General features: G+C 40.7%; 2 protein-coding genes across 4 annotated transcripts in view; one reads left to right on the forward strand and one right to left on the reverse strand.

Moving 5' to 3' along the window:
* cmklr1 (chemokine-like receptor 1) overlaps nt 1-1,297 on the forward strand; it is a 2,489-nt gene extending 1,192 nt beyond the window's left edge. Inside the window, exon 2 of the mRNA XM_050050062.1 lies at nt 1-1,297. This exon is cut by the window's left edge and continues 950 nt beyond it. Within this exon, the coding sequence (XP_049906019.1) occupies nt 1-109 (109 nt within the window). The 3' untranslated portion in view covers nt 110-1,297.
* Nucleotides 1,298-4,065: 2,768 nt separating this feature from the next.
* On the reverse strand, nt 4,066-59,569 carry wscd2 (WSC domain containing 2). 3 transcript variants are annotated; one of them, XM_050050054.1, is made up of 9 exons: nt 59,393-59,569; nt 22,489-23,416; nt 18,384-18,498; nt 15,483-15,667; nt 13,341-13,462; nt 13,074-13,248; nt 11,030-11,194; nt 10,746-10,946; nt 4,066-5,947 (listed from the first exon to the last, which is right to left on the reverse strand). In XM_050050054.1, exons 2-9 carry the CDS (start codon nt 22,877-22,879, stop codon nt 5,595-5,597), a joined length of 1,707 nt encoding a protein of 568 aa, XP_049906011.1. In that variant the 5' UTR covers nt 22,880-23,416; nt 59,393-59,569; the 3' UTR covers nt 4,066-5,594. The 3 variants fall into 3 exon arrangements, with proteins under 3 accessions (XP_049906011.1, XP_049906010.1, XP_049906012.1); XM_050050053.1 differs by lacking the exon at nt 59,393-59,569 and adding an exon at nt 51,993-52,574; XM_050050055.1 differs by lacking the exon at nt 59,393-59,569 and adding an exon at nt 24,904-24,983.
* Nucleotides 59,570-72,089: the final 12,520 nt, after the last annotated feature.

A 72,089-nucleotide genomic window follows, 5' to 3' on the forward strand; every position in this document is an offset into this window, starting at 1 on the left:
CTCTGTGCTCTCAAAGATGGAGAATGCGATGGCAGATGAAGGCCGCACCACCAGCCGATACCTGTCCAGGTCCAGCTCCATGGACGGCAGAGCTTCTACGCACATCTAGAGATGATAATCCTAACCTGTCTCACTCAGGACACTCATGTGACAACAAATATACTGTTTTTCAAAGATGCAATTAATTAACACAAGATATGACACAGATTCAGTGTTAATAAGCATTTGTGTTGCACTTCTCTACTGTTGACAGCATACTGTAGCTGCTGTTTTAGGCTCACAAACACATAACGTAGCTGAAGCTGATATCTAAACATAAACTTTGCTCAAAGTGCATTGCAGGGTGGGTGACATCAATCTCATCCAGCAAAGTTTTCACAGCAGCATTAGTAGAAAGTTTTGCAGGCAGTTTTAACTGCAGCACATTTTAATTGTAAAATATAAGGACTGTAAAATATGAGGTAAATTTTCTGATAATGAACTCATAAAAATGTATTATGTTAAGCTTTGTGTGAAATTATATTACGCAAAAGGAACACTCGAGGGGCTCCTTTCACAAAGGCAATTTGAGTGTATTTACGACCATAAACGGTGGCAGTAGATTGGGAATTGCAGATAAATGTGCGACTCTTGCAGGGCTCTTTCATTCTTGTGCATGTCATTTGTTTTGATTAGTGAAACACGTCAAAATGAACAGGAAAGGTAACAATCTTATGTTGCAGATTTGGTGGAGGGGGCTCCAGGCGTTTTGCAGGATGTGAGTGTTTGCTCATCAGTTTGTAGACTGACTGTAGATGATTGTTGATACGTTTGTAGATTTGATTGTTGTAAAGTTTTCTTTTGCTTTGTTGACCTCTGATATTACATAATAAGCACAAGACTGTGCAACTGCAAATAAATACAAGATAATGTAGAGCATGGGCTGAAAGAAAGGAGCCAACAGTTTATTACTGGTATTTGTTTCTCAGGCACATAAAACCACAACTGTTCCTCCACCCAAAAAAGGATGTGCTGGGGTTTTATTTACTGACACCACAGAACGCAACTCTTTTTGTGTTTCACAATATTTTAATGTTGTATCTGACTGACCCAAATACGATGTACAAATTGGTGGAGGACAGCTGTTGATATGGTTGCAGTGTAGATATTTCTCAGAAAATACCACACACAGAGCTATTATTAGCAGTCGACAAAAACAGCCTGTTGAATAAACTTGTATTTTTTGTAGCTGTACAGTGAATGTGATCTGTGCAATAAATGTTTCTGTTTTATGAAATAAAGCTGTTTGATGTTTTAATCTCTCAGTATTACGGCAAATATATGTTTTAACAATTTACCCACGATCATGATATGATCATGTTCAGATGATTTGAGAAAACTGTGGCACTGGGAGCTTTAATATCACTTAAAAGAGTTAAGTTGGATTGGATTTAGAGATGAGAATATTATACTTGTAGTTTCTCATAGTCAAAAAGTGCCATCAAGCATCAAAATTTCATAGATGGCATCATTCATTTCACGTCGCCTCACTTGCAGTAGTAAATGCACTCATCACTGCTCATCAGCAGTCGGTAGAGTAGTGTGACCTCTTGTATATTTGCCAACACTTCTGAAACTATAAAGGCTGAAACAGAAATATGAGCTCATGCTGTGTTTGACAAAAAAGTAAAAACGATTCCTCCCCTGAATTTGTGAAATGCACAAGAAGACATGATTAATGAGTACGTGCTGTGAATGGGGAACCTTTGAATAGAAGTAATCTTACTTCCTGCTCAGTAGCAACATACAAAGAATAGCAAAGAGAGTACCTGGTAATTTTCTTGATGTTGAAACAGCAGATGGCAGGGGGAAGACCCAGACTACAGAGGTTACATGAAACACTGGCAGTAAATCACAATGAAACTTGGACATGGTAAAAAGCTGCTTTAAAGAATTATGTCACCCACAAAACAACCATTTGTTAATCAATTACTCACCCTGTTTTTTTTTTGGAATCTGTGAAGAAAACGTTTTTCTCACATGCCTCCACGGTGAACACAGAATCCAAAAACAGAAAATTCTTGATGAATAAAAGTCATAGGGGCTGCATTTTACAACAGCTAATCATCTGTTTACAAACTCTCACACAACTCATGTAGTATAATCCAAGTCTCATCTATCTAGTTGTATGCTCAGTACTTCCCAAACAAATTTTACTAAAACCTTGCAATTTAAAAAACTTGACCATGTGGAGCATTTAGTGAGTACAGAGTCAGGTTATCCAATCAGAACTTGGTGGAGACCAAAATGAAGCTAAAAGGAGAGTGAATGTTGGAATTGCATTCATGAGGTGGTCAGAAACACAGCTCCACATAAATGATCATGCTGCTCCATATCTGCTGGATGTGACGTGTTCACAGCTTGTTTCACTGCTCGCTGTATTTATTCTAACTAATTTGTTTGTCACACAAGCAGCGTATGGCTCTATGGATGGCAATGCAATTTGGTCTGTTGGTAGCTCTGTCCACCATTTTGGTCCAGACTGATAGATCTCAATAATTATTACAGTAGATAGATTTCCGTGAAAAATATACACAGATGTTCATGACCCCTCAGGTTAAATCATGTAGTACAGGGGTGTCAAACTCATTTTAGTTCATGGACCACGTACATCCCAATTTGATCTCAAGTAGGCCGCACCAGTAAAAGCATTGCATAATAACCTATAAATAACAACACCTCCAAATTTTGCCCTTTCTGATGGTGTGAGGAAGCACAAATGCTTTCTGAAAATGTTCATCTATTTACAAACAGATGATAAATAGCCTGAGATATTTTCAGAAAAATAAATTCAACTTCAACAGTATGTCTCAGTTTTTCCACATTTAGTCAGTCTACTACTCACTGTCAATACATGTGCATTTTTCCATACATTTCCACTCCTGTGTCATAATGTCTGCATCACCACATAACCAAGCTAAAGTGGAAGCTAATAAAGAAGCAGGTTCAGTTATCCCCTGCCTTACAAACCATTTACGAATTAAAACTTTATGAAGCTCCTTAGCAGCAGGGTTCCACCAATATTTTTTTAAGATGAAAGTCCGATACAGATTTTACACAATGTTCAATATCTTTAAATTTGACCACAGTAAGTATTTATATTTATTTTAGAGAACTATATTCTTCTCAGGGTGGAACTGCCTTTTACATGAAGTAGCTCATCACTGTTTAACCTGGGACCTCTGAGCCTTCACACGTGCATCAATATTAGGTGTACAAAGTCATTTAGTGGGCCGGATGGGACGGTTTTAGCCTGTGGGCCATATGTTTGACACCCATCATCTAGCACCAACACTAGTACTTTGGTTTACACTCAGATGCCTGCAAACACAACTGCATTTCCATAAGCCTCAGTTGTACTTGGTGTTGAGTGCTCATTGGTGGTAAAAAATATATATCATATATATTATATAAAAATATGTGGCTTGATCTGCTGGCTGTCTAACCTTGTCTGTGTTTTACAGGAAATCCAAGTCTTCACTCAACCATAAAACCACTGCATGTAGTGATAATTTTACTTTTATATATTTACATGTTAGTATACTTATTATTCTAAATGTACTCTAAGTCAGTGGTTCCCAACTGGTGGGTCTCGGTCCACAAGAGGGTCACGGGTCCATCCTGAATGGACTCATGAACGTGTCAAGTTAGAAAAAACACATTTTATTTTGAAGTACAGTGAATTTCCAGCATGGAGCTTTTATTTTAAAGTGCTGTTTCCTGCTGTAGAGTGAGTGACTTATTGACAGCTACTTAACAGAGACAGCAAACTAGCTTAAACATGGCCAAACGCAAGTATGACACTGAATTAATTTAACTGTGTGGACCTTGAATTAATGACTAAGGAGAAATCTGGGTTGTTGGAAACCAAGTACTACTGTACTTTTATTCATTCAGAGGCTTAGTAATGGAGGAGCTTGGACAGACTGTAGTGAGATTTACAATACGTTTTCAAAAACACATAATCATGCATTTAGTACTCATTCCCACATTTCTTCAGAAATTACAGTCGACCAAAGCAGATCATGTTATGTACTCATTTATTGGGCCTTATCACATTACATTCATTCCATAGAAAATACATTCAAATGTGACACCTATGTTCAGAAAGTGCCGGCTTGTCAATGAAAGCTGGAGCCAATAAAGTTTAAAGCATGTGTTAAAAATAGAAACAACTTCTCCCGTTTTGCTTGTTGCAATACAAATATTGTCGATGTGTCAGCGCACACTATAAAAATATATTTATATCATTCTGAAAATGGAAGTCAGTTACTGTTTTCTGGCTCTCAGTCACCAGTGATTTATTTATTTATTTAATTATTTATTTATATATTTTCATGTGTGTATTTATATATATACTTGTTCATTTTTAAGCATATGGCATAGCACATTGAGTACCGTTTATAAGACGTGCTGCTTTTGAAATCTGAGCAGGATTTCTCACACATTGTGGATTTTTTTTTTAAGAGTAAGAGTAAATTATCACCAGCTTTAAATGTTTGGTAGCTCTTCTTACAACAAAGCAATAAAACAAAAAAAACAGTTTTCACATTCAGTATGATTAACTGTCATAAAATAAATGTATAACGATCACTACTGCTAAAGGTAACCTCCAATCTATAACACGAGTGTAACGCCTAATTCCTCAGTGATCTTTGGGGCAAGTGTTGCACAGAGAAGTGCTTTTTGGATTTCTGCATCGAGTCCAGTGTTAAGAAAACATATCCACAACCAAATTAGTCAACATGTGCACTGCACACCCGAGATAAATAAATGCTGTTGAGATAAATCCTCTTCTCTCCTTGAGTCAGTGCCTTCAAGAGGGATTATTCATCTTCTTGAATACGAGGAGCTGAGTCTTTTACCTCTTCATCATTGAAAACAAGATTCCTCTAACATACTGTAAGTCCAATAACTTACAAAAACGTGGAAACACACAGTATCATCAGCAGGTAGTTATAGCCTGCACATTGCATTTTCCCCTCTGACAAAGGGCTAAATGTTTTAAAGTTTTTATGTATAAAATAGTATTTTTCTGTAACTGTGATAGCAGCAGAAGAATTTTAATGTTCTGATTTCTCATAAATCTGTTTTGCACAAAATAAGCTCATGTAACACACTTTGCAGTATTGTGTAATATCTTTTGGGTAACATGTTCTTTCACTGGCAACAAATCACCCAGCGCAGTCGGACGAGTCTCTCTGTCGTCACAGCTTTTATACCGTCCTCATGTTAAGGCATGTGCACATGCCTACACAGCACATGTGCATAGAGCAGGATAAGAAGTGCTTTTCATTCAGCCAAAATGAAAAACATAACGCCTCTTCTATAATGCATGAAGCTGCTGAGGTTCGACAGAAAATGAAAGAACATGAATATAAAATTAAAATAGTAAAGACACTGATTTCTTCTCACTACAGCTTCGACCTATGTTCACAGGAAAATAACTGAAAGAGCTATCTAAGTCATGTAATCCTACAAAATGTGGTGCAGAGTCTGTTGACAGAACAGTCCAATTAAAGGAGGATGAAAGGAAAATGAGGGGATCACATATATCATCTTGGCATATAGTCCTCTGGAACTCCGGACATGTTCCTTTTCCTCAAGGCAGCGTCTACTGTTCTGATCAGTTCGTTGATGTTCGCTCGCATTTCCGGAGTATAGGGGTCATACTCAAGCTTTCGCAGCCCCGATCTCTTGAAGTTTCCATCCTTCTGGCCCTCCACGCAGAGAAGGCGGTCCTCAGAAACCTTCAAACCCAGAAACTGGACCATCCCTTTCAGCTGGGAGAACAGATCCCTCTTCAGATTCTCAAAGTGGACCACATGGACGACCTTCCCATAATTCAGCCAGTCCAACGTGTGGGACGCCCACCAAGGGGCATAGTTCTTCACAAACTCGGGCCACTCTGCAGGACAGATGAGAGTACAGAAAATGAATCAACAAGGACATGTGGGTGTCAGTGCACTAAATAAAGTCCATTATATGGCGCAAATTCAAGAAAGAAGCACTCAGATCATCTTCCTGATAAAATTAGGCTCTGTATTCATCAAACTTTTGAATATTACACTTAAAAAACAGCAAGTAAAAAGTTCTTTGCTAAGACTAAAGAATAAGGCACATTTATCAAGAAACTTAAACCTAATTACAGTGACTTTTAGGAGTAATGTTTAAGAGTAGCTCTCAGGAGGACACAATTACTCACACTGCTTAGAGAAAAGACACAAGGATTCATCTTACAACTACCAGATTGTTCTTTTATTAAAAACCCTTGTTCATTTTTGTATAAAATCTATTAGCAAGCAATTACTATGTGAAATTAACAACAATCTAATAGATTTATATGATGTAAATATATAAATGGGGATGAAATAAAAGGAAATAATGACAAAAGAAAATTCATAAAAGGAGAATTCTGTATCATTTTTGACAAAATGCAGATAACGAAATAAGAATTTGTTTCAAATGTGAATTTAGATATAGCAGCTTATGCAACAAAGCTGCAGCTGTCAAGACAAGTATGTTTATGTTGCAATAAATTGGTTAAATAGCTTTTATTTTTTAGGAGTACAATTTATAGAGTTTAACTTTTAGCTCCTATGTGAATCTAAAATGTCAGTTTGATAAACACATGCCCTGATCTTATAGCAAGGCATCGACAAAATGCAAAAATGACTTTGACATGTGTTGGATGGATCACTCTTATTGAGACGAAACAGAAGGATGGTTTTGCCTACGTGCACAGTGATATTCCACTTTAAATCCAAATACGATAATATTCTGAATTTAATACAGCTCATGTAAACAGCATAATCTGTTTGGATTTTCCAAATTAGGCCTTTTTCCAGATGAAACAGTTTCCAGTTCTGGGAGCATTTTTTGGACATCTATACAACCCATTCAGAATATACGTCTCAAATGGGTTTTTTTACAGCAGTTTGCATCACATGGCCTCCTGTCTATATAAAATCGTCTCTGTGCGTTGTCCTGGATACAAACTGATTAGCCAACAGTTTGCAAGACTATAAGGGAGAGATGCATGTCCAAAAGAAAAGCCCACATATCTGGTCAGAAGAAAAAACACACCTACTTTTAAACATTATGAAACACTTGGATATCAACAGGTTTTTGGATTTATGCAAATGTTGCAACGCCAGCCTTTTCAAGAAGGTGGTTGAAGGAGTGAAAGAGGAAGGTGTTTGCATGGTCGAACCAGTCTGTCCCTGGTGAAAAACAAAATCCTTTTTTGATGCAAAGAAGCATATGGCACGGACAACTCCAGCTGTTTCACTTTTCCATATTTTGATGTGTTAAATGACATGTTAGGGTACGTTAATCTGAGAATGCACGGCTGCATGTAAATGCGAATATTAGTGGAATGTTAATTTTCATTTGCCACGTAAAGAGTTTCATTGGAATGTTTCGTTGCAAAAACTGTTTTATCCATGTAAACATAGTCACTTATCTTTACACTTCATCTGCTTCACAACAACACTTTCTTTTGCCTGACTCATATGTCACTGAACAAACCAAACAGAAGCAATGACGACTAACACTGAGGTTACTGAGAGGAAAACCACAGAGGGGTTTTTTGTGTCACTGAGAAAAGTATTTAAACATGTAAATATATAAATAATCAGCTCTGTAAACTTAAATATGTAAATACTGAACTGTATAAGCATAACTCAGCATTAACTCAAATATATTAATTAACTTCACCTCTAAAGCTTACCTTTAGAAGGAATTAAAGAGTCAAGGGGAAGTGATTCATGATAGCCTAACTGATGTCATTTAGCTCGAAACGTCTGCCGCAATTCAATGCAGGGAACATTTAGTCATGTCTGAGATGTTTGGACAGTAAAGTGGAGATGGTTGTCAGTCAAACTGCAGAGGTACTGTGGGAAACTCCTTTGCTTGCAACTTTTACTCATTGATAATCTACTGGCCCATGAAAGTGGCTGCTGGCAGGGGCTGTGTTGCATTAGCACGCATCTTTACTGTTAGGAGAGGTTGTCGTTAAAGTTTAAAGCCTGCTGAGTTTGCAGTGCTGTCTCAGAGACCAACGAGAGACGCACAGTGGACAGAATATTATATGCTGCATCTAAAAACGCAACCAGCTGTATAGAAACACTGCATCTCTGACCACACTGCCTCTGTTCTCCTCACTATCACGCTTTCAAAAGAAACCGGAGCTTGAAATAAGAAGGAACCAAAATAGTTGGCGTTCTCCCCGTGAACATCCTGTTGTGTTGACATTTGAATATCAGACTCAGTTAAGATGTTCTTATTAGCAGCATTTTGACTTTAAAAATCCAAATGAAGGAGTTTATGTAAGAGCCTTTAAAGCCACCAGATAACACTGAAAAACAACTGACTGTGCTTTGCCAAATGACATGTCCTCCAAAATAAGTTACACTCGCCCCTGAGTTGACTTTATGGGGCCACCCTGGAAGGCATCAGTGTCAGTAACATCATCTGAGCCCCGCAGCCTCCCCCTGCAGAGGTGAGTGCATCAAATCGTACATGTGGCGTCCCGAACACAATGTCACGCTGACTCTCCAACTGGATCCTCTCTCTGAATTCAAAGTGGCAGCTGTCAAAAAGCCTTTCTCTTTACTGATGTCACTGCATCATTTCCCCACCAACAGAAGGAATAAACACTCATTGGAAATGGCAGGCCAAATGTGCTGATGTTTCCACAAAGAGAGACAACTGCTGGGTCGGCAACTCTCTCCAGCCTCTGGAAAATCGATTTAAACCTCACAGAAACTCAGAGAGACGGTACACGGACCAGACAAAACCAGTTGCCATGGTTACGAAGACACACTTAGGAGGGTGAATGAGCTGAGAAAAGCAGAATATGCATGAAATATAAATATATCTTCTCAGCAAAGGGCTTACAATCTCACAGACAAAGAGTTACTGGACCCAGAGGCTCCATGTCTGTAAAGATGCCGTGAACAATGACGTTTTTAATAAACTCTTGTAATCATCAAGGAGACTCAAGAGGAATTTAACTTGACTAAATTGTGCTGACACATTATGAAATGGTTGCACAATGCACGATGACGCACTGGACATCAGACAAAATGTCCAAATGGGCAAAAAGGAATTAAATCTGTAACAGTGCGCTGCCTTAATACAATATATTAATACAAATAGCATAAATCAAGCAGCTGATTATTACAGAAATCATAACAATATATTCGTACTTCTTGAGCATAATCTTTGAGGAAGTCACTGACATGCTGTAACAAAAAGGATCTGTGCACAGTCAGTCACCAGAAACATTTTCTTGGCATCGTATGTTTTCTGCAAACAGCAAATATGTCACATTTGTACGTTTCTAAATTGTTGTACTTCAGAGGACATGTATATGCGCTGAATTTCTCATGAGGAAGCAATGGCAGATGGTGTGCAACTAGGTGAGACAGCTGCCAAGCAACAAACAGAAGCAGAAAACTGTTCTTTGACGAGAGCTCAGGACGTGTCCATTCATGTTTGTAACAACTAAACTGAGTATTTTGAGCCAAAACATGTTTTCCTACCCCTAACCATGTGGTTTTTGTAAGATTACTTTTTAGCCATTGAGCTCTTTAGCAGAAATCGTTCGTAAGTGTTTGTGTCATTGTTCACTAGCGCAGGGTAAATACCATTTTGTTCTTTCAGTATTGGACCGTGCTGTTAATGTGCTAACTGGCTAACTAGCATCTTGAATCTGTCCTGTTTGTCTTACGGTTTCTCTTTTTGAATGGAGAATACAGACAGACATTTCCTCTCATGCAGGCACAGAAGGTATGTGTTGGATGGCTGAAGTCTTTGCATTGTGTATAGTGCAACTTTTTGGTCAAGACACAGGCAACGTGAGGCAATGCAACAGCCAGCCTTCGTTGCCACTAGTTCCTTGATGACGCTTTGTGTCTGGGCCTTAAAGCTCACAAGTTAAAATGTTGAATCTCGTGCATTTAAATACATTTCTATGAGGGGTTACATGCCAAACACTTTTTTTATACACACAGTCTGGTCACATTTCCTAATCAAATGTAGCACGAGAGTATGAGGAACAAGCTGCTCTTACCTGGTCACACAACTCATGATCTGACTAAGAATGACTGAGGTTGTGGCTGGTTGGCCAATTGTTTCATTTCTCATTTTTAAAAACAGAGAGATCGTGCTCGATATCATGTTGGCAATGGTTTTGGAACTGTTTCAAAACTTTGTGCTCAGCCGCAATGGTTTCTAAGGTCAAAACCAGCCCTTGGTTTATTGCTCATTTCCTCCATTTCCTCGCCATTTTACATCATCATAGATCATTTCCCACAGAATATTACCACATAATCCCACTGAAGACAATGGGGGCAAATTTAGACTTCCATTTAATTTATTCAGTAGGGCTGGAGGAAGTTTTGTCTTTTCTTTATTGGATGACTGAGATTAAAACTGCTGAGAAACAATAGTTTAAGGACTGAGACTCTAATTTGTCCTTGGGCTGGACAGATTTTGGTCACATGCTCACAGATTCCTACATTTTGCCTCATAAACTGTCTTAACTATTATGGTTTTAGTTATCAAAATGAGGACTCCATTTGTTTGAAAGCTTTACTCAAAGTCAGCCTGCACATGACAATCTTGAAGTTGGTCGGAAAATGAAACTTGGTACAACAGTTTAGTAAATACTGTATGCTACTGTGGCAATAACAGCTCACCTTTCCCTTTCCAGTGGGCCTGGGAGGCAAATCCAATGTGGCCGCCATATTTTCTGTTAAATTCAGCCATGAGGGCTTTGTAAGGGTTTCGGATCATGAGGATGCTGGAGTCAAAGGATTCAATCTCCTTCCTGCCGCTCTCGTGTGTCTTAATGCAGATCGTCCTCCCACTTCGCCAGTGGTCCCGCTCCCCTTTAAATCCTGTGAAACATTTACAATCCCACAGTGAATAGATTTAATCCTCAGAGGTTTGTGAATCACATCAGATGAATGTCAAAGCCTACCTTTATTATAAAGGGAGCCATCAAAGTAATAGCTGCCGGTGTAGAAGCCGGTGGCGAGCTCTATGAGGTGGCGAGCCCAGGTGTTGCCAGCTCCGGGGAAACTGGCGAGTGCCACCAGCTGCTTGGCACGACTAGGGAGGAAGTGCCGGTCCATGCAGCGGTTATCTGACACAACACAAAGAACACCAGGCTTCATTAATGATTTCTTGTATGTACTGAAACAATAAAACATTCTCCAGCCATGAACGGGGGGCACGAACTGTGACGGTGCAAAACAGCTGACAAGTTGCTCAACACAATCAAGCTTCAAATAGATACCGAAAGTCAGTCACTTCCTGATTTGGGCTTAGTTCTGTAATAAAGGGGGCTAAAGACAAAGAAGTTATGCTGAAACATTGGAAGTTTGTGGCAAAGACATTTAAACATCGCTGGAGGAAAAGGTCAATGTGGACACATTCTGGTTATGTTTTGTTCTGCGTGGGTTAGCTTGACTGTTTCGTCTTCATCACATATTGCCTAACAATAACAATGCCCACTTACTGACGTTAATGTGTGACGTTAATACTCTGAAAATATACTCTAAAAATACTGGAGCTAGAAAGTCTTTAGCTGCAGACCTTTGAGTACAACTCGTCCAGTATATTTACATGAATTTCACTTCCCGCTGCGGGTTGTTCTTGTTTTTTTGCTTCACAGCAATAAACATCCTTTTTGTTTACTGGGCTCTGTGTTTCTGCTGATCCAAGCTACAGCTGCCTGCTGCATTCGGGAAACACTGTTCACAATGACGCATTTGCTAGAGACACACCAATGCTGGATTTCTGTGGCTAGTAGTGATATTTGAGAATAATAGGGTGCTGCAAGGACAGCGGTTTTTTTTTTTGTTTGTTTTTTTGGTAGGCTGATGCGGAAGTCAGTGTCGCCCTTGTTCCTTTGCTGAAAAGCCTATTGGGTTTTTTTCATTGTTTTGTTTTTTTAACATTGCAGAAAATAAGCTCTGTGGTTCAGAGAAGTTTATGATATTTACATGTGTTGTTCAGCAAGAATCTTAATCCTGACAAATTCACACCACTTTTATAACTTTTCAAGCATAAATGCAGTCGCAAGAAGTAAAAAGCTAATGCTAGGCTATAAATGAACTACACTATGGTAGCATGACTTCCATGTCGATGCCACAACAAGGCTGTAAAGTTGTGTTCAGCGTGATGACGTTCTGTGTTCTCATTTAGCAACCGTCTTTATAAGATACATAAAGCTTAGAAAGTTTTGGGTTTTAGGACTCATTCCTGCACCACGGTATGGAAAACTGTAACTCTATGTTTCAAAATATTTTTTTTATAGAGATGCTGGAAATTTGGTTATTGAAGTGTTGTGATAAAGGTACACCTGGGACAGGATATTTTAGATCTGAACTAAATAAACTTTAACATGGTAACAGTAAATATTAGGGGTGGGAGAAAAAAATCAATACAGCATAGTATCACAATATTTTGTGTAGCGATATTGTATCGATACACAGACGGCAAGTATTGATTTTTTTTTATTGTATAAATTATCATTATTGCAAATACAAATTTAACTTTTGGTAGCCTACTAGAATAGTAAAATCAGTTGCTTTTCCTGTCCACTAGATAGATTTTGATGCAATAAAAATGACGAACAGACTGAATATCTTAAAACAGAAGACAGATATTGATAAAGTTTTCCTCTGGGGACATAATTTCCAGTTGAAAAAGATTTTAAAAACTGCAATATATGCCATCGTAATGTTACTATTGTATATATATATAAGATGATCCTTTTTTATATAAGATATTTACCTGCTCTAGTGCACACAGTGGTGAAAAAAATCAGGGCAAACATGGGGTGGTGTCGGGTGTTTTCAAGTTCACAACAACTCCACATTTTCACACTTGGTACACCCTGCTGTAAGTGTGCACGTCTTTATTTCCTGCACGCATGGTGTGGCTGCTACTTGGGTTTCCTGACATGCCTCTCATTTCAATGTGCTCTTTACATACTGCTGCAAGCTACAAAATGTTACCTTGAACTTGCGTCTGGTACACCACAAAGTACTCTTCGTTCCCGCAGCTCTCGAACTCTTCCCCGTGGCAGCGGTTGAGACACATGCCCTCGTCCTCCGGCTCATGCAGGGAGAAGAGAGGAGTCGGGAAGCCGCAGTAACATCGATCTCCAGCCAGGACGGCCAGCGTTTTCTCCTAAAGTACAACTGCCATTAAACACTGAGGACACACTCACACATATGTACAATGCATTAATACACACATCCCCCCAAAAAAAGACCCCTCACCCTCTCCGTGCACATGTCCACACATTTGTCCACAGACATGTTTCGGATGACCATGCTGAAGGGAAGTGCCAGAGTGACATTGTCTGGCCGGTGGAAACACCCTTTGAAAATGGCGCTGCCGTCTGAAACAGACACAAGAAACCAAAATGTTTTTCATCGTGAGGAAGAAAAAAACAAAAAACACTGCAGTTTTGTGGTTACTGAGCACAGCTTCCATCAGCTTGGCCTCTATTCACTGACCCCTGATGAAGAGATCCCACTGGGACTCTCCCTCAGTCTACTGAGGCCCTGACCTGCCAGCAGACTCAACCAATAGCAGCGCTCTCATCCCTGCAGTGTGATGATGACCTTTAATCTCAGGTCCTCACTCTGGTCTGATGGATGGACCATGAATCACAGCAGCACAGAGGAGCTGCTTCTTTCTCTCACAGGAAGTTGTGATATTATCTGTAAGATGATGTTTCATCCTTTGATTTTGTTATTTTAGGTTTTTCTGGTGCTACTTCTGCACATAAATCTTATCTTACAGAATAACTGGATGACTTTTAAGAAAACAACCAACCAAAACAACCTGAAAAGAGACAGTGGGTTTAAATCAGGATTAAACCGCTGATCATATCGTGGGCTGCGTCATTTGATTAGAGGATGAAAGCCACTGTCTAAAGTTACTGCAGAAGAAAACCCCAAACATCCATTTCACATTTTTTTCAGGCTGTCAACACATCAGCTGTGCTGGTGTACACGTGAAGCTCTCTCTGCTGTCAACAGATGGTTAAGCTTTAATAACAGAGGACGAAAACCACACTAAAAGCTTTTTACTGTGACAGATACCATGATGACGGCAACTCGCTTGCTCAAATGTCGCTGAATAAAATATGCACATGGACCTGTGCGTCTACGGAATTTATTCATGCTACCAAAACCTGCAGCTCCCCAAGACTGCTGAGCTACGCTTAACTATCAGCGCTGTGAGGCATTAAAACAAGGTAACACCGCTTGCAAATTAGCTTCAGCCATGTGAGTGTATCTAATGTTTTATTTATTTTTGACCTTTTTCCCCGACTAAAAGTTGCATTTTTAATGTCATGGCCTTGCTCTCTTCATTTCCCTGCAGTATATCTTCACTGCATCCTCTCTCTGTTACCTGCCTCTGCCCTCGCATACGGCAGAGCTTTTTAAATCAACTGAGAGGCTGTTTTTGTTCCTCCGTTGACTACTATCACACATATGCAGCATCCAAACGCATATTTCAAACAAAAAACAGCCATGTGACCATAATGGTGGTGAAAACCACAAAACGGCCACCTCGACACATTTCCTGCATTTCCTCTTTGATGTTCACATGACGGAGATCAGTGTCAGAGGTGAAAACATAAGCACGAAGAGCCTATTCAGCACTTCTGGTGGCAAACTGAGAGAAAAAAAAGCAGAAATGAAAATAACAATAAACAAACAGCAGTGAACTGGATGGGGTTACAATACCCCAGGGTCATTTAGATTCAAGAGTTGTTTAAATATTCGCCATAGGTGTGCAGGCTAACCTTCTCCTTTCACAATAGCAGATTATTTCTAAGAAGCAGAGGGTAGATGAGAAAAAGGAAGCGCAAAGAGAAGAAGAAGGAAAAGGTGTGAAAAGTTACCTCACACAGGACTTTTAAAAGAACAAAATCGACAAATTATCTTTTTCACTTCTGCTAAACAGCCCTGCCTTCACTTCACTTCAGTTTTCCAGCAGCAGCGAGTGTTTAGGATGCAGACCACGGCTGGCTGGCCTACGTAGGTAGCACAGCTCTCCGGGGAAAGAGGTAAACACAACAGAGCAGCCTGCTCCCAACTGTGGCATTAACCCAAAATAAAACAAATATTTTCCCTCCAAACAGCTGGGCTTGTTACATTTCTGGATATGAAATAACATCTTTGTGCCTTAGTGGATACTGCTGGTATACTCAGGTCTGCTTGTATCTTTTCTCAGCACATGGACATCAATTCATCAAATTCAAGAATTTTTTGTGACCATATATTTTTAAATTATGGACATGACAGTGCTCTTGTGTGTCTCCTTGACAGCCCTGTGTGGAGCAGCACGTTGTTCCTGTGAAGCCCGGGGGAGTTTTTGTTGTTGTTGCAGAGTGTCAGACTCACAGCGACGTGCCGACTCCTGGCTCAGCTCCAGTCTATAGATGGACAGTCTGTTGGCTCCTCCACACAGGTTGCTCTTCTCTCCTTTGCACTCCATGTTGCATTCGCTATCTGATGCATTGGGTGCCTGAATCTTGTGACCGCAGTAGCACTCTGCTCCGAACTCCAGACCTGCGTACATGTACCCTCTGGAGGGCAGAGAAAGGAAAAAACATCAGCATCGTTAGTGAAGGAAAAACAGAGAGACGCTGTGTGTTCTGAGGCTTTTTGACGTCTCTTAATCCTTCACAGGCCAATACAGATTATTATTCAGAGCAGCTGGATAAGCAGTGATCAATAAAACCAAACAAATGTTGCACAGAGGATGTTGAAGTAAAGATGAGAACGCATCCAAACGTAACAACACCTCTTACTTTGGTGAAAATGCTGCAAGGCTCAAGAGGAAATTATTCATATGCTTGAAAACTATATTCATCACACAAGGTCTCTTCACACCCTTCTGTTGCTGCGTGGAGGATTTGACTCCCAGGGGCCTTTTGGGTGCAATTAGACGTCTAACACACCCCTCACACAGGACAAATCCCCTGGGCTGTCAATCAAACCCATGCCTCTGTGCGCTACTATGTGCTGTTACCCCTCATTTGTTTGTCTGTTTATATTAACCCGCTGCTCCTGGAGAGGAGGCGACCAGGCTGCGAGAAGCGAGAAGCGAGAAGCAAGAGGAGGACGGAGCTGAAAACAAGCGTCTCTCTCTGTTCCTATTCTCCGCTCTGTGAATCAGTGATGGGTGTAATTCAATGCATTCGAGAGCGCCGTCCCCCCGTATTCCACGGGGAGAGAAAAGAGGTGAAAGAAAGATGGGTGAGGTAGCAGAGAGGGAGAGAGGATGGAAGGAAATGAGATAAATGGAAGAGAGGAGCAGAGAAATAAATGCTTGTAAAACTGGAGCATACATAATTATTTTTTTTACGTTTTAACCTCAGAAGAACACCAAGAATCTACAAACTAATTTGGTAACGTATCAGCTGATGTTTTTTATGTACATATATATAAATTAAAATAAATAAATGAAATCTGCAGCAGGTCTCCCTCCAATTGAGTTACAAAAATTGTATGAGGGTGTTCATTGTGGCCAAATATATGCGAACATCTTCATATGACATCAATATGTGACTTTTTAACGTGTCATTCCAAAACTATGGTCAGTATTGTGCTGATATAAGAGCGTTCTGGAAAAGCCTTTCACAGGATACTTGAAACCTGGCTGCATGGATTTGCTCTCATACAGCCACAAGAGCACAACTGAGGTTGAGCTCTGATGCTGGTCCATAAGGTCTGGCTCACAGTCAACTCTCCTATTCATTCATCAAAGGTGTTGGATACAAGGCCGGACTATTAACCGGGCAAAGCAGGCAGCTACCACAGGGCCAAAGAATTGCAAAAGGGTCTGTGCTCTTTAATCCAGCCTTTTCAAAAGAAAGTGTCAGGTGTGTGTGGCTATAAATCAGCAGTCCCCTATGACAGAGAAATGCCTGCACACTGACAAAAGAGAAGAAAAGACTCTTGATTGATTCCATGTGAAAAGAGTGACACAATATAAGAAAATGTGACAAAGAGTGTCACCATTGTGTAACCCTTTGCACATGGAATACACTGATTCTTATTGCAGCTCAAGAGCCTTCTCTACTTGTTTTTGTTGTCATTGTGCAGGCAAGACCCTTAAAATAGGCCTTGAGAGGTTGTCTAACGGATATCTAACATATCGCACATATATGCTGATGTTAATATCTGTGACAAGCCTGTATTGGCCATGGGACTCCCTAAAAACCCAGGGTTTCACCCAGGGGCTGTTCCTTACATCCTTCATCACTCAGAGTGCTGCGTGCCTCATGTGCATCCTCACCGGCTCACACTGGGTTGCCTCACCACTTCTTGGATAAACTAGCAAAAACGTGACCTTTATTAACGTAATCTTTGCCTTAACCCCAAGATTAAACAGGAGACATCACGTCTGACTGTAACCTCAAACAGAGATGATTTCTTACATTTTGTCGTGATGACAATTTACAAAGATACACTTAGATTTTTGCTCTTTGTTCTGCTGCCACAGCTGCAACCGTGACTAGACGTCCTGCAGGTTTTCAAATGACTTTTTCCTGACTGCTGATAAATTCTCAGACTTACCATCATAACGTTACATTGAAAAATATGTACAACCACATAGTGCTAAAATATACTGACATCAAAAATCTACTCAGATGGGGAGAGGGTCTGTATTCTGATATCAGAGTAGCATCTTGCATCAATAATGTTAGATGTCTGCCCAAACAGGGTTACAAGGCAAACTATCAGTTTCCATGTATATAGGTGCGAGACCAAATATACAAGTTAAAGGAAAACGTCTACAGCATATTCTGTATATGTATTCTTTATATTATCCAGTCTAAGTTGCAGAATTTACAAGCTTTAGAAATAAAACTAGCCCATGTGTCTTCTCATTTTCATCAAACCAATATAATTCATTCTTATAAAGGTGCACACAGGTTATCATATAAAGCATGAACCTGCACTCTGAGACAGCACTGCACTGCTACATCCTGCAAAGCCATGCCCGTCCAGGTGAAACCCCATATGTTTTGGGAGTTACCTATTGGTCATTAACTGGCCATCAGTTCTACAAAACACCACAGATCAAGGAAACTATTTTAATACTTTTATAGTTTCAAAAGATGAGGAAGTACCTTTTAATTAATGTCAGATATTTTTAAAGTTCATATCAGCTCTTCTGCTCTGTCAGCTCTATTTCATCAGCGCGACAGCAGAGATTAAAAAAAAAAAAAAAAAGAGTGAAAAAAGAGAGGATATGTAAATGATGAGTGTTTGTGTTGTTAGCTGCTGTCGTACCTTTCTGCACAGTTGTCCTGGCAACGAAATACAGTCATTTTTTTGTAGTCAAAAAAGGAAACTCCTCTCAGCGCTCTTTTCTGTGTGTCATCAATGTAGCAGCCAATATACTTTGCTGAAAAAGAGAGAAAACATATATATATAAATAGAAGTTAATTATGGAGCGAAAGAGAGACACATTTTCAAATTGAAATACAGAGACACAAAGAGTACATGATGTTTACTCTACATTTAGTGTACAACAGAGTAAAAAAACATTTGTAAATGGAGTCAAATGAGCCAAAAGTGAATACTGTCTGCAACAGTATCTTCCTCACATGCCGACACAGTGTAGTAACAGAGCACATGAGGAGTCCAAACTGGGGCAGAATCTTTATTTATTTATAAAGACACACATCCCCTTCTAGTGGCCTGTAACTGTAACTGTCATCTCGCTCCTTTTTTTTTCATGAATGTGTGGGGGTTGGGCTCTAGTGAACCTCTGCAGAGGGATACAGCAACCCTCTAACAGCTTCTTCCTACTCATTAAAATGCTGTTTCTCTATTTAACTGAGCTACACAGGCTCTATACCTTTAACAAACAAGCCTCTTGCCATCTGTGCTGTGCCATTACCCCTCTGAGCCTCTGATCATAGCTAAATGAGTCCTAGTCCCCTTGCATTACTTTAATTGTTATGGACTAAAGACCTGGGTTTGTGCAGCATGTGGTGTGCTGCAGGACTCGGCTATAATCTTCCTCTTAACTATTGTTGCGCTGGAAATAATCTGCTTTATGATGAAGGGAAATGCTGATTTAAATGAAACTGGAAGCTCATTTTGAATCGTATAGTTCATCTTTATGAGGGCAAATGATGAAAGATCAGATGTGCAACTGATATCATTATCTGTTTTGTACTTTCAATATGCAAACGATGCACAATAACCTCTCTGCATCTGGTGGATCATTTAAACCAATATCAACAGTGTTTGAGCTATATTCTATCCCCAGTCCACTCCTGTTTTCCCCTCAGTACAGAATGCTTCTGTGCCATTGCACCACACAGTGCAAATGTGTTTATGTGCTGCGCTCTGCATCTCATGCTGCAATATTCCCTCCAAATTAAATTGCGAACCAGTGGGAATGAGTGCATTTGCAGTGAGACGAGAGAAAAAGCTTAAGATGGTTCAGACTGCAGAGTGATGAGTGGTGCATGAGAGCAAACGAATGCTTTGAAGCTGCTAATTACTCCATCATCACTTTCAGCTGCAGTCCTGTGAGGTTGGTGTTTCAGGGCGGGAGGGAAGGAGGAGGACTGAGCCAGACTGAGAGACCTTTATTTGATCAGACACCCTAAAGCTTGAATATACTGTACATTGTAAACATGTTTGTTTTCCTGACCTTGAATTGGAAAAAAAACGAAAAAATAGCTCAGCAGTGCACTAGAAATACATTATTGTCTAATACTCTCCACTTTAATGTGAAGCAGAGTACTGTACTGTGACTCATAGTTTTTGTGATGGAATCACTTATTTGTTTTCTCTTCAGGCTCAGAGAGGCCCCCGAGTAGAGTGAGATAAAAATCAGGGAGGCTGCCTCGACGCTGGCACACACGGAGCAGCAGTCACTCACACTTATGTTTCATATTTATGGGCAGTTTAGATTCTCCACCTGCCTGTACTGCACTCTGGAGGGAAACCAGAAACCCACATAACCACAATGGAGTGATAGTAAAACGAATGGCTCCTCAGTGTCTATTTTAAGGTGCCGTGGATATGAATAAATAGAAACACCCAAATAGCACGTGTTGAGTTAAGCAGTAGTTGAACTAGATGTTTACAACTTACAACTACAATTTTGACGTACTTGTCCTTCCCTTGAGTATTTTTACTCCACTACATGTCACGGAAAAAGACTGTGCATTAAGCTTGGGGGGTATCATGGTATTACAGTAAACCAGGGTAAACCAGTTACCTAAAGGTATGACTTTTAATCCCACCAAAAATACAGACGCCCCTCTTTCTGTTAAACTGATACAGAGATGCTGTATTGAGGTGATGTAGTGAGCAGCACATGCCACCAGAGGTCAGTCTCTACAGGTGTAACAGGCAGCCCAGCTGAGAAAGATGGTGACTGTGAGTGGTGGGGATAACATTACAGGATGAAGAAAAAGCCAGCCAGCAACGGCAGAAAGTGACTTTGGGGAAAGCAGCTCAGCTTAAGATTTTTTTTTTTTTTTTTTATTCACAAATACCGTCACTTAATGCAGACCTTGGTAAAACGTCAGGAAGATATGCAGTTTGCTACTTTACCCAAATAAAGTCTGAATACTTTATGCATTTGGAAATTAGTTCTAACTAAAGAAATATGCAAAGCTTCATTTATTTTTGTGGGCAGACTGAAAATGATATCTACGAAATCTTTGGATTCCCATGATGGGAAGAATGTTTTAAGTGTCTAAACACCTGCAGTGGAAAGTAACTAAGTACATTTCTCAAGCACTGTACTTGTGTTATACATCAAAGGTGTTTAAGCTTGGTTATTTCCATTTTAATACTACTTTATACTTATATTTCACTGCATTCTAGTGTTACTATTGTACATTTAAGTCCCCGATATTTATCTGACAAATATATTTACCTAAAATATTAAGATTTTGCAGATAAAACACATGATCAATTTATAAGACTGCCCAATAGTGTATCAGATAGTTAAAATGACTACAATAATAAAATGGTGCTTACGTGTTAATGGATCAGTAATAATAATCCACGAGTGCTTTAAGTACACTTTCATGATAATATTTATGTGAATAATTTATTTGAATAAAGGATATTTACATGTAACAGATTATTTTAACATATTGGTATCATTGCTTTTACTTAATTAAAAGTATCCCAGTACTCGTATTTCTATTGTGTTCCTTTCTGAAAAGAGGACTAGGGGTCTGGCACAACTGTCACAAGAGGATTTTTCTTCAATACATGTTGGAGAAATCCACCGTTTGACTTTGTGTTTAATAATTTATACTTCATCCAGCAGTGCAGAGAGTGTTTGACAGGGTAAGAAAAGCCGAGAGGAGGAAGAGAGAAGTAAGCCAGGAGTAAATGATCTCCTCTAATCAGCTCGTTTGATCATGTTTCATTTGGAAAGGAATAAGTAAGCAGGATATTCGTGCCATCCAAGGTCAGAGTCAGTCGACTCTAGAGAGACACTTCCTGTCCTCATGCTGGTGTTTTCAAAACGTTTGGTAATTCGATAAGATGTCACATGCCACTCAGGAGTTTATATGTAAACCTTTCCTGACAGGATTTTGTGACTGCACTGCTATAAAAAGAGAGATAAAACTGTAAATCCTGCGTGAAGTTATTTAGATGCTGTGATGTTGCAGCCGAACACATACCGTGTGGCAGCAGGCAAAGCTGCAGCTGAAGCCCTGTGGGTGAGACCCTTGAAGGATTCACTCCGAGACGAGACAGAGGACTTAATCATAATCATCATCTCACTCCACTCTCAAGAGATTTCCTACATGACCAATTACAACTGGAAATTCTCGGTCATTATGATGGTGCGGTTTGTAATTAGAGATTGCTTTGGATCAGTTTCATATTAACATGAAGTGTTGAAGGAACAAGTGCTGCTTGCGTGTTACTGCAGTGAATATTTATCATAAATCAGCCTGTCATATGATATTTTAAATTGTTGTTTCTTGAATATTCTCATTATCAACAAAAGCAATGATTTATTCTAATTATTGTTATAATAATATTGTACACAAGAATTCAGTTGTAAACACTGAGTATTCATTAATGTTGCAACACTGCAATTATCTTCGTGATTGCCGGCACACATTGTGATTCATTTAAAATTCACTTACTGTTCCAGTAAATTCCATTTATGTTTTGCTGATCTGCTTAAGTGAGCACTGCACTGAATTATTGTATTACTTTTGATAGATTTTTTTTAAGTGGGAGAAGTCAAGGGCAAATGTCGACCATCTTCTATAATTTATCAGCTCATTTTGAATTTTGAGAAGTGGGAGAAGATCTGTTGTTGAATTTGGAAAACTGCCAAGCTGAAAACAAAACCACTGCAAGAGCAAAGTGAAAAAGTCATGGTGTAACCCACCTCGTCCATCGTCCACATCTTTGGCACTGCGTCCTTTAAGTGCACGGTTCCAGTTGTTGGTGTAGTCTCCCTGCCTGCGCACCGTGTCCTGGCCCTCATGTCTGTCCTTTTTCATCCACGGAGGGCCGTACCTCCGTCCAGACCTGCGGGTCTCCTTAAACACTCTGCTCATGATGCCAAGCCCCCGTGTGTCTGACATTGAAGTCCGGCCTCCCATCTCTGATGCTACCAAAGAGTCACGGCCCCCTCTGCCCCCGGGGCCACTGTCCCCGACAAAGCCAGAGTGCAGGAAGACCAGGCTCCCGGCGGTCAGGTAGAGGAGGATGAGGGAGAAGAATCGGACAGGTTTCCTGCGGAAATAGCGCTGTATCTTCAGCAGAGGCTTGGCCATGCTGGCTCCCCCTGCCACTCAAACACGCTTTCCCAGTGATGAAAACTCATAAAGCAGAATAATTAACACCAGCTGTCCCTGTTCCCACCACACAGCCCCACTGGGCCCCAACAGAAACAAAGAAAAAGTCAGATAAAGTGTCTTAATCCTGCATGAAGGTCATCCAAACAATAGCATGACTTTCCCCTTCATGTATGCCTCTTCAGTCTCATGAGGAAGATGCTTTACACCTGTGCACTGTGCAGCTCTGCCGATCAAGTCCACGTGAGAGTCTCTCTGCTTTCCCGCTGACAGTCCAGCCCTGAGAGCTGGCTCCGGGGCCACGGCATGAAAGGTGAGCGGCTCAGAGTGAAAGATGAACCCTCAACACCGCTTTCACTCCAGTTATCAGCCCACTGAGATGCCACACCAGCGCCACAGTGGCACTTTCTCCCACGCTGTGCAGAAGGAAGAGGGTTTTTATTTACCGGCTGAGCTGAGATCCTTTCGCCTTTGTGAGGCTGGCTATTCAGCGAGAGAGAGGGCGTGACTCACCATCTGCAGCAAAGACACACACACACACACACACACACACAAAAAAAGGAAGAATAAGTACACACCTGAGTAAGCCCTTATCGCATGTGGAAAAGGAGAAATAACATGAGCAGGTTACAAAAGGATGAAGTCACCCATCATCTGCTGGGAAACACATCATCATTATTGCTGTTGTTACAGGGAAGCTAAACTGCCCTCATTCCTTCATATTCTATTAAACTCATATTAAGTGGAATACAATTTGGAACAGAGATAAGCAAAGACGAGATTAAAAGCAATCACGTATCTGGGAAACTTATCTGTCATGTTAGTTTGTGCACAAAACAGCCTGCAAAGCTTCACTGCAACAAGCTCAGACTTCTACATTATCTTTAATAAATTGGGAGGGGCCGAGAGGGGGAAAACAGAAACAAAGCTCTACCCTGCGGCATTTTCACTGATGTCTTTGGGAACTAATGTGTACAGGAATTGAAGGGAATTAGAAGACATTATTCAGGGTGATCTAAGGTGAGGGTAATTTGTGTGAATCTGTGACAGGAGAAGAGCAAACAGGCTCATTTGATGTTCAAAGAATGCAGAGGTTAACAAGTTGACTCATCCATTAACTCTAGAGTGTACACTTTAATGGACTGTCTTTGTCTTATCATAATTAAGTTATGATGTTACACTGATAACTCCATTTTTTAAAGCGGCTGAATCCCGACTTCCCAAATCCTGGGCAGCCTCCCTCAAAGGAGTCTCTGTTCTGGGACGAGCCCGGGAGGCTACAATTGGAAGGTGTAACGCAACACTCCTCAGGGTTAAGGGAATTTTCCAGAACATTCAAGGGGACACTCGCCCTTGTGGCTTTCTGTCTGCCCCGGGACAAATCCGCAGAATGCGTGTCACCTGAAACCTCAACGGCACAGCAGACCCCCCTTGGCTTCCCCTCTACTTTTCTCTCCGGTAGTCTGGGAAGAGTCTGAGACCCTCAAGGAGAAACGGATCACATTCTGCTTGTGTGCTTGAACCTGCAGCATCCATGCACAAAGAGAATCCACATCCTGTCTGACTTCTCCAAACTTTGCCTCTGTATCCTGTTCAGTGACTTCTAAACACCAGCAAGGACGGTTTTCATTACTGATGTACTTTGTCTGTGTTTTAACGATTCAGTATTTTGTTATTTTTAAGGTCAAATCTCTTTTCCTGAGTCACACTAAGTTTCAAAATGACAAACATTAAATCTCCTGAGGTATAAATGAGGGGTGGTGCAGCTGATGAGTCAAAGATAATAATAATAATAAAAAAAAGTAAATCATATTAGTGGGGTTCACATTCAGGACATAAAAGACATAAATTTTGTCCAGGCTTTGCAGTTTTATAACTACACTGTCCTAGAAAATGTTATGGTGTCAGTGGTGCAATGGGTAAACAACACCTTTAAATGTCTAGTGTGTAGGATTTAGCAAGTAGGTATAGCTACAGCTGGAGCAGCTACGTGACCCACCTACCAGCTACAATACTCGCCCACCATACCCACACGTCAGTCCACGATCAGCTCCCTTTGCTCCTTGGTCCAGAAATGTAAGCCCTGAAGAAAATGCTAGGTTAGCCTTTAATTAGCTTTGAGGTGTTAGGTTAAGAGCAAGGTGGTTGGGGTTGGGATTAGGGTAAGGGTCACATCTTGTTTCTAATCAGATGAATCACATCTTCATGTATTATGAATTTTAAAGTGCATTATTGCAACACTTTGCCTTGAATTTATTCACCATGTCAGGTAGTAGCAGGGATCAAATAGCTGTTGCATTTTGTACTGGTGGTGGGCATGATTTGGAGTGACGTGTCGTGTAGGCTCCAAACAGTGTGGCTGCAGCTACGTGTCTTGGATTTAGGAGGACATATTGGCAGAAATGAAATATAATATTCATTACTATGTTTTGATTAGTGTCTAATTACCTGAAACCAAGAAGAATTTTTTGTTATCTTAGAATGAGCCATTTATATCTACATACGAGGTGGGTCGTCTCCCATTGAGCTTGCCATATTGTCAGGACAGGCAACCCAAAAACTGTCTCAATGTAGGGCCATTTGTGTTTTCGTGTCGTTCAATTTAGTTCTCCTATATGCTTGCCTCACGGAAGAAGTTTCAGCCGGTTGCAATCTGCAACCTCACCACTAGATGCCACTAAATCCCACACACTAGACCTTTAAAGTTAGCTCATTACTATGACATGTTATATCTTGCATATATCTTGTTTGATGTGATGTGTTGTAGTCCTGACTATTTCTTTATGCTAAGCTAAGCTTTTCAGCTCCTTGTTCTAGCTTTGCATTTATCAGAAAGACTCAACAGTGGTATCGACCCTTTCATCTAACTCTCAGCAAGAAAGCAAATTTCTTCAACTATTCCTTCGAACGTTTGTGTCTGAAACATCAATGAATGTCAGTGATCTTTTCATTCCCATGAACAGCCTCTATTTCACATTCAATTGAATGCAGTTACACGGTACAATTCCTTATATTTGTTTCTACAGCTGTCTAAACATTATTGAAAAGTGACTCCTACACTCTGTCTGTAACCATGACGATTTTTCAGTCCTGTGTCAGTATTTCGCTCCTTGTCAATGGAGAAATGATTCATATTTCAGGACGAACGAGATGCCCTCAAACAAGAAAGTCTTTGTTTCAAACTGAATAATTTGTTCGCCTTTGAGAAATGTAATCATATCTAGGCTAGTTTCCCTACAGGGTTACAAGGTCTAAATAGAAAAATAAAACTGCATATTTCAACGCGCCTCTTACTCCTCACTCACTGTGGAGGGAAACACTATCCTGAACATGTGTGGTAGCCTCTTGGTGGGATTGCAGTCCACAGGAGAGCATTGTTTTAAAGCTGTGTGCACAGGTCATGTTAGAGTGGCTGAAGCTAAAAGGCAGCGAGGCACTTCTGCTCTGAAAACACAGTAAAAAGGTTTACGAGGGTGAGCAGATGGAGAAAATGGCATCAGGGTATGTGGCACCACTCTGTCTCTAACATATGCAACCAGGCCACACACAGGTTAATTACTGCTGTTAATAATTAATCCCCTCAGTTACAAAAATGAAATTGAACTTGTGGCTAATTTGCAGGTTCAAATGACAGTAACATGAGCGTAGATGGACTCTTGGTGCTATCAATCCTTCATATTGCATGAGGTAAAAAGAAACAAGACCGAGTCTATGCTGTCATACTAGCAGCTCTGTGACACTGTAGGCACAGCGGTGCTTTGTATGCCTATCACGGTAACTGTGTTATCGACTTATCGAGGTCAGCAAAAAAGATCAAGGTCATGTCCATATATCGTACAATATTACCCTTGTGTGTTGTGTACATGCACGTTTGTTCATGGAAGAATGTCATCACAATATTAGCCAACACGATGCCAGAATACACAGCAGGATTTTCTCGACCATCACTGGACACAGTGCCTAAAGTACTTAATTACAGCGCCTAAGCAAAATGAACAGAAAAAAAATATCCTTAGACATGTTTCACCATCATTTCTGGTTGAATGAAAAGTTCACTGCTCTCTGAAAGGGCGTACTTGAATTATTATGCCATTATATTAACATTATATTAGTCGCATGAAATGGTCTTAAAATGACAATAATACCATTTAGCATTTATTTCTGGTACAATATATCATCCAACAAGAGTAGTTACCATGACATTCATAGTGCTGTGAGTCATATTTTGCAGACTGTTTTACCAGGTGAGTTTATTGTGTAAGCCATGGATGTATAAAGAGAACTGGATACAGCATTGGAGGCAGGTTCCCATTCATTCTTATGAAAGTTGCTCAGTGGCACACAAAGCCAAAAAAGCTGAATTTCTGTGGTATCAAATTACATGGGTCTTCCGCATCCTGGGGCCCACAGAGCAAGCGCACTAGAGATCTACAGCGGCTGAGTGTGGCTGAACGGCTAACTTCTGGTTTAGCACTCTGCTAACTTGAATGGGTATAGAATTGATTTAATGATGCCTCTCTTCTAGACTTTTATAATATAATATTGAACTGTATGGATCAAATCCTGACAGTGAAAAAGTCATTTTGCGGATGTTGCGACACTAAAAACAAAGGAAGTCCACTGATTAAGAGCTGTCTCTCTTTAACAGTGTAAGTCAAAGGGAAACAGTCAATGGAATGAGGTAACGAACTCAGAAGTTGTAATTCCAGGTTTGGGCACTAAGTCAAATCTGTTTCAACGCCTGGCGCTATTCCTGGGAGCTTAGTCTATATTCATTATTAACATTGACACACTAAGACAGATGGGAACATCAGTAGCTTTAATCACTAGTTGTTCTTTTATCTCAGACATGTATTAGGGTGTTACCTTGACATGTTTCGGCGGAAACCTTCACCTTCCTCAAAAGTGTCACTTGGTGGTGGTTGTGACGCGTCTTTATCAGCTGATCTGTCAATCAGCTGTCAAAACTGACATGGTCACGACTCTCTAATATAAATAAAGACGGGTCACAACCACCACCAAGTGACACTTTTGAGGAAGGCAGAAGTTTCCGCCGAAACATGTCAAGGTAACACCCTAATACATGTCTGAGATAAAAGAACAACTAAAGTGATTATCAGAAACTGAAGATGTCTTCATTTTCTGAATGAACATGAATGAACACCAGTGAACTGTCAGTAGCTTTATTAGGTTATAAACCCAAGTATTGGATGACTTAAAATAATTGCAATGATAACACTAGACAAAAATCTAAAAGACCATTGAAATTATTAGAGTTCATCCTGAGGAGAACATTTCCAGGCAATCAATACAATAACAATATTTCACTAAAAAACACAAATGTGAGGGTCATGGTGGCACAAGGGTTAAATCACGGGGTTATCAAAGTCATTTATATTCACTGTCTGGGCACCATGAATGTGTGTATTGTGCTGGTTATAGCTGTATATATTTTTGCAGTCTGAGCCAAAGTGGACTGAGTGACTGTCAGACCAACACTGCCTTCCCTAAAGTCATACCACCAACGTGGCTAAAATTCAGTGACAGTGAGTCAGGCTGTCACAATACAGCTTCACATACTGCAAGTTCATGCCATTAAGAGACACTTCAGGTGAACCTCATTCACATTTGTGGCTAAAAGCAGGTGGATAAAAATCTGAATCTGAAAAAATTACGTTTGCAATCAGACAGATGGACAAAGAGGAAATACAACAGACAAGAGACATGAGGTGCTGCAGAGGTCTCTCTGCCAAATCATGGCAATTACTCAAGTGGAGCAGACATGAACTCACTGACCATTAATTCACATTCATATTAAATGAGCCAGCAAATATTTAATCAGAGCGGATTTAGGGGAGGAAACGTCAAAGTTAATCTTTGGTGAGCGGGCCAACAGCCAGCTCAGCTTGTGCTGCAGGCGAACGGATCTACAGGTCCATCCATAAATATTCTTCATATCTGTCCTGGGACTCATTGACCAGGGGGCAGGGTTGAGCAAGACAGAGCTGCGGTCAACTCTGCGACTCCTCTCGAGTTCAGAGACAACACTTAACTGTCAGCCAGCATGGACAACTGGTGGGTTTAATAAATGAGGAGTCACCTTGCTGTGAGAAAACCTTGAGCACAACTGTGGCACGACAGAGACAAAAGCTTCTTACAGTGTGATTGAGCTGTTTTGTGGTTTAAAGGAAATAAACTGCAGGGAAAGATGTAAAAGAAACAACAGATACATGTTTCTGTTATCCATTTTTATATCCTCAAAAAAAGTGTCGACATGATGTGAACTCTGAAAATGCTGAATATTTACGAGTTGGATGTTTTGTCACAAGAGAAGCAGATAAAAAATATTCAGTTTTGTTACTTGGCTCTGCAGATGTAATCAATTTCCATTCCTGCTGTCTCTCCACTGCCAAAAAGCATTCTCTTTACTCGAACGTGGGTGAGGTTTTTTTTAAAAAAAACTGTTAGACCTCAAAATCCCCGCTGCAAATCACACCAGCTGAATTAAATTAGCTGCGATATACTCATAGTTTATTCAAAATGGGTTTTGCTTGCTGTGTTTTCACAGTCAGAAGAATACAGGACAGTGAGGTTGTGTGCATTAACAGCGGGCTTCTAAAGGGAAGAAACATGCTATTGTGATGTTGTCAGTGTTAACAGTGGCAGGAAGAAAAGGGCATCAGGTGCAACAGTTAGCTGGAAAGGAAACCATTTGAGTCTCCTCTCATTGTCCTGTTTGTATTGTCTGCACATACACTCAACTCTAAGTCCCATCCTGTAAGTACTGCACTGTAACATGTCGGATGTCTTCGCTTCTTCGGCAGCAGAGGAGTTAACAGTGTTGGCTGCAGCAGCCCTGACCCTCCCCTCACCCTGGGGCCTGTCTTTCCGCTCTCCTGGTGTGTTTGGCCTGCCAGTGCGCATTAGCTGTGTTTGTCAAATCAAATCAAACTAAAGATCACATTCCTCCCCCAGTGATAACACTGGCCATGCTTGCGTCCCTGTTTACACAAATTGTTCCACGCCATCCTACTCACAAAGTTGTCTGGTGCCTTATCACACGACCAGGAGAAAACTCAAGACCACCAGAAAGTGCCTTTAATACATGAAAATACACACATGAATTGAAACTGTAAGTATGTTTCTGTCTAGATGTCCAGAAAAAGACCTGAGTTCACATGAAAAACTGAGAGAGCTCAAATAAACCAATTAGATGCCAAAGTTTTGCTGCACTGCAGTACAGATTCAAGCAGCTCAGTCAGTGCAGATGGCAACTCGAAGGAGTGCATGACCCCTCAAAACTGGAGTGCGAATATGACTGCTTCCAATAACAACAGGATTGCACTGCCAAAGCAGTTTTTTTATCTCAATGTTTGGCAAAAGTTACCACGGCATGTGCTACAGTTTTGGCTCCCCATTTTCATGTCAGCCATTTTAATTAAACCTGTGCTTGATCTCAGTGTGTGCCCGCATTAGTGATTGGCTTAATGCCCAATACACTTAATTACTGGTGACCACTCAGAGGGAGGCTCATCAGCAAAGATGTTTGCAAGAATCTCTGTACAGTGACAGATTATATGAAGCTGGGAGAGCAGTTTTCAAACTCCTGACAAGCTATTTGCTAAAAAAAGTTATTCTACTCTCTCCGACACGGGCAAATATAAACCATTTGCTACAGACAACATCCACCTCTGCCTCAGTGTTGACACTTACAGGTGCCACTTCACGTACCATTTTATAAAGTGTCTAAAAGTAGTCTTCCACTATGAGCCTGTATGTCATTTATCAGTACGTTATCTGTTACCAAATCCTCTGTCTGTAATCTGTCAGGAAGTCTTGAAAATGTGGAACAAACGGGAACTAAAAGTAAACAAATCTGTACTGTAATGAGTGTAGACAAGCTGCAGACTGGTGGTCAGATATCTAGTGCCCCCACACTCCTTTCATTAACCTCTCATTATTGGCCTGCTGAGAGGTTAATGATTACTGTTTTACTTTTCATTTTAGATTTATTACCTGTGTGGTTTTCTTTTACGGGATACTTCAAGCTTCACCATCAAACTGTTGACAGAAAATTTGGATAAGGGCGTAAATAACTGGAGGCCCACATTACTGTACTTATGAGGCTGTGGCACGCTCGTCTTTGAAGCCAGTACAAACATAGTGGTATCATCGGAAACTAGACAACCTAAGGCATTAATTTGTACCAACCAATGCCATGCTAGCTTCTTGAGAAAGCGCTCCATTTTCAAAGGGGTCCCTTGAACTACCACCTTCAGATATATGAATGAAAATGGGTTCTATGGGTACCCACGAGTCTCCCCTAAACTTGAAAGGGCTTGTTCCCAGTAAGTTCCCAGTTGCTTACAATCACTGTACTCCTTCAAACTGTTTGTCTTTTTAAGGAATAGGTCAACCAGCCTATTTAAAGAGCAATGAATTGCCAATGAACAATGAAAATAACACATTCAAACAGGACTGTTGTCAGATAACTGGTAATATCAACTGTAAAATAAGAAACCAAAGTATGTCAGCATGCAATTTCTTAACTCTCACACTGACATAGTTTTCAGCCAGCCTCGAGCAAAAATTCCTGGGGGCGCCACTATGCCTCCGGTGAACAAAGACTCACAGAACGACAAGCACTGTTGATAAACTGAGGTCACTGAGGGACATGTCTGACCGGGACTGAAACGGGAAGCATAGTTAAATTTCACTTTGTGTCAAATTTGTTAGTCATGTGACTCAAGTTCACATCTGTGGTAACTGATAAACAAAGGTCTTCTGGGGTTGAAGTATTCCTTTAACAGTAGTTTGCATGTGCATCAGCAAACAATGTGGCAGTTGTACTGTGAAGCTCTGTTTTACCTGCCTTTGCACAAATCCTGCCAGTTCTGGTCTGGACAGACAAGAGAGGAAAAATAGCTGACTGTAAAAACAAAGCACACTTACATATTTTTCCATAATGTTCTACAGACTGAAAAGGTTTCTGCATAAATTGAAAAATGTGAGGTTTTTAAGTCCCAAACCATGAAAGGTTTTCAGCACCTTTTTCCATTTGTAGTCTAAGCATTTGGATGGTTTGGCAGTTTTACATATTTACATATTTTTTAGGAGCCAATCATTACTTTTAGACAAGATTGGAAAGTCGTGTGTCAGCACAGTCGCCAGACGAGAATGTTGGCATTGTACATTTCTGCAAACCACGACTGTGTTACATTTGCAAGCTGCATATGTATCATATCAGTGTTTCTAAAGTGATGTAGTATGTGAGCTCACTTCTGTTATTGAGAGGTGATTGAGATGGTGGATGGAGCATCAGCTGGGCAAGACGCCGACCTCGCTGCAGACTACTGCAGACTACTTTATGTGACTAACAACAAAATTGTTTCTGTTTAGCGAGACATTGCTGTGTTTTTCGCAGCTTTTTAGGCACCAAACATGGCTGTTTTGTAGCGACCTGTCATTGTGTTTCCAGCAGGGATAGTGCCACGAAAAGCAGTTGTTTTTTACACAAATATTGCTGCATTTGTGCCTCCAAAACCAGGTGTTTTAAGCTAAATATGATATTTTCCTAACCATAGAAGTGGTTTTTGTGCCTACATGTTAACCACAGTCAGGGGCGGAAATCCCGGGGGGGACAGGGGGGACATGACTCCCCCTTCAGTAAAGCTGTACCCCCTAGCTGTACCCCCCATTATTGCGCAATCGCGCAATAATGTGCCATTTAAATCTTAAAAGATTTAGTCCCCCCCTCCCATTCCTAGTAGTGGTATATCCCACACTCTTTCCAACGGGCGGGGCTGCTTGGCAGCAGCAGCAGCGTGGCTGGAACCGCTGCTCACATCGCGCATCGTAGGGTAAGATGTACACTCACACAGACACAGTTTAACTTACACAAGTTACAACACATCCCATTTACTGTTACAACAAGCCCCAGGCCCAGGCTGATAATATAAACTGTCTGCAACATTTCTCCTGCATTGTTCAAAAGCCTACTCAATTACGAGTGCTGCTAAGCTAAAAGCTAATGATTAAACTCAGAGTTTAGTGATAGAGAGGACAGGAGAGAAAGAAGAGGGAGAGAACAGGACAAGAGCAGTCAGTGGCGGAGCAATGGGTACCTGTCTGTAGGCTCTCCACCTGTCAGTGAGACAAACATGAAAGACGTGCGGTCTAACTGACAAGGAGCGGTCATTACGAGCGACTATTACGCACGGTTGTGGCGGAGCGGCTCGTATGGGTACCTGTCTGTAGGCTCTCCACCTGTCAGTGAGACAAACATGAAAGACATGCAGACGAGGAGCGGTCATTACGCGCGACCAGAGATATTGGATAAAGGAGATACCCCACTGTAGGCTTATCCAATGTTAAGAAAACGGTTACTCTTCCTGTCTGCTAAGTGGGCGTGGTTAGCTCTCCCTCCAATCAGAGCCTGTTCTCCCTCAACCCCCCCAGTGCCCACCACCATGTTTAACAGAGGCTCTGTGGATGTCTGTGTATGCGGATCGAGAAGCAGGTGGAATGAAAATACATTCTTCCTATTATTGCAACCTATTACTGCACAAAGCTTGGGCATTTTTTATTTATTACTAGCGGTAAATAACTGTTTGTAAGCTAACTGTGATTTTACCACCTGTTTATCAAGATCACAAGATCTCGCGAGAACTTGTTTTCTGAGACGGACAGGGCTCAAACAAAGTTAATTTTCTCTTGATCTGTGCGGATGAAAAATGCAGCTTTAGTGTCAGAATGTTGGTAAGATGTGTGGCTTGTGGAAAACGAACCCAATATTTATTTTAGTGACTATAGGGCGAAAGAATTGACCGTAAATTGTGATCACGTTCATTTTCCTCATTGACGACAATACATTCAGAGCTGCCGCAAGTATCCTTCGGGGGCGTGGCGCTGATGTCACTGAATCAGGATATGAGCTGAGTGGGGTATCTCGCTTTATCCAATATCTCTGGCGCGACTATTATGCACGGTTGTGGTGGAGCTGCTCATATGGGTACCTGTCTGTAGGCTCTCCTCCTGTCAGTGACACAAACATCAAAGACGTGCAGACGAGGAGCGGTCATTACGCACGGTTGTGAGGTGCGCAGCGGCAGATCTCACAGCACACTGTTTATAAACCAGTTTACCAGTTTAATTGCAGGAAATGTTTAGTTTTAGTTTTAGTTTAGTTAGTAGAGTCATTCACTCTGCCTGTTGGAGAGATAGAGAGAAGATTAAAGCGTCAAATTGCGGTAAAAGATGCTGTATAAAAGACAGGCTACAACTTTTTTTCCTTGTCCCCCCCTAAAATTATTCTCTAAAATTTTACTGTTTATTGTCCCCCCCAACTATGAAATGGGATTTTTGCCCCTGACCACAGTGTTGCTAAAATTTAAAGTTTCAGTGTATCTGCTGCATAATTGTGCACAAATGTACCCAGATGATCTTTTAGAGTCATAATTTTTAAAAATTAACTTTAGAAAAAAGTCAACACATACTGGTAGATCCTGTCTGACGGAAATCATGAGATTTGACCCTTCTGTTGTGTGACAGACTGGGTTTGCATTTCTTCTTTGTTTTCGTATTTCGCTAAATTTGAAACAGGCACTTACTGAAAGAGATCTGTTACTGTCATGACATGATTTCCGTGTTCAGCCTTGTCGGATATACCCTCCCAAAGCCTGAGGGTAATTAGAAATAAGAGTACATTAGGCATTGGAGAGGTTGAACAGACCAATCACAGTTAGGGTTTTTAAGTACACCCTATGAAGCTTAAAAATTAAGCCCAGGATGGCAGGGAAAAAGCCCATTGTAATCCTGATAATACTCAATGGTCCATTAAGCTCAGTGGTGACCTTTTTACTCTGAAAGAGAAGAGGTAAATTAAAGGGTCTAAAAATAATGTAATCCTCTTCTTTGACTGGTGCACAGTAGCGTTAAGCTGCAGCATTGTAATCGAGTGACTGATGATCATCACTTCCGCCAACACACTGTGATAAGCAACTGACACAGTCAAAAAGAAAATAGGAGTGGAGGAATAATAGCTCCATTGTGGTTGTGGACACAAAGCAGCAGAGTTCAATTAGGCATGAGCAGGGAGACAAAAACTGAACAAGTCATTTGCACAAAATGTGGATTAGCACTAATTCTTCTACTTGTAGAGTTGTTTGTTCATGCAGAGTCTGTTTGCAAATCTGAGGGAAAGAAAGAAATAAAAGGAGAGAGAACTTCTACTATTCTGGGGAGAGAAGTGCTATAAAAAAAAAAGAGGAAGATCTTTGATCGAAACAGGAAAGACAGCCCTGGCAGTAATGATGTGTCGCACAGCTCCAAAGAGAGAGAAATATCCCAGATTCCCATTGTGTGAGTTTCAGACCCAACCCCAGTAGCTGCCACTCCCAGATCCCAGTTGGCCACATGGATGGACATTTGAGAAACAGCCACTTGAATTGCTCCTCTCTAATGGCTTCATAAAAGAAGTAATTATTCTGCAGCGGGGAGGCGCTGTCAATGAGAGATCAAATGATGTCTTCCACTATCCAACCTCAACAAAGCTCTTCATTCAGGGCCTTACAGAATATCTGCAGTTCAGTTTTTTTCAAAGAGGAAAAGAGCTTTTTCCCCCTTTTCTTCTCCCACCTTCACTAAGCACAGAGGATCTCTCTGCTTTAATTAAAAGTGAATTCTCCCGGCTCAGTTCTGCTGCGAATCTCACTCCTCTCTGCTTGAATAGACTTAAGAGGGGATTGCAGTGGGTTTCAACAAATGTTTAGTTGGTGAGGAGGAGGAGCAGCAATGGGGGAGGAATAGGAAATGTCTTTGAATGGAACTTGAGGCAATTTTCAACAGCACATCGTTAAGTTAAAGTGTGAAACCACAACACCGACAAACACATCTCAACAACACGCAGCCAAGAAATACAGTTATTCATTAACTGAGTATAAGGCACTTTGTTTTTCCATGTTGGACAGAGAGAAAACCTGCATTTTACGAAGGATAAGTGTTCTCAGCTGCACCAAAGAGTGGGTGTTTGGCTCATATTATTATTATTATATTTGGAACCACTTTCTATTGAAGATATTTAATATTAATATGAGTCAGTATTTACTATTTCTGAGCTTGAACAACTGCTCTGTTAAACACGACACCAGAAAAAACATGACTTCAATCTGTCATGTCAGTGTTAAATAAATGTTTCAGGTTTTGGTAGGTGTAATTCTGAGGGAGCCAAACTGGCTGTTTCCCCAACACCTTCAGTCTTTATGATAGATAAACCACATCCTGACTGTGTGCTCAATGCACAGACATGAGATCGACACTGATCCTCTCATCTCACTTGCTGATGTTCAAACCCAGAGATATCTGAGGTTTTATTCATGAAATGAATTCAAGAAAGAATTTCAGGGCGCCCACTAGCTCATGCAAGTTTCCCATGTACAAAGGCCGTTTCCTTGCCGCAGCAGCTGCAGGCTCGATTCCAACTCTCAGCCCTTTGCTGCATGTCATTCCCCGTCTCTCTCCCCCTCTCAAGCTATATAACTGTCCTATTAGATAAAGGAAAAGCCCCAAAAATATCCTAAAAGAAAAAAAAAAAAAAAAAAAGAGGTTGCCTGTCAATGGTGTCATATCCCCTTTATGCTGCCTTCACGTAGACTCAGGAGGATGGTAGACACCAATCAGATTTTAGTGGACGAGAGCAGGATAGTAAAAGTAGACAGCATTGTTGTTCAAAATTAAAACATTTTAACTTTTTGCCTTCCTCCACAATGCAATTCACAACCTGATTTTGCTCACACAAGGAGAAAACACAATCTGGACCAATACCGTACAAAAATTACTACCGAAAAATCAAAAAATAACAAATAATAATTGTATCTAATATATTTTATTCCATTATTTGTTTACAATACTGCATCACCATCAAAATATATTGTTTAATTTTTCCACCTTGCCATTATGATGGACTGTTTGTTTTTCCCGTGCTGTCCAGACGGTGTTGTCCATCCGCCTGATTCCATGTGAACGCAAATATACCCCCTCTAGCTGCTCTTACTTCCGGAAAAACATGAAAAATACCAGATGATACATCAGAGAGTGAGGAAAGAATCATATATAATGTCTCAGAAGTATACTCAGTAACAGGGATACAGCCACACAGCCCTTTTTTATATTAGCTGCACGCCATTTTGCAACACAGTAATCCAGTAGAGATCTAATTTATTGATATCTATTGATCCGGCTAACTACAATGTGCTTCTATATGACAAGTGGCTCAGACCAGCCACCAAGCTGATGTGCACAGTAGTTTTATAATGTCACAATAACGTTCACACGTTCATAGCATCAAAGTTCAAACATCAAAGTTATTTTTAACATTTTATTTTGAACAGTGCTGGGCTACCCAATGATTGCATTTGTCACATAATGTTAGCTACAGTAAGAGTTACATACTGTACGTTTAAGGTCAGTGGAAATAAGTATCATCATTTAAGTTGAACATGTTGGCAAACAGTTTCTTATATATATTTAATCCAGCAATTTTGGAGCAACACTGGCATTTATTTGTGAATCCGAGTAAAAGATCTGACTCTAGTTTTCTGGCCAACACCAACTTAAAAATAGCCGTATCCTACAGGGGTATAATAATCATGTTGTTGGAGGAACTTATTCGCAGAGGAAGATGTTGACACAACTGTCATTCTGTATAACGCAGCTTCTTCTGCTCTGTTGGACAGAGTAAGAACAGTGCTCGGCAGTGCAGTGAGAGGGGAGACAGACCCTCTACACATTCAAGCTCCCGTGTCAATGAGCAGCCACTCTGCTGAAGTGTCCTTAAGCAAGACGCTGAGTTCTCCAGCACTGTTGTTCTGCAGCTTACCCTTCACTCTAAGTGAGACATGAAAAGAGCATTTTTGAACGTATCTTTACAGAAATATAATATATAATGTGAAATTACTCTGCCAAAGGCACCAACTATTACAGTAAATGTGTGCTTCAAAAGCACTGAAGACAGTCAGGGTGAAATGAGATGGAACCAGGGTGAGGCTGGTTGTGTTTGAAGTAACAAAATCTCACTTCCCCTTTGCTACAGTCCTCTTTCCTTTTAGAAACCCACAATGTGGTCTCGCACAGGCTAATCCTTCAAAGCTCAATCCATTTTTAACTACAAAAATCATTGCACTTGCCTTTTTGATCCACTGCGTTTTTCAGCTCACTGTCAAAGAATCTAAGATTTGGACCAATATATATCCTTGAGAGCTAGATAAGTCTGCAGAAAGGGGATTAGAGAGGCTACTAAAGATGTTGTCTGGCGTAAAGGGGTGATCCTGCCCACAGCACCGCATGCTGGGACCACTTCAGACAAAACAAGATCCTGAAACTGTGTCGCTGTCTCAGCATGAGGTAGAGTTAACAGAAGGTATCCGGTAAAACAGTCAGGTGTTTTCTTTTTGCCACAGAAACAGAAATGCAATCAAACGTCCCCACAAATGTCTGAATGTGTCTGCTTCTCATGGTCTGATAAGATTAGAAAGTGTAGAGTCATCCCTGTGGCTCTGTGGTTTAAGACGACGAACATATAACCATGTTCGATGTAGTGAAAGAAGATCAAATACAAAAGCAGTGACAGAAAAATTTACATAAGCATTATAAACAATAGTAATAATGATGCATTATGTTATATTATCATATAGGTCTATTGATGTATTAAAGCTTAAGCAGCATTAAAATGTTACAGCTGGTTAATGTGGAGCTGGACTACTTTACATTTTGTTTTCATTCATTTTCTGTGACCGCTTATTCTGCTAGGGGTCGGGTGGCCTATCCCAGCTGACATTGGGCGAGAGGCAGGGTGCACCCTGGACAGGTCGCCAGACTATCACAGGGCTGACACATAGAGACAGACAACTACTCCTGCTCACATTCACACCTATGGGCAATTTAGAGTCACCAATTAACCTGCATGTCTTTTGATTGATGGAGGAAGCTGGAGTAGCCGGAGAAAACCCACGCTGACATGGGCCGAACATGCAAACTCGGCACAGAAGGGCTTGAATTAGGAACCCTCTTGCTGTGAGGCGACAGAGCTAACCACTGCATCAACATGCTGCATTTTGTTTTGTATAGTCTAATCTGTAAAATTGCATTATATTGTAATGGTTGATTATGGTTTATATGTAGCTGTCAAGTAAACTTAGTAGAGTAAAAAGTACAATATTCCCCCCTGAGATGTAGTGGAGTAGAAGTACTAGACTGGCTGCTTTCCACCACTGACTGTAAATTAAATCGTACCCAACTGGAATCCATGTGACAAAAGGATAAAATGTGCAAATGTGAAATGCAGCTGCTTCCTTTTTGGTTCAGTGATGTTTGGAAATAATTGTAAAACCCACAGAGTTTAATAACAAACATTCTGAGCCTGCTTCCCCGCCAGATTGTAACGATAGTTGACAGTAATACGAGGAGAAATCAACCACAGAAACAGCAAGAGGTTCTAATTTTTTTCTTTTCACAGACTGTAGCCTCTGCAGAACAGAGTATAATGCAGCCAAAACATGTGTTTTGAGTCATGATACAAACTATTATCTCATTTTTTTTTCAAGTGAAAAAATATTTCCTTGCTATTAGTATGCAGCCTATACTGCTCTCGTCACCCACACATACAACCCACAGCAGAATCTAGAGCATTCGGCGCTCATACTTGTGGAGTTGTTCAAAGTCTGTCTGGGAAATTAACACTAAGTTAAGAGAAGGAAGATGAGACAATGGAGGAAGGCAGGTACAACAGAGAGAATCTTATCACAAAAGAGCCTCTGATTACATTATCACAGGCTGATAGTTTATTTTGCTTTAACAAAAAGGAGCATGAAAGGATTGCATGAGAGCAGCTGGCCCCTCTGCCACTCTGAGTGTTGCTGTACACAAGCTATTTAGCTGTTTTTGATGAGGTCTTCAATGTGCACAGTCACGCAGGGCAGCGAGCTGGGTGCAGTGGTCTGGATGCATTCACTTGAGGGACATGAAGTGTGTATGTAGAAGGGTGCTCTGTAAGCATCTGCAATCTGTGTACTGAACCGTGGGCCTCATCAGCATCACGCAAATCAGCCTGTAAAGGTCGAGCAGCACCAGAGGCCTGCTGTCAGCATATCCTCTCCAATTAAATGTGAGCATCATTAGAGGCCTTGTTGCTCATCCATCCTATTTTTAGTCAACTGTTGTTGTTGTTGTTGTTGTTGTTGTTGTTGTTGTATTGTTTTTGTTGACAACAAGTTGTCATTATGTCCTCATTGCTGGTCCCATCAGCTGGCCATGAAATGACAGTTCTACAGCTATGTAAATAACATGTTAAAGGAAAGCTTTACCCACAAAAATCATCTTTTGTATATCAGTTACTCACCCTGTGTTAGGGTGACAACAACTTTGTGAACGAAGAATCCAAAAACTGAGAAAATCCTTAATGAATCAGATTAAAAGGGGTCCATGTTTAACAACAGCAAAACTATATCAAAGCATCCATTTATACACTCTCACACAAATTATGCACTATCATCCAAGTGTCATTTATCCAGTTGTATGCTTAGTACTTCCTAAAACCTTATGTAAAACAAATCGGCATAAACAGCCTCATGCATGGACAAGTAGCACACCTGGGCAAGGGTACATGTGTGCACACATTCAGTATTCAGTTCAAATGCCTGCACATGCCCAGGGACGCTATGCAGAAGTACATTAAATAGTAAGGTTTTTGCAAAAATGCATGTATTTGGAGGTACTGAGCATACAACTGAATAAATGAGACTTGGCACTTGGCAACTCTGCATGAGTTGTGTGAGACTTTGACTGTTAAACCCAGCCCCATTTTACTTCAGTTCATCAAGAATTTTCTGTTTTTGGATTCTTCGTTCACTAAAAAGGCATGCGACAAAAAGACTGTTTTCTTCACTGATTCAGTGTAACGATGGTGAGTAACTGATACACTAATAATCATTTTCTAGGTGAAGTACTCCTTTAAATTCACACATATTTAAAGTCTGGACTAAAGCTAGTACAGCTAATTGATGGTGAAATCTTGAAGTAATAAAAGTCTAGCGTTTGCCTGAGTAAAGCTTGATTCTCTTGAGGGAACTGACATATAAACAGTACATAATGAAAGTTGAACATATCAGCAGACATTGTGAATACTATTGTTGATCATTTATTCACTGCATGTTTCAGAGAAATGCTTGGTTCTCTGATACTTTTAACTGTAACCGCATTGTTTCCCAGATTCTGAAACTGCATCACTCACCATATGAAGCAAAAATCTGAAGGAAATTGAGAAAGGGTCACTTTTGCAATGATGGAAGGTTACATGTACCGTATGTGTGTGCACACAGGGGAGCACTATGCTATTACATTAAATGTACATGTGTGTGGGTGTGTATTTGTGTATGTGTGTGTAGAGGTAGAAATAGGCAAAGTGTCTGGGGATTCAGGCTTTCTGGCAGCTGCCTGCTTTGGACTTGCAGGAAGGAGCGAGCCTCAGTGCTGCAGCCGCTCCTAAGATGAATAAAATATGACGAGCACGCAGCAGTGTTTCAGTGTTGCTCTGATGCAACATAGACAACATCTCTAAAGCAACGGAAGAAAGACTGAGTGTGTTTACGACCGTGTGTGTGAGATACAGAAACAGAAATCTCTGAAATAGCTGGGCGAGATGACAGCTAGGTGCTCGATTATTTTCTTAAAAGAAATACCTGTGCTTCAGTCCAACAGGGATGCAGTTGCATTTAGGAGTCAGGTCACTCATGTCCTAAAAACGTATTTTCTCACTTCCCTGTAGTGGCAACTTGCCATGCAGATAGTTTTGGTTTTATGTGCCCATATTTTGACTTTCTGCCTCTGAAACTTACAGGGACTCTTTCTTCAGTAGAAAGTAGTTCCAATGAAAACGTCTCTCAGTGAGGTTTCTGGATTTTCCTGAGTAACTGAAACATTTATGGAAAGAACATTTTTTAGTGCTGTGAGCCCCACAAACAAAATACCCTTCACCTCAATTAAATTGGGTTGGAGGCAGAAATCGCAGAACTTCATCAGATAAAACTGAAACTATCTGCATGGATAGATCACAGTAATGGTAAGAGCCTGAACTGACTGCTTAAGCGTCAATTAGCACAGAATTCATAAAACAGAAATTTCGCTCCTCTGATAATGAACATTAGTACAATTATTGTCGCAGGAACCTTCTAGCCATGACTCTCCAACATGACAATCCTCCCACCAACCAGTCAGTTGTAACCATAGACTGTATGAAATAATGGACGTAGCTACCATGACGTCAAACATTGGTTTGTGGAATCCTGTTGTAATGTCTTACGTTTGGCATTTTGGCCATCGCCATCTTGTTTGGTTTTTTTGGAGCCAGAGGTGACCAAATTCAGACGAGAGGTCAGAGCTGTGGATTAGGAAGGGGTGGATCTGACTCATAAACTGTTGTGATGCCTCAGAGACAGACTGTCAATCAAGCAGCAAGACCCTTAAATGTGCATAAATTTAAGCATTAATAATAATGTAAACGGGTGAGTCATATAAAAATCCACCCTCCATACATCTGTCATGAAGGGTGGAATTAGCTGTTTTTGGTACCAGGCTGTAAACATGTTTATTTCTGCTGTAAAGTCGGACATTTTAACATGGCTGTCTATGGGGACTAACTCTGTTTTGGAGCCAACCTCAAGTGGTCATTCAAGGAACTGCAGTCTTTGGCACTCCTGTGTTGGCTTCATTTGTTAGCCCTGAAGATGCTACTACTTAGCAAATAAACAAAAAAGCTGAAATGAACCAGTAATAAATTGATGGTTGAAGTGTCCGGCTTCTGCTTCTCAAAATGGAAGTGGTGTGAACGCAAACCTGACAGAAAAAAAATGAGACGAGAGAGTGAGTTCAGTCATAAACTGCTCAGGTACAGTTTCTGTTTACAGATCCGCAGCAGCCTCTCTGTGTTTTCTTTGTGGTGAATTAATATCAAACAATTCCATGAAGCCATCCCCACTGTTGGAAAGGTACAGTGAAGTGGTGCTTGAGCCCATCTGATAATGCTGCAGTAGTGCATCAAACAAAAAAGTTTCATTTGAGGGTCTAACACAGCAAGTAATGCCGCCTGTGCTCTGGCTTCAGTCTAACGGGTCAGCCAGACTGTGTTTAAGTCGCCGCGGTTGACTGAGGAGAGGGCTGAACCGGGAGTCAGTGAGGCGCTGAGTGGGAGCTTGAGCTGAGTCATCCCACCCTCAAGCAACCTGGGAAAGACATCTGCACAGTCGCAGAGAGAGCGGAGGTGATGAGGGTTGACAAGGCGTGCCAATGGGCTCGTGGCTGACCAGGCGTGCTTCATTTACTGCATGTGATAGTTCCTAACATCACGGCCAACCTGGGCACTTCTACTGACAGATGGAGAACATTAGCGCTGCTGCAGAGGAGCTCATGTGTGTGTGCTCTGCTTACCGCCAGATTCAGAAAAGTAGCTGATAAGGGGATAGACTCAGGCACTCATCCCGCTTGCTGCTGTAAATTAATGGAACAACATGTAAGGCGGAGTGTAAGAATAATAAGCCCTTGCTTAAAATGTATAAATAGACAAGGCTTGGTTACTGTTGCACATCTTTCACGAGAAATCCCAGTAGATACAATTACTGCGCACCAAACTATCAAGAGGACATGCTACTATTTACCCCTTAATGATGAATTCCCAACAGGAAATAAGCAAAAGAAGTAGATCTGTTTAAAAGCTTGAGTATTCTGTTAGTTCATGATAATCACAGCGGTGGAGGGGTGGAACAGAGGGATGCACATCTTGATTTGGCCAAGTAGTTCATTTCACAGCAACCTGACAAATTTCTCTGGCAAGTGTGAGAATCCAATTAGAGCCTGGCACGCTGAACGGAGATCTGAAGCCGCTGCTGACACTGACTGCACAGGCTGACGGACCCAGAGGGGTCTCCACCCCTTCTGATTCTTTATCACATCAGGGCTCCCGCTGCTGTATTGCAGTATTGTTAGGACAGGGCTTATCAAAATCTCCTGACATCCTCTTTTAAGCAAGAAGCTCGTCTAACTCCTCACAGCGCAATCTGGATGTGTTTTCACGGATCGACTAACGCTGCTTGAAGTGAGGTTCTTAAAGCTGAGAGAACACCATGATATCGACTTCATGACCAAATAGAGCTTAAAAATGATTTCTTTATATGTCATTTAATTGTTCTTCCTAGTGTTGTCACAATACTGGAATTTCTAACTTTGATACAATACCTTGAAAACTAACTATCGATATTTGATGCCATTTTCGATACCACAGGGAGAAACTGACATTCAGGCCATTAAAAATTTAAGATGTTTATTAAAAGATACATTTAACAAGCAGTGATTGTGATGCTCGTTATGCGTCCTGTGTTCCTGACACATTCAAATCTGATAGAATGCAGTAAATTAACTATTGATGCATCCTTGATAATGCTTTATTGTTGTAAACAATGTGTCACAGTTAGTGTTCTGATAATGTTTTGGAAAGACTGAAGTGAGTGTAATAGACTCATGTATGTTGCCTGTATTAGTTAGTCTTTGCTTTCACTGGGTCGGTTAACTGTTAGGAGGATTCTGGTCTGTTCTGCCTCACCACCTTATTCCCCTCACCTGAGCCTCTCCGCCCGTTTTCTCCACCTGCACTTAATCCCCTCACCTGACTAGTTTGTATTTAAGTCCTGCATTCTCCTGTATTCAGGTCCACCTGCTCCGTTTCTCTTATTGCCCTTCTGTGTTCTGCATTTAATAATGAACAAGTGTTTCATTTGTTTTAAAACTGTCATCTAAATAATAGATATATTATTAATAATAATAGCCTCACAATAAATCTTATTTACAAAGCATGAAAATCAGGATTAATGAAATAATGTGCAAAAACAACCAAAAATGGCAGTAATACCAGATATCGTACTGTTGAGCCACCATTTCAAATATTCAGAATCAACACGTATTAACAAGTCGATATTTTTGACAACACTATCCCTAGCCAGCATCCTTAAAATAAGGCCTTCTTTATTCCTACATTATTCAGTTGTCTTCGACCTATTAGGATATAAATACCTCTAATGTGGGAACTCATTTAGTATAAATGGTGCTTCAGTCTGAGGTCCAGCATTACCCAAAGACAAAAGCCTCTCAGTGAAGCACACAAGCAGCACTCGACCATTCTGTCCTCCAGTTTCCTAAAAGTGGAGTTGGTAAACTAAATTTCTCTTTTTAAAGGCCCGTCCGTTGCCAGGTCGGAGCTCTGTTGGTGCAGCAGCCACAGAAAATGAAGCCCAGCACTTTAACAGTAACAAAAACCTTTCTGTGTGGCAGGGATCAAGTTGAAGAAAGGACAAGGGGGTCTGCTGCTCGAGGTGAGCAATTACAGTGGTGATGTGCTAATCTCGGTCGCTGGCACCATCTCAAGGTCGGCGGTGGACCGCCGAGAATGTGACTTATACATTCACTGTTTTATCTTCTGCTCCTCATCTTCTTTCATTTTCTCCACTGCTTTCACACACTCTGTTCGCTCTTCAAGCCTCCTGCCTACCCTGAGTGCTTGGTGTCGTTCACACAGTGAGTCAGTCTTGACGGTGTGGAGGGCAAACAGAGATGTTGGGTCAGACTGAGAGGAGCCAGAGTTGATGCCGCATCTGAGACACCGACTGACCTCCTGATGAACGGCAAATAAAAATCCACGTTTGGGAAAAAAGTCCTGGAAGAGCAGAGAGGTTGTTCTCCATCAAATTACTATATGGTAAATTATACGGTATAACTGCTGTTTGATTACAGTAATTACATGGGCTGATGTACTTAAACTGGAGCTGGGTGTCTACAACCACAGAAGCAGAATGGCAGTCGAAGGAGTCGGACATTGAACTGTTTGCTATGGTCATTTGACTGGTACAAAAGAAAGTAGCGATTGTTGTCAGCTGATATGGGGCCATTAAGAGTGTCACTCTCACTAGATTTAGAATTCCACTGTGGCCTATTCTTGCACCTATTTTTTTGAATGAAACAGAAAAATACACATACACCAATCCAAGTTTCTCCCTTTCACCTAACTAACATTCGCTTAAACGCTTAACTGCCTTGTTAACTTTTTGTAAAACACACTTCATTCACACCTGACAAAAACAAAATAAAACTCACTAAAACCATCTTAGTTAGTCTTGTAAATCATCTAGCTAGTCCACTGTTGCAACAATTACCAACTCTGGTTTGGTCAAAACAAACCCTAAATTCACCGAGTTAGATATGAAAACATTCTGATATGCATGCTGTTTATCCCCACTGTTTTTCTCTAACACTTGTTCTTTGGAGGCAGCTACAGTTTCAATTTAAGGCCCTGACACACCAAGCCGACGGCAAAAGAACTAGCGGTGACGAAGCCGACGAAGCCGACGAAGCCGACTGTTTCGTCGTCTACATCGCCTCACGTCGCCCTGTGTCAGTACATTTGAACACACTGCACAGACGACATCCGACGGCCAACCGGCCAACGGCCAGTTCTGCGCATGCGTGAGAGGAAATAACTCGGGAAACCGGAAGTCCGACGAATGCATGAAATATAAACAAAGAAGCTAGCGGTTGCTTAGCATTTTCACGCCACTCTCACTCGCCACAGACGGTTTCGTGCAGCTGATAAAATGTCTGATAAGTTACAAATGGCACTGGCATTGTCAGCCCTTGGTCTTTTGCTTGTGGAAGAAGAGAGGAAGACGCGGAGAGGAAAAATAAGGAGAAACCGCACGAAATGGGTGAAATCATGGATACTGCAGCGACAGGCTCAAGGGGCTTTCCCGAACCTGTGTCGAGAGCTGGAGACAAATGAAACCTCCGATTTTAAAAATTTCACTCGGCTCTTTCCTGTCCAGTTTCATGTGTTGAAGGAACTTGTCAGTCCGATCATCCAGAGGCAGAACACCAACTCCCGGGATTGTATCTCCGATGGGGAGCGGCTGATGATTACACTTTGTTTCAACAAACATGCAATTAATGGTTAGGTGTGTGCGACTCAGGAGGAATTAGTAGCATCTAGAGGTTGAGGACTGCAGGTCGCAACCAACTGAAACTTCTCCCAGTTTTAATTCCTTGAGTGTTCATTGCTCAGGAGGTTTCTACCGGGAGCCGAATCATTCACAGAGGTCTCCTCCTCTCCAAAACAAATGGACCAGGTAATTTAAACCAGTACAAACACGAAATAAAGCAGTTTCACATTACAAATCAGTGTTTCTCCTACACAGTTTGACATGTTGGAGATGGGCGGCAACCCCAGCACCTGCTAATCAGTGCTCACCTTTTTTCTCTGATTACTTAAGACCAGATGTTCAGGCGGTTTCTACAGGGAGCTGAATTATCCCCAGAGGTCTCTTCTTCTCGATAACAAACAGACCCAGTAATGTAAATCTGTAAAAACACTGAATAAAGCAGTTTCATGTTAAAAAAAAAAAAAAAAAAAAAGTGTAATTCTGATGCTGCTCCTTGCAGATGGGCTTCTCACTATGGTGGCTGACGTGAAAACGTGATTTTATACACCTAAAATATATACTCATATCATATTCCATTTCTGCCAATATATCCTTCTAAATCCTAAACAATGGACTTTTTATAGCAAGCAAAAGAAACAGGGAAATAAAAGTTATGGTAATATTTAAGTAACGTATTGCTATCTAAAAACATAACGATACTCTACCAAAGCTCATCACTGCAAAACTTGCAGCAAGTTGGTGTGTTTATACAGAAGTTCACCCACTACAATTGCAATGGCAATAGTACAAATAAAAATGGCCGTTGCTCTGACCATCCTGCTTCGTCGATTTGCATGGGAATGTGTGTCCTTCTCTTATTCTATTTCTGTGTAGAGAACAAACTGACTGATGAAGAAACAATAACCAAAGTCTCACGCAGGCAAAGCTATCAAGATTCAGGATAGATTCACTCACTCAGTGTAAAAATGTAATATGATACAATAATCATTTCATTTAACGACTTTTGCAATTGGTTTAGCCTCCAAGAACAACATACTCAGGATGGCCTTGCATTTGCATATAGCATGTTCAGAGATGGACAAGACGGAAACACACAACCTTGCACCCTGACTCTGACACACAAACACACACACACACACACACACACACACCATTTCACGCTTCATATCAGCCATGGTTGGATTAAACAACAGTCATGTCCTCCGCGGGGTGCCTGTCTCTGTCTGACAGAAAAGCCTGAACAGCAGGTCAAAAATATAATTGGCTATTTAGCTTTTCTTCAGTCACTGCTAACTGCAGCAGTTAGGATGGAAAACATAGACAGACTTTAATACAATATATTTTCTTGGCAGCGTTGTCTGAATTCTATGTTTGAGTCTGAGTTTGAACAGTGTAATAAAGCTGAAATAAATGCACATCTACATTTAATGTCTATGATCAAAACCCACAGACTTCAGCTAAAGTTTAGGCTTTGGTTCTGATGTCCAGCACCCTGTACTTCCTTACCACCTGTGCAGACAGTGATTATCTGGATACGTCTTACGGAAGAGGTCCAGTGTTGTGAATAATCCTCCTATAAGCTGAAAATCTGGCTGAGATGTGCATGCAGCAAGACTGACCTACTCTACTCTACTACGGATCTGTGTGACCGTAACACAGTTTTAAAGATTATCCTCTTTCAAAGATCATCTTTTCTTTCGAGGAAGAGCAAAATAAGCTATTCTAAACTTTAATAAAATTTGGCATACCCCTTTGGGTTTTAAATTCACACCAATAAAAATAGAATTTGAAGTCACTGACTGTATTAAAGCTATTCTGCTTTAGAGCGTCAGACTCTATAAACAGTATGAAACTTTCAGCACGTCTTTGGCGAAGACAGCAGGCTATTTAATGCCAAGCTATTTTTGTAGGAGCTCTAATGAGGATCTTGACATCCTTTCTTGATGGTGATATATCAGGAGTGAGTACACCACCCAGCCTACACACAGCTCGCACTGCACCACTGTTATTTCACTGTAATGGCTAGCACAAGCATGCAAACTGTAATTCCTGTCAGTTCCTCTGGCGATCTTCAAAGCCTGCGGGCCATTGGATATGATCCATGGCATGTCCCTGAGAGGTCACCAAGAGGATGAAGAGATAAGCTCCGGAGGAATTCAAAGCCTTCTCACTCTGCTGCCGGCCACCCCGTCGCTACACAAAGGACTTCATATCTGAGCAACTTTCAAGTTCTCCTCTGCAGCCACTGCAAAGTGTGTGTGAAAAAACTTCAACATCAAGTTTACAAAAGATTTTTTTTCCTTTCAGGATTCAAGCTTTTTTGGTGCAATCGGTAAGGTTGATGCTCCACTTGAATCCCAGAGGGGCTTTGGCGATGCAAAATGCTGTGACTTTGACCCTGATTGTTCACTAAAGCAACAGCAGTAGTGGTAACAGCACCCTCTCATTCGCCAGCGAAATATGTTTTCCAGTTGTTGGCATATTCCTCTGACGCCTGTTACCCTCTGCCTCAGGGAGGACTGAGCTCACGGGACAACACAGCCGCTGTTACGAACAATAAAATCTAAGTGATTTTATTTTTTAAATGAGTGTCCACAGCTTTCTGCCATGTGCAGGTGAAACCACATTATTATATAATAATGTGATCAAAAAACTCCCATCACCAGAGGGTTAAATTAGAATACGGTGGACGGGGAGCTTTGATTTTTATTTCACAGTGACGCTCATGATATCGATCAGTTCTGCTCGGTCTAGATTCAGGAGCTATGAACTGAGTGCCATAACAAGAGGTCTGTCATGCTCTATGCTTTTTATTTACTGTCATGCCAAGTGCTGAAATGGCAGCAGCATGAGCAATTAGTGCCATTCATGGATTGATTTTAACAGCATTGTGATCAATCTTAACAACCACTATGGTCTTCTTCTTTAGCTTGGACACTTCGCACTGAGTGGTTTGTTCAATACAGTGATCTACAGTACACCGAGGTCATCAGAAACAATGAGGGGGGGAGAGGAGGCCACTGCATTTGCATAATTTACTTAGAATCATTAGGTGTTACCCTGTAAGTCACTGGCTTCAACAGCTGAGGATCAGTAGTGTAACAGTTACTTTCATTATTGATTAGTCTGCATATTATCTTCTTTTTTTTTCAATTCTCAATTTACCGGGTTAAACCAAGGTCCAGACAAACAACTTAATTGTCCTCATAAGACTTAATAGCCTTATCTTTCCCTAGTCTTCTGTAAAACACAGCTGTAGCAGAGGGTAGCATAAAAGTGAGTTAAAGTAGATTATACAGAAGCTGAGGAAGGACCATTAAAGTAAACATAAATACAGGTACGAACACAGAAAAACAAACTTAATATATAGAACCTGAGTGTTGGGGTGTGTCCTGTGATACTCTAATCACTTTACAAAAAAAGATAATTAAAAAAACCCCACCTTAAACAAATAAAGAACATATAGGTGTAATCTTATGGTGCAGGATAGGCCTTATTACGGGATGCAGAATAGTGCGGCGACATTGGAAAGCTAAAGTTGATATATCAGTGAAAGACTATGTTACAAGCTAACAGATAGGCAAGACATCTACATGAAAATATGGGGTCCTTATACTACTGTAATCTGACGTACTGATGAGTTGCACCCTTTCTTACAATCTGAGGTGTCAACTAGTGTACATAACATAAAATACAATTTGATATTGTACCACGTAAAATATGTATCATGCACGTTTATATTTTTGTGTATAAACACGCATCCACATATTTATATAATGCTCTGTCTTGGTTGTTTTCCCTCTGTCCTTGTTCCCTTTGTCCCAACTTGTAGTTTGCTGGGATTTTTTGTATCTTATTGGTTGTATGTTTTTGTTTTTTTATTGTTGTAACCCTACAAAAAAAAGAAGAATGTATAGGTGTTTTATACACTATCCAACTTTCCCATCTTTTGAAAAACTGCATATTATGTTCTTGATTTACTTCTTTAAAGTGTCAGGAAAATAGTGAAACATGCCCTTTTTTATTTCTCAGAAACCATGGTGACAAATATCTTGTTGTGTCCAAAAAAAAGCAAGACAAAACCCCAAACATATTCCACTTACTATGATACAAAAAAGAGAAAAACAGCACATCCTCTCATCTGAAAAACTGAAATCAGAGAATATTTGCCAAAAACAATAGATAAACACTGTCAAACAGAAGAGCTGAACTCTTTTTCTACAACATGAATAAATAAACAGCTTCAGAGAACAAAATATGTGAGGTTCTGCACACGCTGATGACACTAAAATCCAGACAAATCCACAATTAGATTCTGAGGGAACAGATGAGGAGTGGAAATGCAGGTTAGGCTCTGTCTGTTTCTGATTTGCAGCTCTGGTTAAAAATTAGCAGGAGAGCTCTAATGAAAGCCCAGCGACTTCACACTTTGGGGAAAATGATGAGGGTGTTCAGCCTGTGGGCATCTGGTTAGAGACTAATGCATTTGTACTGCCCACTGAACATGATAATGCACTAGGTAGAGAGCAGGGACACCTTCACATCTGTCAGCATATACAAGCACTACAAGTGCAAATATTACAGGAAAATATTAAGACAAACATCTCAGTTGTGTTAGCCAAGTGAGTCCCATAAACAGACATGCTACTGTGTGGTGTTTGGAAACAGACAGGGCAGATTAGGGCACTACTTCTACTTCCTTCAGGTATTTTTATCACCTGAGGCTCAGTCTAATCAAAACATAGCTGGCCTTGAAATACCTGCAGCTACTGTTCAGGGTTTCCTGGAGCAAGTGGCAGCTTCCTTGCTCATTCAACACAGTAAAAATACTGAAATAAATTCTGGAAAACTGGTCTCTGGGTTTGTGGGTTATGGTCTACCTCAAGGATGTTAACCAGCAGTGTTAATGCCGGAGTGCAGCTTCACTGGGAGTCCACACAGACTTCTGTAAAACCGCCCTACATCTGACAGGACTGATTCTGAGCTGCTACACAACAGCTTTTCTGTGGTGTGTGTTTTTTTTTTTTATCAAATCAAATTTAACATGTGTTGTGACTTCCTCTTACCTTAAACAGGAGTCAAGAGGACGCTCCAGCAGCAGATGGTTTGATGCAGTTCACAGGACGCAACTCAGCGGAGGATCTCTCAAACATGTTTCATCTCCACGATCATTGAGCAACAAAAAATATTTTCTCTGATAGGCTGTTTTTACTGGGCTTTGATCCGCAGATAACTGACGCCAGTTTGCCAATCTCATTAGCTCGTTTAGTCACTCAGTGTTGTTCAATAATCTACCGCAGACAAACCGCTACACGCTTCTAGCACCCAGTCGGAGAAGAAGGAGGGAGTAATATTAATGGCCCTGTAGGCTCACCACCAGTCCTCATCATCCCCAGCCGCGCTGAGACGGTCCACTCTTTGTTCCACTCGCTCCCCTCAACTGTTCACAGACGTGGACGTGATGCAGGCGGTGGGTCGACCTGTCTTTTCTGTCGCCTGTCCGATGTGAAGGCTGTTTGACGCTGCGGAGAGGCAGCGCCGCACCGTGCGCCCTGCGCTGCCTGTGTCTGCCACACGGACCAACAGCACTGCCTGCTGTACTTAAAGAGACACAGCAGAGCTCTCATATGAGGCGCAGTGGCCGCCGCGCTGCGCTGCGCTCCGCTCTCCGGGCCACACAGGGGAGATCTGGCGCGGTGACACTCTCCCTGCTGATAAGGCAATTTGAGTTTGATTTGGTCCGAGGGCTTCAGTCGGAATCCCAATTAGCAGTCAGGTTAGTTTTGCGCATACAAGCATTTTGCCTGGGTTGATTGCCACCACCAGCTTCAATAGATCTCTGCAAACTACAAATCACCACTGAGTGTTTCTAAATCTCTCAGATACTGTGGATTTGAAAAGGGAGGTTGAGCCAATATGAAGTCTTAACAGTGCAGTGTATATATATGGCTCTCTGTTGGAACCCTGCCGACTGCAGTGACAGCAATGGAAAGTGGTCATAAAAACAGATATACTGCAGCAATAATAGTGATATTAATACTGATAGCAGCAGGCTCACAGCTAGTTTGGAGTGCAGCTAGACCCTGGTCTCAGGGTACCAGCATGCACCTTGTCATACCAATGCAGGACAATATAAAGTAGACATGCACGAACCATGTTCAGAATATTAGTATGGTCCTAGTTTTTAGTTTAAGTTCAATTCTAAGATTTTATTTATGTATGTTTTTATAGTTTCATTCCTCTTTTGAGGGTCAGTGGGCCTACTAAACCTCACTGGAGGCAAAACATGGTGTCCCCATGTTTGAAAACAGCACCTCAGTAAAAACATGCTGTGACGGAAGGATGGATTAATGAAAGTGTCAGGGGGCCCCCATGGCCTTCACCTGCAAAATGTCACTCAAATTACTCAATATCGACCAGGAAGAGACTCAAAATGACAACAAAGAGACATAAAATAAGGAGATGCAAAACAGCTGCAAAGGGCAGAGACTCGCAACCAGGGGTGTAAATACAGACAGTGCAGGCAGTGCGGTTGCACAGGGGCCCATTGGACGGGGGGGTTGAGAGAGCAGTACCTCCAATAGTATGTTCCCCAGAGAACAGACTCTTGTAAATCATTCAGATTGTCATCTCAGAAACACACCCATATTCAAAGAAGAACTCATGTTAGATTAAAAAAGTGGGGCCAACTGCTGTATATGCTCACATAAAAGAAAACACATTTCCATTATAGTTTCTTTTTTTCCGTGAGTCAGTAGCAATCTATTCTACAATAAATTTATATGTTTACTTTACATGAACTATAAAACCAGAAATAAACGCTAAAAAAGATATTTAATTGAATGAATACTTTGTTATTTTATTTCGTATTTTTGTCACATATAGATTTGCACTGATGGTTACTGTGTAATATGTATGTTGACGTTGTCCAGTGTCAAGTTGTAGCCAGTTTAGATACAAAGTCTTGCACTAGGGCCCATTATAAAAGCGTACACTAAGGCCCATCCTAACTAGGCCTACCATACGCCATCACCCACAACAACTTTGAAAAGTGGTAAAACAACCACAAAGAGACACAAAATGACCATAAAGAGATGCAAAGCACCTACAAAGAGATTCAAAACATCTACAAAGGGACTCAAAATGACTGCCAAGAGATGCTGAGCAATAACAAAAACAGGCCACAGAAACATAAACTACAGAAACACAAAATGGCCACAAAGGGCACACAACCACAGAGAGTGTGAAACAAGAACAAAATGAGGCTATATGTCTATAAAGTCTGTGTGCCTAGCTCCTGTGTAGAAGAGGTCGTGGGGCCTTCTGCATGTCTGTGCCCAGGGGCTCATTGTCACCTAATCCATGAATGTCATGTAGGCTGTGCTACATGCTAGCAAACTTTCTGCATGCTGGTGCCCCTTTTATTCTTTTCTCCCCTGCCCCTCAGACAGCCTGCGTCCACCACTGCTGAAATCATATCATTGTTAACACAATGCTGGTTAACTTTACCCAAAGACAATGGGTTGTTTTGAGCCAAATCAGGTATATTTTTGACAATGAATTTTATCTATGCATCTATATTATGTATGTGAGATATGTGAAACTGTGTGTGTGTGTGTTAATAGTATCCAAAGCTGAATGCACTGATGTTAATACATGTACACAAACTCACCCTCACAAACACTGGTATACCACACCACTGTCACGTTTTGATTAACACTGAGAGGTTTTTTTCATGCACTGCTTTCTGATTTTAATCCCGATTTCTGCTTCACCCCTCTCAAACCCACCTCCAGATGTTCAGCCGCTGTGTATCTCCCTGCTGCACGCAGGATTTCCAGTGTCACATCGGGGTGATCATCCATTCAGTTTAACTACAAATCTCCTTGTGTGTAAACAGTGCGCTTCAATCAGTTTTATCGTTCTGTCCCTGACAGTCACGGCTGTTAAATCAATGGCTTAGAGCAACTGCATTACGCAGATCTTTAAAGGGCATGTATACAAATAGACATGCACATGCAAGCAGGATGCAGAGAAGAATGTAGATAGGGAGTGTACAGTGAGTTTAGAGCCTCCAGTGCACCTGGCTGGTAAATGGGTCCAACAAAAAGATTAAGTTTTAATGAAAGAGTATTGAGGGTTTGTCTCACCTGTGAGGTTAGTCAAAGCCTACTTTGTCCCTCCTGGCTCCAACACCTGCAGTCTGAATAAGCCACTCAGTTATTACAAGCTTAACGCTGGTCTGTCCTTAAGGGATGGAGTGCTGACACAACAGAGGATGACTCTGCATATTTCAGCAGCATCAATTCATGGGTTGGTTGCTGTCTGTGCTGTCTGTCCCCCGTAGCGCTGCCACTTACAATTACTCTCTTCTAAATGGTGACTCAGCGACGGACTCCAACTTAGAGGGACAGTCTTGAAATCACCAGTGTGCAGCAGTGATATTACTCATGCTGAATCAGGCAGACAGGATGGGACAGTGGCCAAACAACAGGATCCAAAAACTCAGCTGATGTTTGAGGAAGTTAAATCAAACTGCAGAGCACTGCAGAGAGATGCAAAACATCTCTCCTATTTTTATGTCTTTTTTCAAGGATATACACATACATGCATGATATTGTTAGAGGTCAGAAGTGGGGGGTAAATCATGTGTTGCAGGAGATAAAACTCCAGACCCACCAAAACAGCGTCAAACACTCACACATCTGCATCACAAGCCTGCAATTGCTCCATTGTGTGCATTGTGTGTTGACCTGTGTGTGACCACCACTGGTTTATCCCCGCTTCAGAAGACAGAAGTAAATAGGCGATAATGGGCTCATTGTGTAAAATCTCCGCTCTCTCATGGGGCTACGTAGGCGGCAGTATGAAAGGGGGACAAAATGTTCTTTCATTTTTAGATTGTGACCAGTTAAATGGTTCTTCTGCTGGTCCTGTTATGTGTCACCATCTGACAAATGGCTGTTGTGAGCACAGATACCACACACAATCCAAAAAATAGCTCATGTGAGATTATGCTGTTGGTATTCTCCCTCCTTCAGATTTGCACATACAGTGCAGCACCACATATCTGATGCACAAAACATGAAAACAAAGTCTATTAAATATAATTTTATTCATGTTATAACACATCACGTGATTGTATTCAAAGGGAACTCTCACCCAAGAGACCAATCTAGCTTTCGTGCTGTAAACAGAGCCTCATGAGAAATCTACTGGAGCTACAGTTTAGGAAGAACTTCATTATTGTGAGTTCTTCATGAGAAATAGGGTCATTTGTCACATGTCTTTACAATGTGACAGAGTAGAAGTCATTCACATCTTACATGCTGCAACAAGAATGAAAGATATTCCCCTTAGGTTAGCTGTCACATGTAAAGGCCTCATACTGATGTCAGAAGCTAACATACACCTCATCATCACTGATGATTATTCAGTTTCAGGTTTCTTAAAGGAAACTCTTACACAACAAAAATCAAAACACTACCGTCAGAGAGCCATCGCATCTCTTTTGAGGTGCTAGTGTTTGTCACATGAGACTAGGACCGCGTCAAGTTCACTTGGGAACTGTGAATGTCACCTCCAGCTCACAGGGAACAATGAAACATCAGCTCTTTTACTCTTGTTGACATCAATTGTGCATGTTGAGGTGTTTAAATTTCACATGCATGTAACAAAGAGGCAGAGGCATGACGTAGGGAGGAAGAGGAAGCTGTTTCCCATACCTAAACTATGTTCTCTGATCACAACTACACGTGAGATGGACATCATCTTTCATTGTCCTTTTCTTCTTTTCTCAAGTTATCAGTTTTCTTTTAGGCTTTAAAACTAGCTTGAAATTTAAAAACATTAGATTTAAACTACCCTTTAAATCTCAGTTCAGCTTTTACTCTAAACTTAGATTAAATTTAACTCTGTTGCACCAAAACTTTAAATTCCAATTTAAACTTTGAGCCAGGTTTAACTTTAAGCCTACAGCTGAGGAGGTTTAACTTTTACAATGTCTGTCTTTTTGAGATGGATCCAGCAAAATGATCAAAAATAAAAAACAAGAGACGCCCACACTGAGCTGAAATGGAACTTGTGCTCATAACGGAAAAAGTTGAGAGACAGACTCAACCCACTTGAATTTTTGTCAAGGAAACTGTTTTAGAGCAACTTTCTAACTAATCCACAACAATGTAAAGTTTATTGTTACAGAAAAGCAAAAATGTTTTAGCAGTTTACCTCCCCCCTTACCAGATGCTGACAGCATGCTGCTTATCTATGTATTTATTTATAAGTATTTGTTTATGTGTTTACTATTTTAATTTTGATATAATGCATGTCCCTACTGATTAAACTCAGTTCAATTCTGTTTAGATAAATAGACTTAGTTTAGTTAAACTGGGATTAATTCTGGGATTGAACTAAATCTAAAAACTAAACTAATAACTGGGATTAAATCTGGATTTACTCACTACAAACCTAGTTTTACTGAACTGTGATTAGAGCCGATCTTAGATTAAATTAATCCTTGTTGGTGCAACCCAGCCTTAGTCAATAAATGTCTGAAAAAATGTTTATCAGAATCCAAATTGTTGTTTATAAATTCTAAATTGCCAATTAGCACTAAACACAATGTGTAACTGAGATTGATGATAATGTTAGTTTTGCAGGTTTGTGATCATAAAACACACTATTGGAAACTCTTAAAGGTGTACCATGAAGGAAATGTCAAGCAGCCTACCTTTTGTAAACAGTGTTACCGGCAAAAGTGAAAGTCAACCTCATCTTGTTTTGGGACAATCTTTGTCCGCTTGAGATTTCGCCTCCATATTTGCAGGGGGTTTTGTTTTGTTTTATTTTTTTGGTGCTGTGCCTGCAATTTTTGTATTTTTCTCTTGGATGCGTGCTGCTTATGGTCTGGTCGCTACCTTTTTATAAAATCCCAACCTCACCAACCACCAGGAACGTCCCAGGCACAGCAATATAAGAAGAAAATAAGAAAATACAGGCACAGGGCAGAGTCTCCGCAAATAAATACACTGCCTCACTCTTCTAGTCGGTTATACGATATAATTGAGAGGGATTACATTTGTTTGCTTGTAGGAAAATCCTACATAGGGCATAAGTTTGACTTGACACTGGGGCTAGATGAAAGCTCAGGAGATCACTGAAGTTATTACAATTCATCCTGAGGAGAGCATGAATGTCTGCGCCAAATGTTGCAGCCATCTGCCTGATGTTAAGATATTTAACTCTAAATCACTAATGTCAATCTCTTGGTGGCACTAGAGGAAACATCAGAGGATTGCTGAAGTCATCAGGATTCAGCCTCTGGGGAACTTGATCACAAAACATAATGGCTGTCCTTCAAATGGCTGTCTGCCTGGATCGACCTATCGACTTTAATACATTTTCAAAATAGCTGTAGGTTACGCTACAGTAATGTTCTGTCAGTCAACAAACTGACTAAATGTTTCAGCTCTATTCCATTGTAAATATGCATCCATTCACAAACACATCTGTATTTCTCAGTTTTGGGTACATCTAAAAGTTCTTTGCCAATGTGTGTGTGCAGGCTTTGAGTCCATAGTTCAGTTTAAAGTTTTGTTGATTTAGACTTTTATCACACATGTTCATGTGTAAGATATGTATATGTTCCGTATAGACACTTTATACACTCTAAAGTCACAAGTGTCACCTGTTCAGTGTCATATTGCAGTCTAAAACAAGCATCCAGCTGACATTTTGTGGGCCTGCATAATCACAAACAACAAACAGATTTAGTTTTCCTCTTCTCATTTTTCACTGGGACTTTACTGCTAGTCTCTCATGACAATCAGCTGATAATCACGTGTCATGTTTATTGATCATTGTGGTGATTTAGTACCTGCCTTGTGGCCATACACCCATGGGACTGATCAGTGATTCTCAATGGGATCAACAGTGAAACATCCGCTGCTGACACATTTTAAAATAGACACCACTCCACTGTGTGTTTAGGTTTTTTTTTTCTGTACCGTGCTAATCATGAGAAGCCTTACAGTTCCTTCCTGGAATAGTTCTCATTGATTTGACACAGGAATAACACGATCGATAAATGTAGTTGCTGCACTCTGTTTGACCTTTAAACCAATAAACACTTACTTCCCACTCCGCAGGCAGCTTTTTGGCAACAGTAGCAATTACATAAGTGAGTTTTACAGCGCTATGTTATGACTAATTCTTTTGTTTGAGTGTTCTCAACATGTTGCATAAATTTTAGTTTACTTTGCTGAGATTCAAGGACATTAATAAACATTTGTCTTGTATAGCACTGGGAAGACGTTAAGCTGAATTCCTGTTTAACAGTTTCCACACACACACAGCTTGTTCACATTGCCCAAACAATGTGAAATCTTAACTTGTGAAACAAAGAAACTCTAAAACTTCCTTTTGCCAACTAGGAAGATATATGACTGCAGTCCTCCATTGTTCTTACCTTAGTGTTGCCCCCTCGAGGATAAAGACATGGAGCACAGAATCATAAAATGCTGCTCCAACTCCCAGACTGTTTTCCTTGACGTGACATTATCATTAAACATTATCACTGCAAAGCAATTGTCCTCATCAGCCACAAGATGAGTGATTAAAGAGCAACATTGCTGCTGCTGCTTTACGTTTGTTCTCTCATGACTGTTGCCTGCTAATACTGACAGGCAGTTTCATTATCATCTCCGGTTTGAGCCACTTATCTGAAGAGATGGTTTTCACACACATCCTCTGGCTTCCTGTCTGTCATGTAGTAAAGCACACACAAAAACCCAGATACAGTCTGAGTCAGTAAATATTTGTCAGGTAGTGAAGTGAGTAGCTGTTTGCGTCATGATTTCATCCATATGCACTACTACATCACTGTCGCTCTATCTTCTGTGTGTTGATAGTGACAGTATGGATAAACTGTAATGCCGTGACTGGCTGGAAGTCGTACATCAAGTACCGGTGACAGGCAGTGACGCTGACTTATTTTCTGTCAAACTGTGCACTTCAGAGAAGCTGTGTGGGCCAGGATTGAACTGATAAGCTTCACATGGCTCCATTAACACAAACAAAAGTCATAGCTGTGTGATTAGGGGTATGTTCTGTAAGGAGGGATGTGAACTGTCCTATGTTTGTTTTCAACATTAGCCTTCACATAACATATGCTGCACTGAAAAACCTGATTAGGGCTCTCTGAGACAGCACATGGCAGCAGCAGCATGATATATTTATGGATGGATTACTGAGCGGACCTACCGGGCACAGGCCCAGAGCCGCAAGTGGCCTTCACTTGCAAAATGTCACTCAAATGAACACATATGGGCCAGAAAGAGACTTAAAGTGGCTGCAAAGAGACACAGGAAGACCACAAAGACACAAAAAATAACAACAAAACAACCACAAACAGACACAAATGACTACAGAGCAACATAAAACAACTAAAATATCACCTTAAACAGACAAAACATTACCCCAGTAAGACACAAAATTACCTCAAAGAGATCAAAATGGCCAAAACAACCACAAGGAGACACAAAATGACTACAAAGAGACTTGAAACCACCACAAATTCTGTGTATCTTGCTCCTGTGTAGGAGAGGTGGTGGGCCCTTTGCATATTTGTGCCCAGGGGCCTACTCTTTCATTATCCACCCATGAATATATTGGGTTGTATTATATCAAATGGTGATGAAGTGCCCTCAGATGCAGATAATTTAGTAGACGAGGGTGCAAAAGAAAGCAAGCTCTGACCGCTCTGCTTGTGATAAAGGCCGAGGGGAAGGAGCAGGTGTAGCAGGATTTACCGAGGTAGCAGTCTGCTATTAAACTTGGCGATGGCTGCTGGCATTAATAATTCAGCAGTCTCTCTGAAAACTACCAAAAAACTAGATCCTTCATTATTTAAAGGGCACGCTGAATTAATTAGAAATATGAATTAATGATGACATTATCCTAAGCATTCAACTTAAATGTCTTGCAGTGGCACTCCAGCAATCAAGGATGAATCAGTTTTAGATTTTACACACCCTCCTCCCCCAAAAAAATGTTCTGCTTGGAAGACTGAGGCTGTGAAATCAGCCACACGCTGTAATTGCTATTCAGGCAGCGTCTCAATGTCGTTGCTGCAGCACGGGGTAGTATTACCAGAGACCTACATCTTTCAGTCACTATAAAAAAATAATGATTCTTTTGCTGGGTTTCATTTGATCCTTTTGACTCTGTTGCCCGTCGTGTCTCATTGGACACATCTGACACAGTGTGGGATATTTTGGTCAGTAGTATCGTTTCCTGTGCTATCAGTGTCACACACACAGTGCTTCAGCTTCAACACAATCACAGCCATGAGAAAAACACATCCAGGTATTGTGTTTTTTATGACGATCACATTTCCTTCATTGAATCTTCAGATGTGTCATTAAAAGGTCTTATTTCAATTTCACTCTTGAAAGCAGGGGATGCATATGTTAATATCTTCTAAGCTACTTTCACCAACCAGTATAATAGGATACTTCCCTCTGCTCAAAGACCAAGTGCACACAAAACTGAGGAAGAACTGCAGGCATTGATAAATGACTAAGATCTGGCACATCCTTTCATGTGGCTTTGTTGCAGTCCCTCATATCTGCCAAAGTGTGTGAAAGCTCCACCTCCTCTCTTTTGTCTGCACTGACTCTTGCCTTGTATTATTAATGACTGCAGTCTGCATGATGAGTGACAGAGTTGTAGACAATGGCTGTGTGTGTTTGTGACTGAAAAGAGAGTTAGCAGGATATATTATATTAAGTTTAACTCTTTTAGAAATATCACAGATAGAAAACTGGCAAATGTAACTACTAGAAACTAAAATAAATAACCTCAAATACAAGGCAGTAATTGTAATATATATACAACTATCAACTATTAAACTGAGCATAGTTAGTTCAGGCAGGACACAATGTCAAGCTCAGCTCACATCCCAGCTACATCAGCTGATCTCAAGCAGCCCAGTCAACTGATGGAGCAGCTGATTGATGGAAGGGAGTCAGCTGATAGACCACATGATTCCTTTCTATGCAACCAATTGGTGAATCTCATTCAGGGCGCCCTATTTAAACTGCTCTGGCCTGCCTACTGTTACAAGCTGCTTTGCAACCGGCCTCCCCCAGCTCCTCTTATCCATGCTGTGTCTGACTTATCAATGTCATTTCTGTTTGTCATTGATGCTCTGTTCTGGAATTTCTACTGGAATTTCGACTCTGTAGCTATGGCGTAGGCTCTGCCTCGACGTAGACCTTACGCCGTAACCTGACATGCACCCTCCCAGAAATGTAACTACACGTCGTGGTGATGCAGACCTCCTGTTAAGCTGAAACCATTTCCCTCAGAGGAAATGAAGCTTTTATTTACTTTAATTTTATAGATAAGAAACAATAAATTGTGTAGATAATAAAGCCTCCACAAAAATAGAATTTTAAGTCTTGTGTGTAATTCATCCTTTGGGGATTTATACTTCATGATTTATTCTGGCTTCATATGAGGAAAACTCTGTTCATTGTTAGGCTAATTTATACAATGTAAAATGGCATAAAAAATGCTAATAACATTAGCATTTTGTATTTGTAGGGAAAATGTGTCCAGATCTTGAGTGCTTGTCTGTGAATGCTGTGAGTTATAGTGAAGCCAATTTGTGTACTTGTGTTTGAAATCGTCTCTATTAAGCCATGTTTAATGTGTGTTTTGAATCAACTAAACTTCACACAGCACTTAAAAGAAACTTAGCCGCGGAATAGTATTTTGGAGGTGTAACTGCAGAGTGACACAGACACACCACCGCACAAGTATAAATGCTCATGGCGTAGGCAACATGCATAGGCTATGGTGTAGGGTATAAATCCCACTTTACTTTCCACGTAGGTGCGCAGAAGGGCAGAGAGGCCTCAGAATAGAGCCATACAGCCAAATAGCCTATAATACTGTAAATGGAAATAAAGTTTTCGTTAACTTAAGTGGTTCTGACTGAATTGTAACTTTTTGGCCTCCCCCAGTGTTGACTCCATAGCTATGGCTTTGCTCAAATACCAATTCAAATACTGCTCTTTCTGACTTTTTTGTGCAAATCTGAAATGAATCTGAGATAGGTTACTTTGCAACTTCCTGACATTTCAAGAAAATCCCCTTTAAGTAATCTTCCCTCTGAGTGGAGCAATAGGGGCAGATCCATTTACTTGAACACTGTTACAAAACACTGCTGCAACATTATCCCAATCTGACCAAAAAAAGAGGGTAGAACGTCCTAATGACTTCATGTGTTGTGAAAACTAATTGCGACGATGCTTTCCCATCCAAAACCAATTTATTGACTTTAACACATTCGCCAATCCCTGACCCATGGTGCATTAACCTACTTTACAGAGAAGGATTTTCTTTTGGTGCTCATTGAGGCGTTTGTTTGTTTGTTTATGAATGCGGTCTGACAAAAACTCATTCTGGTAATTGGGGTTTGTGTCTCTTTAGGAAATTGCAGGGTGTCAAATTGTTTAGTCAGGCCCAGAACAGCAGCCCTTTACTGATAATTACACATCACTACAAGTCATTCACACACCCACATACACACACACACACACACACACAATAATCTTGAGTGTCTAATTACCAACTTTCAATTTGTCACTTATTTCTTTTAATTATCATCTGTTAAAGGTCAGTGTTTTTGCTCCATGCACCCACATCCTGTCTCTGTGGGTGTCTGTTGTTTATTAAGACTGAGTGAAAAAAAAAATATAGATTTCGAAGTGACTGTCAAATGGCAGCTCAGCCGTGTCACCACATCCATTCTGAGCATGCCCAGGAGAGTTGACCCACTTCATGGTGCGATTCGTCTCAGCGACATCCTCCTTCGTTTCTTCACGTCTTTTCCTGCCACTGTCACCATAAATAAGTTCAGATGACCTCAAAAGGGAAGGGAAGTTACTCTCTGTGTTTTTTCTGTCCGTGTTGACACTGTAACACAGTAACAATCAATGAGGATCGACAGGAATTGACATTACTGTCTGTTTGACACGGCTCATGGGAAGCACATCCCTGGCTGGTAGTCTATTTTAAAGTCCAAATGAAATTGAATGGCTTTTTTTGTCTGCTTGCACTGGGCGATTTGGAGAAAATCAAATATCAGGATATGTTTGACCAAATAACTCCAATATCAATATTGCGACAATATTGTAGGGCTGACTATTGTTGCTTTCACAAAGTATTTACACAATGAGATTTTTTAAATAACCATCAGTAATGTGGATAAAATGACCACATGGGTAAAGACAAATAACAGAACAGCTAGAACAGTCTGGTAAGTTCAGAAAATTACATCATTTTACTGTAATGCAGCCATTAAAACCAGGAAAAGACAGCAGCTAGGATATTACAATATCCAAAGTCTAAGACGATATCTAGTCTCAAATCATGACATCAATGTATCAATATGTTGCCCAGTCCTACTGCTACAGCACACATATCTGGGTTTAACTAAATTTAACTTTAAAACATGAACACACATCTTGTCCGGCACCTTAGCTTGTTGAATAAGTGACCAAAGAAACATTTAATGGGAAAAAGTGTACTGCTAACTTCAGTATACAGGCAAGGCAGCTAATTAGCTGCTCAGATGCAGCACTTTAAACAGCACGTAAATGCACCTGCTGATGTCACATTGATTAGATGCCGGTGACATCACTCTTAAATACTGCTGTCTGCCCATGACATGTAGGCTACAAGTTTGTGCAGTAAATTGTACAAATGGGAACAATTGGTCTTGTCATGGCCTGCTATAAAACCATGACATCTTCTTCTTCTAAATAACAGGAGGTGCTACAGAAAATGAACCATACATTTATTTGAAAACTAATGGAAACAACTAAAAAAGTCAAAAGAGGATGAGATGTGGCAGTCAGTAAGTCAGTAGTGCTAGTATGTAAAACAATTGTAAATGGGGTGTTGTATAGTAAAATGAAAAATAAAGATAAGGGTGGTGAGTGTGGAGCAGAGTTTCCCCTCTCTTCCTCATTACAGAGTAAGTGGGGTATGTTTTCGTAGTACTGGGATCACCAGGCCCCAGGTGTTCCCAAAAACCAACAGCCCGACCACGCCCACCGGCACCTGCAGCACAGAGCACAAAGACAAAAACAAGCAGCCAGCCCAGCATTCAAAATAGCCGGGGTCATTACAGTCTTAGCTGAACATACAAAAAGTGACAGATGTTTTAAAAATGACTTTTTAAAAAGAGCTTAAAAAGAAGTTCAGACCTTTCCCACTCTCTCTCGTCCCCACAGCTGCCCTATTACTGTATGAAGTGGTGTCTTGAGGTGTCCCCCAGCGATCAGTGTTTTGGACCCTTCTTTCTTTTATTCAACATGTTACTGACTTCAGAGGCATGTGACATGCTGCAATAATATAAAGCTGGCTTAATTTATGAAAGGCTCATTCAGACCAGCCATCTGCATGGGGCCTTAACAAACCCTGTGCTGTGTGAGGATAAGTAATCGATTCCAAAAGTGAAGATTACCAGTAGGAGATGACCGTCATGTTCACGATGAGTGGAGGCTTAGCAAACTTAGTGTGGGTGTTTGTGTGAGGTTAGATGTCCTTGCGTGTTACAAGTTAGGAGGATAATCTCTATTGAATGAAACCATAGGTGTTTCTAGCCCATTTTTGGGGGTGCTGAAGCACCCCTAAATTGAATCCTAGCACCCCTAAAATTCAAGAGATTTTTTTTTATTTATTTATTTTACTGTCCCTTTTTAACAAGCTAGAAAAGTGTCAAAACCATAAAACCATACAGTACTTGGTTGCAACGTAATATTTTAACAACAAAAATACAGTCCTATTGTGTGTATTTATTATTATTATTTTGTAGATTTCAAGCACTTTTCTTTTTTGAAGTGTATTTTTATTTATGTATTTGTATTATATAATACAGACAAGAAGGAAAAAGGCAGAGACAAACATTGAAAAAGTCAATTACTGTTAATGTGTTAATGTTACATGTTGTGCATTGCATTTCAAATAAAAGTCCAAAAGTCCATTTTTGGTATTTTTGGTACTCACTATAGGGGGCTGGTTTACTCCAGAAACATACATACTGTTTATGTGTATGTTGAGGAGCTGCTGTATCACGATATGTTTCTTTTATGATTCCAAACCATTCCTCTTTTGCTGTGGCCTCAGCATTTAAATAACCTTTGTCAGATTTGATGGTTTAGTCACAGACTTTCCCAAAAAGTGTTGTGCTTTTCTTTCACAAATGTGGGAATGAAATTGAGTTAAAATGTACAAAACAGTGAAATTTATCTTGCCTGGCTGGGCAGCTCTCTGGGTGCTCAGCACCCCTAAACCTCTGATCCTAGAATTGCCCCTGAATGAAACAAAAGATAATCTCAGTTTCATGTATAATGTTGATATCCACTTACATTAGTCATCCAGTGCAAGCATATCTGTGACTGAGAAGAAAACAACTGTAATATAATAATGTGAGTGACGCAAATGAGAAAGGTGAGCATTTGAAGAAAAATAAAGGACAAAAAGAGCAATACTCTGCAACCAAGTGAGGCATATTGGGGGAATTGTAGGGAGGAAGGAACAAGATGGATTGAACTAGGATGGTGTTCTACAGAAATCCATTTAAATTGAATAAAGGCACACAGAAACCATCCTTAAGTCGGAAGGAGTGCAGATGTGGAAAGGCATTCAGAAGCTCCATCAACCCCAGAGCCAAATTCAATTCCCTGCCAGCTTTATGAAAACAGACCAGAGATATTGAAATTTCTGTGCAACCCCATTAGGTTATGGTAGAAGCAGTCTATCCCTACATCCACAGAGACAAAGAAAAAAGATGGTCTCTATTGTGACGAGACACAGAAAACATATCAGACATTTTGGAGATAAAAGACAGGCTTTCCTACAACCTACAACATCTATTCCAGCCTCATCCCAAATCCAATAAAAATTCTTCACGGGAATTTCCTTTGAATGAGCAGTAGCACCGCTGCTTTTGTTATGCCGTCCTGCAAGATGCACAAAACAACGCTCCTTCACTGTACAGAGGTCTTTACATGGAAAGCTATCAGTTCTGGGCTGTGGAGTCTCGGCATATTCAGTCAGTCACATTCAGCCTCGAGCTTAATCATGAGACTTTTCCAGGACATTCTCAATCTATTATGTCAGATGCATATGATTAAGTCAATTCACTAACCATAAGGGATACAACAAAACTTATGGCACAAGTTCAACATTATGAATGGAAGCACTTTGCTCAAAACATTCCTGTCAAATATTTTATACCTCAAACACATGTTCAGTGAAATCTTGTGATAGACTCTGAGTGACTATTCAGACTCAGTGGAAACAGTTGGATTGTAAAATAATGTGCCAGAAAGCCACATAAACACTGTTTTTTGAAAAGAAAACTGAATCTCCCTATAAGCCTATAACAGCGGCTCATTTTTGGGAGAAAGGCCAACTAACGCCGTGAGCTGTGGCCTCATTACCAGCAGGAGGTGAGCTCTATTCAGGGACGGACTTGTTATGTATGCACATCCCAAACAGACTGAAAGAAAGCTAAAAAAAAAAAAAAAAATCCTCATTAAACAAAAGCAACTATGCAGCAGGGGCACGCTGCAGCATCCAAGCCTCAAAAGCTCTTATCTGCATATGAATAGTTGGCAAGATACACCAATTAGCATTTTAATGGGTATAAATGGAACACATAAATAAACAAATATGCTTATTCAGACATACTGGACAAATCCTGTATGCATTAAATGTACAGACTGCCGCGTTAAACCTTAAGCTGAGGCTGAGCATATGATGGAGGCTGTATTAATTCAACAGCAGTGGGATTCAAGCCACCAGCAGTTTACATCCTCGTCCTACGCAATGTAAATACAACCCTTTGAACCTGTGTTTCCCATGTATTTCTATGCTGATTGCACCACCTCGCTATACAGAAGGTAACTGCCACCACACACTGCCCAGATGTGTCGCTTCTGCCTGGAGACCGTGCAGCTAAATGCAAATCAAATAAACCACAAAAAGAGCAAACCTGAGCGCTGCAGGTGTAGTGACACAGAGATTTGTTTCTGCAGAGTGAAAATGTGCTTCATGCAAGTCAGCAACCAGAAAGAAACTAGGTAAGAGTGTAAGCATGCATCAGTGAAATGAAACTCTACAATACTGTACAAAATCAAGGAGTAAATGAAGGACCAGACCTGACTTAGTTTCATGTTTCACTTTTGATGCTTTTTAAATGGAGGAAAATTATAGCAGATGCTCAACTTGTTCTTATCATCTGATACTAAGTTTGTCTACAGTAGATATATAATCTGTTACATGCTGCATCCACCGCCACAAAATAACGACAAAACTAATACTGAGGCCACTCTTTGGACTAGAATTACAAAAAGATTATCAATTCCATGCAGTGGTGCACATGTGAGAGCTGAAGCACAAAATACAAGACTTCAAATTGGAAAGAATTTTCGGATTAAATGACTATGTCCATACTGGGTACGTAACGCCCAATAAATCATGTTTTAACTGATGTCGGTGCTATAGTGAGAAGTCTTATCCAAAATATTGATAATAATAAAGCATTTTTGTACCCGCTTATACTGTTGGGGGTCACGTGGGGCGCTGGAGCCTATCTCTGTTGATACAGAGTACACCCAGGACAGGTTGCCAGACTATCACAGGGCTGACACATAGAGACGGACAACCATTCACACTGAGTCACCAATTAACCTGCTTATCTTTTGACTGCGGTAGAAAGCCGGAGCACCTGGGGAGAGCCTATGCTGGCACGAGGAGAGCATGCAGGCTCTGCGCAAGGGGGCTCCCCCCACCCTGGGTTGGAACCACAAACCTTCTTGATGTGTGGCAACCAATGCTAACCACTGCACCACCGTGCCGCCCATAATAATAACAACTGAAAAATAAAAATAAATAAATAAACGAAAAATAACATGTTCTGAACACAGTGAGGCCCATTAAGCATTTACATGACAGAATTACTCCAGTATGTTTTCCACCTGGACCCTATTTCCCCATGATTTTGTTTGTGACTGATGGAGACAATGATTTTTGAAACTGGTACAGTATTGGATAAGAAGGTTGTAGCCGGCAGCAATCCAGTGGGGTGCAATGTAACGTTAATGGGCAATTGCACATTGTCAATTTACATCCAGTAAAAGTGTTTGATTTTGCCAGTGACATGTTCAGATTACCACTTTAAGTGTCAACATTATGGAAGGGATTTCTTCATTGGAAATCTACTTAAACCAGAGCAAACTCATCAGACTTTGTTTAAATAAGCAGTACAGAGCCATCATATTTTAACATCTAACTGTGTGAGTTAAGGGTTAATTTCAGCCAGTATAGGTTAGTGTTGGAGCAGTCTGTGGATGAAGTGTGTTTTACAATGATAAAATATTTATTCAAATGGTGCCTGGTGAGATTGGCAATAGTGACTTCCGGGCTGTTTCTGGTTTAACAAAACGGTCTATCTCTGTATTAATAATATGAGACTTTCAGGAGCAAAAAAAGCGCTTTTAGTGGATTTAAACTGACAGTGCACGATTGTCCATTAGCATTACATTGCAGCCTGATGCACAGCTGCTAGCTGCAGTTTCAAAAGTTGTCTCTATTTGTCATTTAGTCATAAAAACATAGGAAAATTGGGTCCATATGGAAAAATACTCAAAGTTACCCTTTAATACATCAGTAACAAGATAGATACAGCCTATGTGTGTACTAATACATACATACTTACACGTACTTATTTGTGTGACCATACATGTGTTAACATACAATCACATTAACACACATCCACCCATCTACATGTAGCTGTTTGTGTATATTTGTTACAATGTCTAAAAGCTTATTGAGATGATGCAGGCCCTTGCATTATATTAGCTTTGTGGATTCTTCTCACTGTAATTCTGACATTAACTTTTAATCCAGGTTTCCTCCAGGTTTTTTGTGGGTGTTGTTCCTTTTTAATAATGTGGCCTTTGCAAAGTTATTTGAGATGTTTAAATAAAATTTATTCAAGGTCACCTCAATGTTTAAAACATACTCACCCACACACACAACAAAGAGCTTCTGACTGGCCATTAAAAATACTGAAATAGTAAATACTGAAATGCTGAAATGTTTAATACATTTCTGTGACCTTTGTTGCATGTTACAGTGTGTGAAAATATTTTGTTTTGTGTAATGTGCTGTCTTAACAACCACTGTCCTGTATATCTCTATTTCTCAGTTCTTCAGTACTTATTCAGTACAATTATGAAGAACAATTATATTCAAGCTTTATTCAATACATTTCAGTCTAGCACACTTTTATTAACGTTATCACTGTAGCTTTTTTAGGAAGGACAAAATATTGTGGCAGTTTAAAGGACTGCAGCTCGAGATATTTACATTTCTGACAGAACTGATATCCATCAATGACTCATCCATCCTGACCCCTGACCTGTTAAACCTGGTGAATCTCTTCAGCTTTAATATTCACAAGAGACACAAGAGTTTTCATTACATCCTCCTTATCCTCCTCATAAGCATATTTATGACGTCAAAGAGATTGACGAAAGTATAAAGCAGCTGCTGTGGCTTCCTCAGACTGAAGTCTTATCAACATGATGGAAACATCATGTATGTGAGTGGAGTGGTATGTATATGAGTGGAGTGGTTAATGATGAGGGGAACTTCCCTCCCTCTTAAGATGCAGTATGTGACCAGTAGGAGTATGTAATCAAGTTTGATCTCTGCCTCCCTTACTTTATCATCTTCACACGCGTGCGCGCACACACACACACACACGCACACACACACACACACACACACACACACACACATATGCACGCTCACTCAAATTAAAACCGATGGGATCCTCTTCCCTTCACACGGTACACGGCAAGAACATGTAAAAAACAACTGTGCAGAGCAACAGGGGAACAGCAGGGGAGGGAGAGTAAAAGAAACCTCGAGTTGTCACAAGGGAGTGAAATTTTTGCCTTTTCAAGTTTCTTCACCGGCAGCGAGCCAGTTTTGTCTTTTTTTCAAAGCACAATTGTTATTCCACAGTCATGTAGCCGTATGCTGACGAGCAGTGGATTTCCTGGACCAGCACACAATTCACTTCTGCTAAAGAAAGGTCAGATAAGATCTGAAACAGCTCCAACATGAGGCACTGCTGCTGGTTTAACTCTTTGCCTGGCACAGATTAACATCTTCACACCCCACAACAAGAGTCAGACAGTGACCCATCTCCCCCCCTCTTCGCAGATTCAGGCTCACAAACACTTCCCCTCTGCCATGTGTAACCATTAATTTACTGGCCCTTGAGCTGCACTGTCTATGGCTATTGATCAACCAGCGCCCCCAGCGCTAATTTAGTGCCCGTGATCCGTTCTGTCATGAGGGAGGCAGGAAGGGGGTATTGATTAACGTACAGTCCTGCTAAGGGTGCTGCTGCAGCGCCACTCCATGACAAGGAGTTTAATTAACTTCAGAAGCTCTTAGAGCACTGCATTCAGATTTGTCCTGGCTCTGCTCTCTTTTACAGTCACTTCCCCGCAGCTCAGTGTGAGACAGTAGATGTGGTTCAGTTCCCAGTGCAATCATCCATTCTGAAAATATATGCACTGATTGTGCTGGTGGGCTGTTTAAATGAAAGCAACAACCCATTTCTATATAGACCCTCTTAGTGCATAAAAATGGCTCACTGTGCAATTCCCAACAGCATCTATTCGCCTAACACATCTTATACTTCATTGAAAAAATGACAGCAGCAAACGATGCTGACTGTAGTGGGGGTTTCTGTGCTATAAAATGTATAGAGGCACCAATATGCTCATAAGGCAGAACATTATGGGGGAATTTTGTTCTTAACACTCATTCTAAAAAGCTGTGTTCAGTGTTGTATGCACAGAAATGTAGAAACAATAAAGCAATGGAGCATAACTGGAAAGTGTTTTTAGCATGCTGTTAAACACCTGTGTTCTTAAACGGTTGCTGTCGCATTGCAATATGCAAAACTTAATTTGGACGATCAGTCGTCTGAAAGGAACCAAAGTATGGAACTGTCTACCCACTAAATTGAACATGCAGCACAATTTTAACATTTGTAACAG

This window comes from Epinephelus moara, chromosome 8, assembly GCF_006386435.1.
Source record: "Epinephelus moara isolate mb chromosome 8, YSFRI_EMoa_1.0, whole genome shotgun sequence".
In the NCBI taxonomy this organism is placed as follows: domain Eukaryota; kingdom Metazoa; phylum Chordata; class Actinopteri; order Perciformes; family Serranidae; genus Epinephelus; species Epinephelus moara.

Coding starts and splice junctions, on each gene's coding strand:
- wscd2 (XM_050050054.1), bottom strand. CDS start 22,879: ATGGCCAAGCCTCTGCTGAAGATACAGCGCTATTTCCGCAGGAAACCT. Junction 13,249..13,340: donor TGGACATGTGCACGGAGAGG/GTGAGGGGTCTT, acceptor GTTGTACTTTAG/GAGAAAACGCTGGCCGTCCT. Junction 5,948..10,745: donor GGCCCACTGGAAAGGGAAAG/GTGAGCTGTTAT, acceptor TCTGTCCTGCAG/AGTGGCCCGAGTTTGTGAAG.